The 70,332-nt window shown below is 46.3% G+C and overlaps 4 protein-coding genes and 1 long non-coding RNA gene across 12 annotated transcripts in view; 3 read left to right on the forward strand and 2 right to left on the reverse strand.

Annotated features, from left to right (window-relative positions):
- The window catches only part of VSTM2B (V-set and transmembrane domain containing 2B), a 20,270-nt gene extending 13,220 nt beyond the window's left edge, over nt 1–7,050 (forward strand). The window contains exon 5 of the mRNA XM_064723068.1: nt 6,365–7,050. Within this exon, the coding sequence (XP_064579138.1) occupies nt 6,365–6,453 (89 nt within the window). The 3' untranslated portion in view covers nt 6,454–7,050. The remainder of the gene's footprint in view (nt 1–6,364) is intronic.
- A 17,689-nt stretch (nt 7,051–24,739) lies between these two features.
- Nucleotides 24,740–28,024, forward strand: POP4 (POP4 homolog, ribonuclease P/MRP subunit). Of its 2 annotated transcripts, XM_064723073.1 has the most exons (7): nt 24,740–24,827; nt 25,136–25,188; nt 25,556–25,779; nt 26,417–26,494; nt 26,715–26,776; nt 27,116–27,217; nt 27,636–28,024. In XM_064723073.1, exons 1-7 carry the CDS (start codon nt 24,821–24,823, stop codon nt 27,770–27,772), a joined length of 663 nt encoding a protein of 220 aa, XP_064579143.1. In that variant the 5' UTR covers nt 24,740–24,820; the 3' UTR covers nt 27,773–28,024. The 2 variants fall into 2 exon arrangements, with proteins under 2 accessions (XP_064579143.1, XP_064579141.1); XM_064723071.1 differs by lacking the exon at nt 24,740–24,827 and having other exon boundaries at nt 24,954–25,188.
- Nucleotides 26,384–42,939, reverse strand: LOC135452708 (uncharacterized). Its single transcript, XR_010441678.1, has 3 exons — nt 42,749–42,939; nt 37,419–37,559; nt 26,384–26,807 (listed from the first exon to the last, which is right to left on the reverse strand). It is a non-coding gene; the product is annotated as an uncharacterized LOC135452708 (long non-coding RNA).
- Nucleotides 42,940–44,959: 2,020 nt separating this feature from the next.
- Nucleotides 44,960–53,225, forward strand: PLEKHF1 (pleckstrin homology and FYVE domain containing 1). 2 transcript variants are annotated; one of them, XM_064723481.1, is made up of 2 exons: nt 44,960–45,016; nt 49,811–53,225. In XM_064723481.1, exon 2 carries the CDS (start codon nt 49,823–49,825, stop codon nt 50,642–50,644), a length of 822 nt encoding a protein of 273 aa, XP_064579551.1. In that variant the 5' UTR covers nt 44,960–45,016; nt 49,811–49,822; the 3' UTR covers nt 50,645–53,225. The 2 variants fall into 2 exon arrangements, with proteins under 2 accessions (XP_064579551.1, XP_064579552.1); XM_064723482.1 differs by lacking the exon at nt 44,960–45,016 and adding an exon at nt 45,358–45,612.
- Nucleotides 53,226–64,384: 11,159 nt separating this feature from the next.
- The window catches only part of C11H19orf12 (chromosome 11 C19orf12 homolog), an 8,834-nt gene continuing 2,886 nt past the window's right edge, over nt 64,385–70,332 (reverse strand). For all 6 annotated transcript variants that reach the window (XM_064723033.1, XM_064723032.1, XM_064723029.1 and 3 more), the window contains exons 3-4: nt 66,573–66,749; nt 64,385–65,455 (exon numbers count right to left, since the gene is read on the reverse strand). In XM_064723033.1, coding sequence (XP_064579103.1) covers nt 65,193–65,455; nt 66,573–66,749 — 440 coding nt within the window. In that variant the 3' untranslated portion in view covers nt 64,385–65,192. The remainder of the gene's footprint in view (nt 65,456–66,572; nt 66,750–70,332) is intronic.

The following is a 70,332-nucleotide window of genomic DNA, read 5'->3' on the forward strand; positions in this document are numbered from 1 at the left end:
TTCATAAGCTAAAGCTGTAATTGGACAATTAGCTCCAATACGCTAATGGATCAGAACTTATACAACTTATGGTTGTTCTGTACACTTCTGGCTACCACAGAAGGGAAATGAGGAGATTGAGGGAAAATATTTCCCATATTGTGTTACCCCCATTTCTTGTAACTTTAGTGGGAGATAGTTTTTTGCCAGTGTCTTGGCAATGAAACTGCTTATTTCTCTGGGAACCTAACACCAGAAGTATTTGTGTATAAATATAGGATAATTTCTTGCTGCATAGCAGATATGGATTTCCCTGCATTCATCACTAGTTCAACAATTCCTGTTTGTGATAGCTGTTGAAACAAAAGTGTTGTGCCTTGCAGAGCTGCAGCAGCTGTGGAATGGGTCAGACCAATTGTCCATTTAATCCTGTGCCTTATGTCTAATGATGTCCTTATGATCCAGGAGAGGGAAGAGCCTCTGCAGAGGATCACAGAGCACTTGGCTGCTCTGTGTACCATCAGCATGTTTGGCAGGGATTGTCAGCACTAGCATTTTAAGGAAAATTTGGCCTTAATGAGTCTCAGCTAAAATGAGCTCTGTTGAGATCAAAATGCACCTCAATAGCTGCAGGTGCCTTAAGAAGCACATCCCCAGCTCCTGTACCACTGCCTCTGTCCTGTCCCACAGGCACTCACACACTGAATTCCAGCAGAGCACTGCAGTGCTTCAGAAAATCAATACTGCAGAAGGAATGTTTTTCTTCTCTCAGCTTCTTATCAGAACCAAACTTTTATTTCTGCATCATTTCCTTGCATGACTACACCTCTCTCTCATTTCCAACCAATTTATTTGTTTTCTAATCTGTAGCCTTACTGCACCATGCTAAAACACTAAAGTCTAAAACAGCAAACCACTAAAACACCAGTCTTCTGTCCTAGGTGAGCTTTTTGAGTTGTCAAATCAAGAACAGTCAAAATTAAGGACCAGGCTTAATTCCTTCAACAAGGAATTGGCTTTTTCCTCAAATACACATTATTTTTCTGCCTGTTCATACTGTGCTGCCCTGTATGTGGCTTCTGTAGAGTTATCAAGCCTTAAATTCTGCCTTACCTCATTGTTTTCAGGTGAGTTTAGCCAAGCACATAAATAGATACAGGTGTGGGCAAGTAAATTAATGTAATTTAGTGTCCTCTTTTCAGGACTGCTAAATACTCCAAATGCAAATGGAATCTCATTTAAAATATTAAAACCTGTTGAGTTTCCAAAACCAGGACAGGAGGCTTTCAGTAACTCTTGTAATGTGGGGTTTTGGCAATTCACCTCTAAATATAGGCCTGAATATTGCAGTGGATATTTTGAGAGAGAAAGTAGAGAAACAGTGAAACTCAGGTGTATTTGAGAAGACTTAAAATGATGAGTTTTGCAAAACTCTGGTCAGTGTCTTCTGGCCAGTGAAATTGCTTTCAGCTTCCTGGAGAGTTTGAGGTTGTGGTGTGGATAAGGAAGTGAAATGTGGGCATTATCATGAAAGGTGTGGAGGGCAATGCTGGTAGTTTCACCTGGCTGTGTGAGATGATTTACTCCTGACCTTAAAAACCTTGATGTCATGGATGAAGGAACAAAGCAGAATCACAAGCTTCTACCTGCATGGTTGTGTAGAAATAAAAACATATGCTGACTTCTGTGAGGCATTTTCTTGAGATGAGTTATGGAAAGCTGTTCCAAAACTCGGCAAATCATAAATAAAAACTGTAGTGGATAGAAAACTAATTTTGCCATCGTGCCTTCTAGGCAGGTTCAGTGGCAAGCAGAGCCCGTGCAGTTGCTCATAAATATGTGGGAAGTCAGCGCTGCTGAAATTAGCTCCACCAAAAGGCATCTGAGGAGCTGTCTGTGGCTGTGCCTGGCAGGATGATCCACAGCCACCAAAAGCCAGGAGCTGTGGGGACACCACAGCTCAGTGGTTTTTCTGTGGTACCAATGCTGCTTTGAACAACAACACCTCCTGCTCCATGCAGGGCTCAGGGCTGAGCTGGGAGGGTCTGCAAAATCAGCACAGGCTCTGCATGCACTTCTGCACAGCATCCTGGAGAATTATCTCCTGGGGAAGAGTGGGAATTTTAAGACATTAGGTACAAAACAAAAGGTAAAAAAAAAACCAAAAAGGCGATGTTTGGATTGTGCTGGAAGTACTTAAGAGTGGAAGGGTGTAGAAGTTTACAAGATCTTGTCTCAAACTGTGGAATAGTTCTAATGGGGTGTAGCTTATTATCTCTTTGGTTCAGTAAGTCTATAGTGACTTTAGTAATTTCAATTAAAAACTTCTAAGAAGCTCTTAGGTCTGAAGTTGGGGAAATTTAATTCAATGCAAGTGCTCCAAATGTATGTCAGTGAGTGAGAATCTGTTTTATCTAGGAGGTTATTGTTTGTAATGATCCTTGACTAGCAGCCCATGTAAAACTCCATTTTTTGCATAGATACCAGGACAAGAACATGTATCAAATGCAGTCTAAATTTTCTGGACTGATAGAACAGATCAATCTATATGGCCACCTCTTAATGAAATGCCAGGTTTGAGGGCTTTAATTGGGCATTGTTCTGTAAGGAAATAGGCCAAGGCTAACAGGTCACTGCATAAAAGCACTACAGAGAAATGTCTCGTGACACTGCCAGCCAGGGCCCAGCTCCATCATCAATAGGCAGTCAGATTTTAGGTGTTATCTCATCTTTCAAGGAAAATAGGCTACTGATGTCTTTCAGCTTTTTATTATATGGGCCACTGCATTTTACCACCATCTCAGAAAGAGACATCAAAGGACTTCTCAGATTCTTTCTAGTAAGAAAAATAGGTGACTGCAGGAAACTGTGGGTTTTGACCATTGGTTAAATATAGCTTGCAAAAGAATCATCCCTATTTTTTCTGGATGCCACAAGTCACTTGGTTAATTAATGTTTGTTTTTGATTGAACTGCTTTAAGTCAAACTGTGATTAATTCTGGCATAAAAAATATTAAATAGAAAATTACAGTAAAGCACTATTATGTCATAAATTGCAAAAAAGGATGAATGATGCCAGAGAGCAAATCACCATACACAAAGAGAACAAATTGTTCTTGTTCTGCATGGTGGTAGACTTTCCCTTTTGGCCATGAGCATATAAATATTTTAAAAGCAAAGTTGTAAGTCTGTATAGTGATAAATAAGCTTGCAATAACAGAACATCAAATGAATATTCCAAATATCGGTGAAATGTTTTCTCCCAAGTGTCTGTAGTTTGCAAGTAACTGTGTACTCCTGATTTAGGGGGTCTGGATAAGAATTCTCTGTTCTCACACCTGGGTCAATCATGTGTCCAGAGCCTCATGCTCAAGCCCACATTTTGTTTGCTTATATTTACAGATGTAGCAATTTATTAACTAAAAGTCAAGACTTCCACCACTGCAGTAACAGCAGAATTGAGGACACTAAGTTCAGGTTGTTGTTGAAATTCTTTTTCTGGTCTGCTTATATTTAGAGGGAGGAGAATTCTGAAGTTCTGTGTGTCCAGTACTGCCTGAAGTCTTAGAGCAGAACAGCACTGAGTCAGTATGAAAAAGGAAGCTTGTATGTGGTGTTCAGTAAGAATAATCACTTTCAAATAGTTTTCTTAAAATATGTTTCATTTAACTGTTGAGTTTCTGTTAACAGAGTCTGAACTCACATTCTGCCATCAGAGAAGATGGAGAATATAGGTTAAAAGCAACAGCAGTTTCTACAGTAGGAAAAGACAAAACTTGGACTGTTCAATTCACAGTTCTGCATTGAAATTTAAACTAAAACCAGTACATAAAGGTAAAACCTACATAGGAATGATTTTGGTAGGCAGGCACACAGGTGCTGAAAGGAGCTGTGACTAATAATGCTGCTTTCCCTTCAAAGCAGAAACCATCCTCAGCTGCTGTTCCTGGCAGCCCTTCAGCATCACAGTGGTGAGGACACTTGAGCCTCAAGAGCCCATTTCTCCAGGTTGAGTTTCTCTGTGTTTCCAGGGGAATTCCCCCTCACGAAAGCACATCTCGCTGTCTGATCAGCTGGCAGCATCTCAGACTCGAGCCCTGTTCATTGAAAGCAAGGAAAGAATGGGTTCTCAGAAGAGAAGAATGGGTTCTTTCCCTAGAAGGGAAGGAATGGCTTCTCAGCACCCTCAGGTTTGATCTCAATAAATATCCAAGGCCAGCTCTTCCCTGCAGTGCTGGGCAGGTGTGGAATTGGCACGAATGTGGCACCACTGAGCTGTGTGCAGCTGCCAGGAGTGTTGGCTGCTGCTGGGTTGCCCATGCCATCCCCAGGCTCAGGGGACAGTGACAGCCCATGGGGACTGTCCTGGGCTGGCCTTGCAGCTGTGCCTTGTCCCAGAAGAGAGGACATCCCTGCACATGCTCCTAGTGTCTTTTTGCAATGAGTTACAACTATCTCCTTCAACTGCTGGAGTTAATTGTGTTTGTTAATAATGATTTTTCAGTTTTCAAAACAAAAATCCTGTGTTCATCTTAATACCTTGCTGTCACTGTGCAGGCAGTCCTGAGCACGTGTTTGTGCATGCAGGGATTTAATTAAAACCTTAATAACAAAATAATCAGCACACAGTCTGGGTGTCTGTGAGATAGCACTGTGGGGACATTTCCTGAGTTCCTCAATTGCACAGCACATTGCTGTGTTCTGGTTTTGATGTGGGTAATCGTGCTCCAGCATTGCTGGTGAGGTGTGTGTAGATTACAAGGCAGCTGGAGCAGTGAGCCCAAGAGCAGTGCTTTGCTCAGGCACTGTTTGAGGCATTTCCTTTGATCATGCCACAGCTGGGAGACACTCACATGTCCTAGAGACCAAGACTAAAGTATTCACATTACCGTGCCTGAAGAGAGTTTCGTAAACAGAAGTGCCCTGATTACTTTTCCAGAGATACAGAAAACTTATTTTTAAATTTTTCATGCTTTGCAAAGTGTCTCTCACAGTGTGGGTGGCACTCAGTGTTTTGGGCATTGGTCACTCCTGTAGGTTGGGTGCTCAGCAGAGAGGAGCTCTCTCCCCAGCTGTCCCTCTGCACTTCAGCTGCAGGGCAGATTCCCAGTGGACTCCTGCTTTTGTCCCACATCCATCCCATGCTGGTGAAGTTGCACAGCTGGTCCTCTGTGGCTCAGGAAGGTGTCCCCAGGGGCATTTGGGCCAGGCAGCTGCTGTGGCCCAGCCTGGCCTTGTCTGTATGGGCTGAGCTGGGCTCAGGGAGTGCCAGGCAACCCTGGCCTACACTGCAGCAGTGGCAGGGGCTGCTCCAGGGAATGGGGCTGCTCCAGGGAATGGGGCTGTTCCAAGGAATGGGGCTGCTCCAGGGAATGGGGCTGATCCAGGGAATGGGGCTGCTCCAGGGAAAGGGCTTGTTTTGCCTTTTGCCTTTGCTTTTGCCTTTGCTTTTGCCTTTGCCTTTACTTTTGCCTCTGCCTCCTCTGCCTGTGCCCTTGCCAGCAGCACAGCAATGGCCATTTCAGAGGTGACAGCAGAGCCTCATGCCTGTGTCCCCTGCTCTCTTGGCTGAGCATGGCCATGAGACCTTGGCCCCACGGCTCAGCCCTCCCATGCCAGAGAGAGGAGCCACACCACGGTGCACACAGCAAATGTGTGCTCACCTTTTTGTATCTTTTCAGCACACCTTGCTAGAAAATAGAAGATCTGAGGGAGTATCCTGGTGAGCAGCGGTGTGAGGCAGGGACAGCCTTGGCGGCTGTGGCTGCCCCTGGTTGCTGGGAGCAGTTTTCTCAGTGTCCTGCCCCATGAGTGAGCTCACTGCTCTCCTTGGGACAGGCTGACAGGAACAGATGTGTTCCACACCTGACCTCTGTTTTTCTATAGCTCCTGAGCACATTTTTAATTTAAAATTCTGCTCTTTCCCATAAAAGGTAAAGAAGATGTCAAGGTCTTGCTGTTCCCATTCCAAATGGAATGGGTTCATGTCCTGTTAATCAAGAAGTACAGACGCAGCATTTGTCATTTCCCTCTAAAGTAATGGGTGGTTGATACCTGTCATTTCTCAAGAAACTATATACCAGATTATGGGGTATTTATAGAAATCTCAATTGCTGGTAACTTGGCTGAAGCCAAGTTTAGGCATACCATTAGTAGCACATAATGAAATGACCTCAGTGGAGTCAGATTTGGGAGGGAGAGGAAAAAGCTATTTGAGTTGAATAGCTTGAGGATGCTGTTTTACTATTAAAATTAAGCTTCTGACCCCTGGCACTGAAGTGATAAAAATGAATCTTCCTATATTTCTCTTTTGCATTTAATCTTCTATATTGGAAAAGATAAAAAAATCAAATCTCCTTCTCTCCCTTGTCTCTTTCTCTTCTAGGTACAGGACCTATTTATGCTACAGACCCACTCCTATACATGTCCCTGTTAATACTGCATAAGCTTGTACATTTATTAGTAAACCACTGACGGACTGCTCCCTCCACTCCTCCTCAGCCAAACAGAAAGGAACCTATTTAATAACAAACACAACCCCTGACAAAGAAATCCCTACTGTTTTAAAGATGGACAGAAAGAGACTGAAAGAAGCATGATAAATTCTACATGGGGGGAAAAACATATTTTTGGGGATGCCACAAGAAAGTAAACCACATAGAATAATGCATCTAGTTTCCAGACTCGATGGTGTAAAGCCCTGCTCTGTGCATGGCACTTATGATTTCTCTGTTTTAATGTAATATTTTTTTCTTTTCTAAACCTTCCCTCTGACTCTTCATTTTGCACGAACTGTTGAGCAGTTATCTTTATGACAATATGTAAAGATGTTGGGTCAAACCCTTCCTAAGAAAGGAAATATTTTTAGTAGATTATTGTGTTTAGGTTTTTTTGGATTTCCTTTTTCTTTTTTAATTAAATTATTTCTTTTGGAGACATTAAAAAGGTACATCTTACCATAATTAATATTCACTGTCAATAATATTTATTTTTAAATGAAGATTGGAAACAAGGTAAGACATTTGTTTATAAACTGTATTGTATATTGCTGAATAACAGTTGAATAAAAAGATTTTGAAATAAAGTTTTTACAGATGTGTGTGCCTTTCCCTGTGTCCTGAATGTCCCTGAGAAGGCTTGATGGCTGCATCCCTTCCATGCCTTGAGAAAAGATGCAGTACAAACAAAATAAAATTGAAATCAGTTATTTTTCAGACACCCTCAGCTGGTGCCAAAGCCCACAGCAGAACGTGCAGGCAGCCAGTCCCAGGCTGCTGCTGCATTTTACTTGGTGCCACAAGAAAGTAAACCACAGTTATCTCTGGGCAGCCAGGGCAAGATCTGGTAGATGGACAGTGGGACAGTGTGTGGCATTCAATGTAAATTGCTTTGGTTTGCCCCAGGCCTCTCTGAAAAAAAGGTGAATCAAGCAGTGGAAAATCAAAATAAATCATACTGGAATGTTGTGTTCCCTAGTTCCAAGATTTGTTTAAAATGTATTAGCTTTATTTAAAATATATCAGATTTTTTTAAATGCATAATTACTTCACTTTTCTTATCCAGGTGAGCTTCCTCTTAAGAAGCTTTTTTACAGCAAATTGTTATTTTTCTGTTGCAAAATGCTTGTTTTTCAAGTGAGCCAGTAAGATGACTTGGTAAAGGAACCTTTGTTAGCTGAATTTATTGAACTGCCTTGAAATTTCCAATGCCTGACTATGATTCTTGTGCTGTCACTTGTGTGGCATTTTAGAGAGGAGTTTCCTTGTGGGAAAGGCAGAGTGGCAGCTCCAGTGGCAGCAGGACTGTGCCTGCAGGAGCTGCGGAGCAAACACAGGACACGCCACTGCCTCACCTCGAACTTGAGGCCTGTCCTGCAAGGAGGGCAGGGAGGGATTGCCATTGCCCAGGTGCTCAGCATTTCCTTTTTCCAGGGCTGCCAGTGACAGCCAGGGGTTTGTGCCCCTGGCACTCCCTGGGTTGCAGACCAAGCAGATCTGTGTTTGGTAAGAGTGTTTGATAACACTGTGGTAGTAAAAGCCTCTTGCACCAGGGCAAACTCACCATGGGGATCCAGAGGGGATAAAATCTTCACAGTAATATTCATCCCATTGCTGCCAGCTGCAGGACTGGGGAGCAATCCATAATCCTCCCACAAAAAGCTGAACTGCTCTTTGGAAGAACAAGGAGGAAGTTTTTGTTGCCAGCCTGGAGGTGCAGCAGAGCATGAGACACTGAACACGGTCCTTGGCTTCCACCTGCACACAGGAGCTTCTAAACCTGGAAGGAAAAGGTAGGTGGGAAAAAGATTTGTATGTTGGAGCATGTCTGAACAAGTACCAGCATCCCTGTGTGGGAATGTGCTCAAGGACAGTTCCTGCAGAGGTGTGCATGGAGCCTGCAATGTCAGGAGGGTTCTAACCCTTCCACCAAGGGCTGGTCACGCAAGTGAAACCTGCCTGTGTTTGGACTGGGGTCCTCTGGCCAGCTCTTCATTGCTGCTGCTGTTTTCTCAAAGGCAGAGAATATTTCTCAGGGCCTCAACTTCTTTTTAAAGGAGAGAATTTAAATTTTTCCACAAGAAGATCTGCCTAAATTGATTGAAATAAATAGCTGAGGCTTGAAGCAGTGAAGCATGGCTGTCTAAGAGTTGTTCTGCTTCAATTTCAACTTCAGCCCTACCCCAACTGGTCTCCAAGTAAACAGGTATCTGCTTTGCTCTGATATTTTTGTCCCATCACTTACAGAGCACATTGTCTCCTAAATTACACACTGTGTGGTTTGGAGGAAATATATCAATCATCTTGAGTGTGTCCTTCCCTTCCTTTTGTAGCCTGTTACCTGCAAAGGGATGTGGCAGGAAGTTTTGTATGCAATGACAGGAGTAGAATTACCAAGGTCTTTTAGCCTTTAATCACATTAAAGGTGAAAAAATATTAAATCTGCAAGTAAAAGTAACTTTTTATCCTTTCTGAGATCAGAATTAAGCATGCCACAGTAGGAATAGCAATTCTTATATTCCAATTCACCATAAAATCTCAGAAATACTAAACAATAACCTGAGGATTTGATGAAAAATCTCTTCCAGCAAGAGCAAAAAGCATCTTTTCTTTCCAGTGAAGATCTGTACACAGGCATAGAGAACTCATTCCCAGCACACAGGATAACTTCAACAAGTGAGACTGCCTTGCTTTAACTTTACCTTCACCCTCACTACATGTCTGCCTTTAAAAATGTGCAAAATGAGTCCTTTCGGTTTTGGGGCCATGCTTTCCACATTCAGACCAGCTTTTCTTTGCAAAACACACAGCCTATAATTGGGCCCACATTCCTGCAGTGCAGGGAAAATAAGTGGCTAAAGAGGAGACTGCCACTTTCAGTACAGTATTTAGTCCTTAAAAAGCACTTAAAGGAATGAGAAACATTTTGAAGAGAAATTGTAAAGAATTTGAAGCCTTATTGCTTGTGAGTGTGTTGAGAACTTTTGCTAAAACATCTGTCCTTTGAGAGTGCTCTTTCTCCTGAAAAGGGCAACTGCCTCACTTGTGCTGATTGTATTTAAAAAGGGCAGAGCGAGGTTCCGCTGTACCCTTAATGGACAGGGGCTAGTGGCAAATCTTGCTCTTTCATAAATCTCAGCATTCCTCGTGGTGTCTGCTGTCAGAATCGATTAGGAGTGAGTGCCTGTGCTGCAGAGCTGTGGAGGGAGGCTGCTGTGGCTCCTGCAGTGCCACGGGGAGCCGGGCACAGGCTCCCCCTGCACCGGGCACAGCACCGGCTCCTCGCAGAGCCAGCAAGCAGGGAAACATGAGGGATGGCTGCTGGGGGCCAGAGCTGAGTCATCTGTAATATAATCATAAGGAAACACACATTTTTCCTGAGAGAAAATCAATAGAACTTTGCACTTTTCCTTGTAATATTTCCAGTCTGCGCCATCAGCCGCGGCTCGCTCACAGTTATGCTGCCATAAATCCACTGCGAGTTAATGGATTTCCACAAAAACCAATGGATTTACAGCACTGTAACAGAGCTGCTGCTACAGCCTTGCACATGTAAAAATACACGGAACAAAAGTAGTTTGATAGCACACAGGTGACCTTCAAAGTGCCAAGACCCAGCGAATAAAAAACAAAATTACCCAGTTTGTGGTGTGCTCCTTTTTTGGCAAAAAAAATGGAGCCTGCAGTGCTGAGAACCTTGCTGTGCGTGGCAAGAGGGCCAGACCCACTGAAGGGAAGATGGGAGAATGAGCAGCTTCACGCTGTGATAGAGAGTGCAGAAGAATGTCTGAACATGTCATTTGTCATTTCCTGCATAAAACATTTTGGAGCCTAGTCTTGCTTAGAATTAGTAAGTAAGTAAATAATGTGCTCCCAAACTTGTGTGTCAAAACTAGGTTGGTTAATGTATGAGCTGCCTCCGTTGCATTTGTTACTCCACAGCAAATTTCATGCTTAGCCAGAGGCTGGCAAAGTTCATTTATTCATTATCCCCAAACTTTGGGCAGTTATTATTCAAACGCCCCTAGTACATCTATTTAATAAGAAGAGAACAGAAAATTGATGGGATCAGAAATGTTAAAGTCTTAATTAATGCTTTTAGCAAAGACTGATTGGAGGGGGGTTGTTGTGAGAATATTAATGCACAGCAAGCGTGTCTGGCTGGTGTCACTGGGCAGGGCTGGCAGAGCTCTGCCCTGCAGCCCCCTGAGCTCTGCACCTGGGGGACACCCCCTGCATCACCCCGGGGCTCTGAGCCTGCAGGGCAGGGAAAACCAGTGCTTGGGGAGCACTGAAATACCAGCATGGGGAATTACTGCTGGTAATGGGCTCAAATGGTGAAACATCCACTTACAGCAGAGTTAAGATGTGTGGTTCTTTCTTTTCTGCTGTTTCTGGGCTTCTGTGGTATTTCTGTGCAGTTCTGCAGATCCTGTGCTGCAATTGGGGCTGCTGGGCAACTGGGGGCTTTGCTGTGGGCACACAGGGACCAGGTTTGGGTTTTGTTCATGCAGGAGCAGCTGCAATTATTCCACAGGAAAATTAACAGGCCTTGAAACAACGGGAACAAGATGAAGGCTTGAAGAATCCCAGCAAGGCAGGCTGTAAGGATCCCCTGCCTCAGCCTGTCCTGCCCCAGCACAGCAGCTGTGTGTGATGGGATGGGGAGGAGGGAGGAAGGGCAGGGAATCCTCTGAATCCTTCCCCCTCAGGGAAATCCCCAGGGCCTTGCCTTGGAGGAATATACCACAGAGTTTTCCCCAGCTAGGCTGAAGAGAGGACCTAGCCCATGGTGTTCTGCAGCACTATTGCCAATCTACATTAGATTGCTTCTCCCACTGGCCAGTGGACACTGCCCATCCCAAACATTCATCCCTCATTGCCCCTACAGTTACTGCCCTTTGCACCACCCCTGTGCCCCCAGGTCACTGGTACCTAAGTCTGTGCAGACCCCATGGTTTTGTCTTTGTCCCTGATGCCTTTGGCGTGCTTTGGAATAATCCTCTGCAGGAATACACCATACAAAGATCCTTCCTGCCTTTCCTCTGCTGAGCTATCTGTGGTGTGTGTGTGCAGCAATTGTACCACCCTGCCACGCTGCAACAGGCAGGATGGGAGGTTGTCACTGAGTTAAGACCAAGTTTATAGAAGCCAGCAACCTCTGCTGAGTAGAGATGGATAATACTATAAATGAAGCCAGTCAGGAAAAATATGTGCTTCAGATCTAGAACAATGACAAGCCAAAATTTAGCACTGAACAAGGTGGCTTTTTTTAAGGATCCATGCAATGAGTGATTGAAACCTCCTATTTCTCCTCTGCTGACTGCCCACCTTCAAATTATAGCAATTATGGACATTGCAAGTAAAACTCAGTTACATTAAGAGCTGAATCAAAGAGGACTGTGATGTGGAGTTAGTTAATGGATTTCCCTATTTGTTGAGTATAGATTTCCTTTCCTGTTATTATTGAACTGGTTCTTAAATCTTAAATCTTAAATGAGAAATCATCTGTAGTGTAATGCAAACTAAACTACCAAGATCTTCATAAATAATTCAAAAATGTTTACAGTTCAATTGAAGATCATACTTTCCTAACAGGAAATGTTTGGGATTTACTCTGGAGAAGATGAGAAAGGGGATGTTACTTTTATTTCTATTCCATGACCAGATCTTTCAAAAACTTTCATTCATCTCTGTTAGTATTATCCTTGAAATAGGAAGCAACAGGTTAAGTCTTTGGGAGTATTACACAGGTGAAAAAACATGACCACAGAAATGGACTCTTGTTTTTTGATTTTCTTGTAATTTTGCTTGGAAATCTGAAGTAATTGATTTATTTTAATAAACTAAAATAGGAATTCTTCATTACGAAATATTTTTCAGGTTTTGAAGTTGCTCTGACAATCCAGTGAGTATTGTGACTCATTTTGGGTTTTAGGGTGATCAACATAGTACCTAGGCAGGTGTTGAGATTTAGGCTGGCAGTCAAAGTCAGCAGTTTGGCAAAAATCAGTAACATATTTCTGATTTCTGTTGTGTTTTTATAATAGGTTTTAATTTATTTTTTTCCCAACAGAATCTGTCTATATTAACAGTCTACATTAAACATGAGATTTAGCTCTAAATTCCCGTGGCAGAGCCTCTTTTTAATGCCCGTGCTGTAATTTATTTACTTACTGTTCTGGACTGTTGCATTTCAGAGTTGTCAGAGCTGATCCAAGTGATGGATACCTGTCAGTGTGTCATTAACCAAGTGTCTTTGCAGTTTTACAATGTGTCACCAGCCCCTCAGGGAGTGTGTGTGCTCTCGGGCCGGGTGTGAGCAAGGTCGGTGCCAGGGCTCTGACGCCCTCCTGCCTTTGCCTCATCCTTCCCTCAGGAGAGCACTGTGCTGGCGGCTGTGACCCAGACAGGAGCAGCTTGGCCAGATCTCAGCCAAGGATCTAAGAGCTGAATTCCCCCTTGGGAATTAACATGCCCTCTCCTGTCAGCAGGCAGCCTGGGCTGGGATTTGTTTGTGCTCTGAGAATCAGAGCCAGTTCTCTGGAGCCTATGGAGCACCACCAGCATGGTGCTGAGGACTCCTCATTTGTCCTTCTTTTCTGGGATCCCCTGCAGAGCACTGAAAGCAGGATGGCAGGGGCTGTATTACCATGGCCAATGCAGCTCAGCAAAGCTCCTGCCCAGTGTCCCAGGGCACAGCTCAGCCTCACACTCTGCTCTGAGCAGGCAGGGACAGCAGGAGCACAAGGAAAAGCCACCATCCCTTCCTGAAGGGACCCTCAAGTGCCTCAAGATTTAAAAGCCTGTTTTCCCTAAACAGTCATCCTGTGTCTGAGGCAGGAATTTGGATGCTGCTGAAACAGCCCCCAGTGCTATCCTGAATTTACAGTGCCTGCCTACCCAGTGTGTCTCACCCTGACCGAGCCAGGCAGTGTGTGAGCTCTGGAGCTGCACTTGCTTGGGAATGTCAATAAACCCTCAGACAAAGGCACAGTGTGCACATCTAAACCCCAGTCAGGCGAAGGGATAACTGTACTGAGGGATGATCTTAGCTGGACATGTCTGTCACCGATACCTGGTACCCTGAGGGGAATGCAGCACTTGAGAAAGTGCACAAGAGAAACTAAAGGCAACAAAATCAAATGAGACAGTGAAAATTTACAGTTTGATTAAGGAAACATCAGTTACTTTATGGTCTTTACCAAATACACTCGTGTTTGTTATTCATTTATGCTAATTTAGTGCAAGACAGTAAAAGTACAATCATTCAGTGCTACAAATAATGATAATAGTGTAATCCATTTACAGAGTGCCTGGATATAATTTCAACTTTTATAGTACAGAGGTATGAAAGTCAAGTTAGTTAAATGCACAGCAAGGTGCTAATTGCAATCCTGGTTAGAATGAACCTCCATTTATGGCTAAGTCACTGATAATGACTTTGCACCCAAGCTAGCCAAGAACCACACAGCCAGACTCCTTATGACATCCTTTAATAATTAATAACCCTGGCACTTCAGTCTCCAGAGAAGCAAGCAGGGCTTGACAAGACAGGAAGACCAAAACTGAGCACCTCTAAGTGCTTCAGTCCTGGAGGAATCTGTGGGTGTGATCCCCCTGCAGCTCCCCAGCACCAGGGAGAGACAGAAGGTGGGGAGGGGGGCTCTGCCCTCTGCCCTCAGCACAGAGCAGTGAGCACCCACACCAGGCCCCTGCCAGAATGGCAGCTGTAACATGACTTAATGACAAGACTGAATAAAAGGAACTAAATCCAGCTTGCCACAGTGTCAAATGCGAGTAGTTGAACTTTTGCTGTATTTTTTAAGAATATAAACTCCCTTTATGAACCAGAGTTAATTATTTAATGACCAAGAGGTCTTACACTACTTATGCTAGACTAAAGCACTTCAGTAAAGAAAACCATCTCAAAAGAGGTTTGCTGGGTTCCGAAAGTGTTTGTCAACCTGCTTGTAAATGTGCATGGAAACGTCAACCCAGTTTAGGCTCATTACCCCGGGCAATTCAAACCTTGCCACAGCAGGTCTTTTGGAGCACAGCAGCACCAGAGAAAGCCCTGCTCACATTCAGGGCCATGAAAATGCCACATGTTCACGTTTCCCTTCAGTCAGTGCTTATCTGTGGCTGCTGGCTTGGGAAAAACATCAGTTTGTTTTTACAGCCAGGAGTGCAACTGCAAAATGGTGAGGGGAGCCTTGGGGACTATTTACCTGGGAAACAATGTCAGTGTCACCTGCTCTGGGGGCTCAGGACCACGAGACACACCTGAGGCACAGCCTGCACAGGCAGTGTGCTCAGCAAGTGCTGCAGTCATGCTGAAGCCATTCATTTCTATTTCAGCAACACTGAGCATTCCCAAAACAGCCGGGTGGAGCTCAAGGACACAGGTAAATAAGCAGGAACAGCATGATTTGACACAGCTCGAAGTTTCACTCTGCTCTAAACCAAGCTTTTCCCAGTGGAGAAAAAGGGGGTGTGGTTTTTTCTTCACGTGCTGAACCAAGAAGCAAAATAAGGTGTTTTCCCACCTAAACCAAGTGATAACGGGTTCTGTCATGCATCCCTAGCTAATTGGGGTGTGATGAAGTGCATAATTCCAAAGTTATCTACCCTGCAGGCTTAAAGAAAAGCTTAACTGTGCCTGCAAAGCAGAGTGGAGATAGCTGGTGCGACAAGTGCCTATCAGGAGGCTGCAGGCTTTCCAACAGCCTGACACAGGGCCACTATCTGATTGCAGCTCCAATTCTGCCCACAGTCCTGCTGCTGCCTTCAGCAGTCACTCGATGGCCAACAAGGCATTAAAGAGTCACAATGTACAGCTTATTTCAGGAGGAAATATTTTAACAGCACAGGTGACTGTCGTGCATGCATTAGGAAAACCAGGACACAGCATACCAAATTAAGTTCAGCTACAGATAATTGTAACAGGGCAATGCTGACCCCAGCTACTGAATGGTGAGACCTGGCTTTTGCTGCACAGGTGAGATTAGGTTTTTCTGGTTTGCTTTCCTCCCTGTCTCCCTGCATATATAAATCACAAATATAGTGTATATTCACAGAAATATAACATATATTTACTATTCAGATGTTTGAGATAAAACCCCAATATCTTAGAGAGAAAAGTGTCCTTCAAGCTCTGCAGCACAAACTGTGGTTTCACAGAAATACAAACTGCAAGAGGAAAGTAGCCCCTACTGTGCAACTCTTTCACTTTGTTAGATTGCAATATATTTTCTTATTTTTCACGTGTCTGGTTTGTGTGACCCTGCCAGTATGCAAAAATGGTTGTTGACAGTTTCTTTGTTTTGGTTTTATTATAATGTAATTTATGGGATGCTGAAAGTCTGCAAGTACTTGTACTTGACTGACATTTCTCTGAGAGTCAAAAGATTGCTCTGTATACTTGACTGAGATTAAAATGAGTAGACTGCATATAGCTGTATCCTGCTTTGAAAGTGCAGGATTGGAAGGCTTCCATTAAATTGTTATTTTCAGTTATTATTAGCTCCTAAATCAGTTAATATAACTCCTTTCCCATAATGAATGCACAGCACTGTAAGCCTAAATGCCATATTTTCTATTGATGTATTTCCACAACCTGTTTAGTGAAATAATTAAAATGATTTACAAGGCTGACCCAATATCTTAGTGGTTTAGTAAATCACACTGCCATGTGGGAGGCTCAGCTGGTTTGGAAGCACAGCCCGGGGCAGCAGCAGGACCTGGAGCGGAGCTCTGTGCCCACCTGGAGAGCACTGGGCTCTGGAAATGCCCCCTCCACACTGAGGGAAAACAGCTCCAGCTGCTGTGCTCACTCATCACCTCTGGCTGAAGATGGGGAATGCCCTGGTGCTTCCCAGCCAGAGCAGAACCTGAGTTGCAGGGAATGTATCTGCACTGGCAACTGGAACATCCCAGTTTCCAACCCCCAGAACTGACTCTGTATCTGTGTGAGCACCAAAAACATCTCAGCTGTGGAGTCTGGTGTTTTTACATGCATGACAATGAGGAAAATTATTATTTCTACCTTCTTTTTTTAAAAAAAATTGTTTCAATTCATAAGAAGAAGACAACACACAACACATATCTGTGTTTAAATGGCAGAGTTATGGAAGGGCTCAGTAGGATTCAGTAATGTCAAGACAAAGACACATTAAAGTATGATCCACAGTCCCTTAAAATCCCTGTAAGTCAGTCCTCAGGGGATAGGGAGGGTTTCGTTAAGATGATCTCCCTGGCACAGGAGCCCCTCCTGTAAAGACATGAGCTCTCCTGACTCCTCCATGTCTCCCACAGCTCACCCAGGGCTGATGCTGGTAGGACTGCAGGACATTCCTGGGTTTGTCCCCAGCTCACCTCCCAGTGTTATGGAAACGCTGAGAGCCCTTGGAGCAGGGGCAGAAGGACACTACAGCAGTGCCTGAGAGGAGACCCAGCAGCCAGACTGTGGCAAGAGCCAACCAGAAGTACCATTATCAAAAGTGGCTAACAGCTCTCCTTCTCATGAAGAGTGTGGATTTTGACAGCTGCAGTCTGGAACAAAAGGGACTGAGGTGGCATCAGGGCAATGGTTGTTAAGCAAGGAGTGTGCAGCCAGGGCCAGCCCTCGTGGGTCCTGCCCTGGCCAGCCATGCAGGGAGGATGTCCCTTAGGGGACACATGTGTGGGCAGGAAGGACACAGACCCCCATCCTGGAAAGACAGAGCCCACACCTCTGAAATCAGCACTTGAGACACCACTCATAATGCATCTATTTGCAATCCCTGAGCAAGCCTCCACCTTGCTTTCAGCATCTAGCACATTTTTTTTAGTTCTATTATTTTGCATAATTACACAGAAAAAAGAAAAACATCCAATAAAAAATACTTTCAAATTTGAAGACAGTTGTTGGATGCACTTTGCAGCAGATGTCATTATCTTCCTTCCCTGACCCTGACCCACAACCATTTCTATTTTTCTTTAAATAATACTGTAATTTTACAATATGTATTCAGCTGGAACTATTCTTTTTGTTAAATAAACTTTACCCTTGTTCTGGCTGCTCCAGGCTCTGAAAAGAAACACTTCTTCCTTGTGACTGTTCCAAAAAGTAGGTCTGAAATTCAGAAAAAAGAAGTGTTGGTAAATGGGCTGTAATCATACTGAAGGGCAAGTGAGTATTCCTCCTCTAAGGCAGAAGAAAATAAAGGAAAATCTGCTTTGCTTCTGCTGCCTCAATGCTGATAATTTCACAGATCAGAGTGCTTTTTTTAGAAAGAAGCCTGCTGTGCTGCAGTGTGTGTTTCAGCACTGAGATACCCGTAGTGAAGCCCTTAATGCCACACTTGGATGTGTAAATCAGGGCCTCATTTCGTGTCCCCAGCAGCACCTGGTGCTGCCCTGGCAGACACCAGCACAGGCACAGCTCCAGACTCACCAGGGGCCTGAGATGCACTGGGAGCAGTGTGTCTGTCCCCAGCTGTGCACTGGGAGCAGGGTGTCTGTCCCCAGCTGTGCACTGGGAGCTGTCTGTCTGTCCCCAGCTGTGCACTGGGAGCTGTGTGTCTGTCCTCAGCTGTGCACCTGGAGCTGCAGGGTGCTACATGAGAGCTCAGTGCCTGTGACAAGTGCTGCAAGGTTCAAAGATAACCTCAGAGAGAGGCAGTAGCACACAAACATCCACTTCCTGAGAGCACAGCAGGGTCACAGCCCCCTGACTGCACCCATTTTAGGAGAACATCTTCCCCTGCTTCAGTGTCTGCCTGGCCTCAGAGTTAGCTTTCCTCCAGAGCAGGACAACCACAAACCAGGAGCTGGGCAGCTCTGTGGACAGGATGTGCCACACAGCTAATCCTGACCAGTGACTTGCTCACGGCCCCAAGCTCTGCTGAAGATTACCAGCTCTTGGTGATTACCAGCTGTCTCAGTGATTACCAGTGTGTTTTTACATACAAATCTGTCCTTTCTTGCAGTTCCTCTGTACATTTGCCAGAGCATCCATCCTTGAGCTTGCTGTAGTCCCAAATAACCTCTGTTCTTCCTGTAGTGGGATCCACCCCTGCAGCACTCCTCATTTCACACTCTCGTAACTCAGAAAGCCTTTAAACCACAGCAACACAGAGTGACTCGAGCTACCTGCTAACCAGGGCTCTGTACTTACTGAGCTGTGGCAAAGCCAAGGAGCCCCTGGCAGCTGTCTGTAAGAGTGCTCTGGGTCAGGTACAAGCCTGTGATTAGTTAACTCTGTTTAGAGTTAAAATTAAACATTTTCTCTCTCCCATTTTCACACACTGTTCTGTTTTTAACAAATATAAGGTGCTTAATAATCTCTGCCATTGGCAGGATGAAAGCTCTCCCCCTCCCATCCTTGCCATTTTGTCCCACTGCAAAATGTATAAATTAATCTCATGCTAAAATTAACATATATTGCTGAGGCAAATGAATTGGCATCTCTATGTGTATCTATTAGCTTCCAGCATTTCCTGAGAGGGCTTTCATTTAATTACCAGCCTGACAGCCTAACTCACTCCCAAACTGCAGCCACATTTATTACTTTTATCTCCTTGGACACCTGCCTCTCTCTGTGCTTTATCAGATTTCTACTGAAGAGAGGGACAGAATGTTTTCTATTGCACCAGGTTATTGTTTCTTTAAAAGCCACTTACTAGAGCACTGACCTCAAACAGGGGGTTGTTTGATTAGCTTCGGATGGGCTTTTTTCTTTTTCAATTATCAAAGGACTGCTGCAGTATTAACCCCCTCACTGCCCCACCAACTCCAGCAGTCCCAAAGAAATAGGATTGCAGACAGGGAGCTGAAAGCCTCATCACCAGCTCTGCAAGGAGCTGACCACTGCTCATAAGGACCCTGCCTGCAGTGGGAGTCCAAGCCCTCAGATGCTGTGACTGCTTTTCACACTCTCATGGATGAAAACTTCAAGAGTCCTGAGCACAGCTGCCCTCCACTGCAGTCCAGTGAGGGGGATTGAGCTGAATTTCCCTTGATGGTTTGGGTCACACTTTATATAGTCACTGATGCCTCTATAATTGCTTGAAAAAATACCAATGTAGATCACCAGGAACATTATAAAAGTAATGCTGCCTCCATGCATTACCAACATGGTCCCAGCAGTGTTATGGGTTAGCAGCACCCTCTATGAGCATGCACCATTCCCTATCAGCTGGGAATCGCAGCTCTCCCCTCAGATTGCCTCATGAACTGCTAGTGAGGTGACTGACTGTGCCAACAGGGCTCATTCAGCCCAGTTTCAACAGACAAATAGCTCCCACCTGTTTTCCTCTGGGTCACTCCACCTGAGACACACAGGTCCCCTGGGCAGGGCTCTCGTGAGCTGGCGTGCTGTGACAGACACATTCAAAGCAGCAGGACCTGGAGCTGAGTGCTGCAGAGGAGCCCTTCAGTGTGCATTCAGCAGCTGCATCCCTTGGAGGTGCACAAGCACACTTGCTGTGTTAAAAGGAATGGCTCACTCCTGACAGCCTCAGCACGCTGCTTCCAAAGAGTCTGGCAGGAACAGGGCTTTGCTGAGAGTGATGCTTTTGAGAAGGATGCCTCATTATAGAGGAAAAACGAGAAATTCGTGTCTGTTCACTTAATGAACCTTCTCAGCCTCCCTGGGGTTTCTCAGCAGCTGTAACTCCAGGCACAGGGGCTGTTTGGCAGGGAGCAGGGGCTGGCTGGGAGCAGGGCAGGAGGTGCCGTGCTGTGCTGTGGACACTGCCCAGTGTGGCTGGAGCCTCCTGCTCCCCTGTGGGTCACAGTGTCACAGACAGTGCCACAGCCCCAGCCACATCCCCCTGGGCTGCAGGGTGCCCTGCCCTGCCCCTGCCCCGAGCACCTGCTGGCAAACACAGCAAAAGATGCTTCAGGGAAACACAAATTATTTTCACCTTTTATTTTCAACACACCTGTATTATTTTCAAATTGCAATGAATTATGTTAATTTTATGTCGTTTAACCAAAACCAAATGAAATACATTAAACTAGTCAAACTGCTGTAACTCCAATGACTGTTATTACTTTCTAATTTACTATTGTTAATACTCATTTCTGCATCATACGTCCCTATCACACATGACCCAATGTTAATTAAGTTTTAAAATAAAATATTCAACAAGTTCTAAATGAGACTCAAAGCATAACAAAAGTAATGACTGCGAGACACTGTCATGGAACAATACATGAATGCTGAATGCTGGTATTAATTAGTAAATACAAGCTGTTCAGGAGCAGAAGTGGTGCCTGTCATGCTGATGTGTGTTTGGATCATACATGATCCCAGCACTCAGGGAAAGCAAATGTCAGCTGCCAAAGCCTCAGCTTTCCTGACTGCTCGTTACTGTTTTGGGAAGAAAGTGTTGCTATTTTAGCACTGTTCTGAGTGCCAAGGCTGGGTACTTGTAGCTTGCAGTAGTAATCTCCAGGTATTCTAGGGTTACCCATATTTTAAATATTTTAAGATGGATATGGCTTCTTATTTTGATATAAGAATTTATTGGTGTTTAAAAAGTGACTTCTTTTACCTGTGGTGAAATTGAATTCCTTCACAATCCTCTTTTCACTGACACTGTGATGCAGAAAAGGCTGGTATGTGGAGGAACTGGAGTTCTGTATGCTAAACCAAGCTGCAAATGGGCACATTTCTTCCATAAGAGGACACAATTTGTAAACTTTTATAATTTACTTTTTACTCTTAAGACAGTGAGCTGAATTCCAACAGCACTGTACAGTCTCGGGCTGCCCTCTAGTGTGAGCAGCTGTGGAGACACGGCACAGCCTGCCAAAAACCTGCCTTGTTTCACTTTGAATTTTTAAAACCCAGCTATTAAACCATTAGGATTTTCTGAAAACATTTTTGGGTTATTATTTGCTTCTGATGTCTCTGCCACTGAGATCTATTTGGACTGTGCTTCCCAGCTCTTTCTTGTTCCTGTCAGGCACAGACAAGCCAGCCTTTTGTCTGTGCCCTGGAGCAGCAGCTGCAGTTTGAGATGAGAAGGAGCCAGGACTGCAAGGAAATAATGACCCTTCAGCTGGGAAGGACAGATTGTCAGCTTGGGGCAGGGGCACAACACGATGACAAGCCTTGAGTTAAGGGTGAGCTGATAAAGCAGAAAAATTAATGGAAAGCTATATGGAAAAGACACATTTGAGGGATACATGGTGCTTCAGAAGATGCTGCTCATCACTCAAACACAGCAATCTAAAATCACTCAACCAAGGCCCTAATGCAAGAGTTTGGGCTTTGACACAAATATTGCAAACCTTCTTCTGGCATACCTCACTGACACGAGACAAAGATTCAGGTTACCCTTGTCAATCACTCCATGTTCCCACTGGGCTGGATGGCAGATTTCACCTGCCCACCTGCCCACCACCCCAGACATGACCCTTTCCTAGATGGGTTTTTCCAGGGAACACCGAGTACTGACCCCCTGGAAAGGTCCTGGCTGCACAGCCAGGGCTGGGGAGATCAGCTGTTTTGGGTGTGGTCAGCCCCTGGCCCTAAAACTGCTCCCCCAGCCCAAGGAGATGTCAAAGCAGGATGCCAAGGCTGGGTGCAGGCAGGAGCTGTGGGATGGTGGCGGGGCTGACACGGACTGGATGGATGCTGCTTCAGCACAGCCATGGGAAGGGGGTGGGAATTGTATTATCTGGAGAGAGGAAATCAGATCAGAGCGCTTTAAATGGAAATTATTTTCACCAGTACAGATGTCCCCAGGGACCAGATTCAGCTGCTAATACAATTTGGCCAAGAGGAATAAACTATATTGATCTTGAGAGCTCAAATGCTTGCTGAGACAGTCCTTCTAGAGAATTACAGTATTTATTTCCTGCATGACTGTCAGCAAAAGTATAACAGTGATTACAGCCCAGTGACTTTTTGCACACACCAGTTAACTTCACACTCATCTCTTGCTTCAGTTCATAATTACTCTTTTTTTTTTTAATCCCTGATCTGCTATTCTTGTGTCACACAAACATCTTTAATGATACTGTCTTTGGTCACTTCACATCTCAAGTTTTAGCCTTCTGTGACTGTCACAATAAAGCTCACTGTGTAATTGCTCCACAGGCACCCAGCTCTCCCAGGACACTGCTGTTCCCCAGCCTGGCTTGCACATGGGTCCTTGCCCATCCCTGCAGTTCAGCAGCCCCCAGAGGTACAGCAATATCCTCCCCTAGGGCACAGCTAGATTGTGTCCATGAAAGGGGTTTGCAAAGCTGTCAGTGGGGTCTTACTGTCGCTGGAGAGCAGTAAGTAAAGCCATATAGATTTAATTGCATAAGAAACACCAATGTTGGCACCTATAACATGGTATTAATAATATATATCATGGAGCTTCATCACTAAAAACCTATTCCAAGGAGATTTACTTGAAGTAAGAAGCTTGAAAATTCTAAGACACTAAGACAGGGTGCTGCACATCCCAAAATATGCAGTATAGTTATTTGCTGGCATATTTCCACATCACTTTACATGCACATCTTACCCATCTTTCCTCATTTCTCTGAGCCTTCTTTTTCTTATCTACAAACTGCCTTTGCCTATTCTGTGGTTTCTCAGTGTCTTCACCTATTCTTTTTCATGTTTATTTGATGTGAGTCTCGACTCCTGATGCAGAGCCTTCTTGCTGGGGCACACACTAACGCTCTGAGCTCGCTCCCTCAGACATTACATCTGAAGATAAATTGGGAAATGAAGATGTAGAGCTGTTGGAAGAGGCTGGTTTCCCCAGGCACCAGTTTAGCCTGGATCATTGGATTTACAACACCAGCACCGCCAACACTGATTTGACTATTAATCCCTGAAGTGCCCTAAGAATTGAGGCATAAATCCAGTGAAGGAGCACTCACATGGCCCTAAAGACCCATAGAGCTTATCCTGGTACTCCATTCATGAAAATTGATCTTCTCATAGTAGCAATGACAACTCAAGGAGTCCATGCTTTGTAAAATGAAGAGATCCACTTGCTGTGGTAACATATTTAGCAGCCAGGAGGTCTGTGATACAAACCAGCTGCTGTTCATGTTTAATTCTCTGCAAACACCAGCCCTTTCTCCTTTACACACAACCAGAGAGATCTACTATTTCATTCCCTGTTAGGCATCCCTTTAGTACCTCTGTGCCCCACAGCAGCACTCCACAAAATCATCATGTTTCCTATACGCTGCCCCTGTAACTCTCCCCCCAGATATCCTTACCAAGCATTGCTTACTTATCTTCTAAGCAAATATTGCCATGTGATGAGAATATAAATCTTTTCTGTATTTGGAGAAGAAGAATGCCTGAGCAGAGAACTGCAGGAGTTGGGACTGGGCTGGCAGGAAAAGGAATTGGCCACGCTGGTTTCAAGACACTTCTGTTTGGTAAGTGAAGAGGACTTTGTCCTGTCCCAGAAGGAAAGAGGCCCTGATGTGTCAGAGCATCAAATCTCACAATGAGCGGCATCTTCCTATGTCTTGACCTTGATTTCTAGAAACAGGAGGGCTGATTTTAACCCAAGGTCTCACGTTGCTGCGTGTGCAGCTCCAGGACAGACTGACACACTGCTAACCACGGAGAGCAGAGCCAGGCACTCCTGCAGCGGCAGCCAGGGCTGGAGAGGCCGTGTGGGACAGGATGGGACATGGAAAGAACTTCTCTCCTACAGGAGAGGTGGGAATGGAGGAACTTTGGTAGGGGCACAGAGAACCTGTGCCTGCCATGGCCCTGGAGCCTGGGCAGTGGCTGCCTCCAGCACCACACGGGTAAATCTCGAGGTGGGGGGAGATCTCCAGAGCACAGGGGGCAACAGAAGTGGGAGGGGAGGTGAGGAGACTGCAGGATGGAAATGTGGAAATGTGAATACCAGCACCGGTGGTGGGAGTGACTGCAGGATGAGGGAGAAGTGAGGATTGACACGGCCAGGTTGTCATGACAAGTGTCAGACCCTGCTGTTCCTGTGGGAAGGACATGGCTATGTCAAAGCTCCAACACCACAGCCGTGCACCTCACGTGTCCGCGACCATACCCACATGCTGGATGTCCACAGAAAATGAGGTGGCCTGTGTAAAAGAAGGTATGATTGACATGGGCTTTTAAAAATAAACTACCCCATAACAGTGAATGAAATCTCTATTGCTCAGTGTCCCCCGGTTTAGAGAATTTATTAGTACAAGAGTAGTAAATAGCAGTCAACAGCCAATTAAACAGCAGCTCCCCTCACGGCAACCCAGCAGCTCCCGCGGGCAGCAGCGCCCCCTTGTGGCCAGCTCGGGAGCGCCGCTGTGCGCATGCGCGTCCGATCGTCATCGGCCCGCGCCGGCTGCGCCGCGACAGCATGGAGGGTGAGGGGGCCGGGGAGAGAGGGGAGACAGAGGGACGGGGGAGAGGGGGGAGCGGTGGAGGGCGAGGGATGGAGGTGGGGGATGAGAGAAGAGCTGTGGAGGGCGAGGGATGGAGGTTGAGGGATGAGGGGGGAACAGTGGAGGACGAGGGATGGAGAATGAGGGTATGGAGGGTGATGGATGGACGGTGAGGGATGAAGGTGGGGCATGAGGCGGGAGCGGTAGTGGGCGATGGAGGATGAGGGATGCGGGGCCGGGGGTGGGTGAGCGCCCGCCCCGGCCGACCCCCGCTCCGCCGTGCCTTGCAGGGCAGCTGTACCGCCGGCTGGCGCCCGAGGAGAGCGGGGAGCTGCGCCTGCAGGTACCGAGCACGCCGCGCCGGGGTTACCGGGCCATTCCCATTCCTAGACGGCCTCTTAAACGCCCTTTAGGCACCGACGGGCCGGGGGTGGGTTGGGTCCCCAGGTTCCTCTGTATATCCCGCTCGGAACTCGCTGTTTCAGACGAAATGCAAAACAAGAGTTTTCCTCCAAAACCTAGTCCGACAGCGGGCCGGGTTGTGCCCGCGCTCGGCACTTCCCCGCCTGGGAACATCTCCCTCCACTGGCACTGGCGGGAAGATCTCCCATTCCCACGGAGATTTTGCCGACTTGATGACCACCGGTCAGCAGCAAGTTCTAACTAAATTAACACATACTATTTTATAGCATCCTTTCCCGTGTCTTTAGCCCCAGGACTCAGAAAAAGCCAAGACCTTTGTGCATGCCTTCCTGAAGCGCAGCATGCCCAAAATGAAAGATGAGGCTATCCAGGACATGCTGACTCGGAAAGCTGTCGTTCTGGAGCATTATCACAAGAAACAGACCAAGCAGAAGAGGAAGAAGACAAAAGGTTTTACTGCCAAGCAGAGGCGAGAGCTGCGTCTGTTTGAAATTGAACCTGAGCAGCAAAGGTAAGGCTTTAAATGTCTTCTTTGTCTAATAAAGTAAAATTACATCAAAAGCCTGTAAAAACAGCAGCATGTTGATGTGGATAGGAACCCTCCAGTGTGTAAAGTCAGTCTGAAACACTACTTGTGGCATTTCAGCAGGAGAAAAGAATTCTCTTGTGTGCATAGGTGAAAGATTCATTTCTGTTGAGCTCATTTTGTGTACCTAAACATTACAAGAAATCAAACCCAGACACAATCCCCTCTGATTTCGGTTTTTAAAGTTGGACTGTCTGTGACCAGAAAGTCAAAACTCTGCATAAGGTTCCTTGAATTTATCATGCTGGATGAAGCCCCTGCTTTGTTAACAGACTAAGCAGGAAGATAAAAGAGTGGGAAAAAAAGGAGAAATCTTTTCAATCTTAGCCTGATGTTCTAAAACACATCACTGTTTTGGGTTGGAAGAGAAGAGCATGCTTTGTGCTTGTTTTATGAGGTAAACCAGCTGTTTGGAGTGGGTCACCTTGCAGGGTAACATAAGTTTGTGTAACTTAAAAATGTCAGACCTAACTCTGTTGAAATACAGACTACTTCAGCAATCAACCAATGGACTTTTTTATAACGAGATTTTGTATAATATTTTATCTTTATTTTACTGCAGATATGCCATCTTTCTCCCACTCCACGAGCTCTGGAAGCAGTACATCAGAGACCTGTGCCATGGCCTCAAACCCGATGCGTACGTGGGCATATTTTACATTTAGTCTGGCTTTTATGCAGTAAAACTTCTAGTTTTATTGAGTTACTGCTTGAAACACTGTGGCTAACTGATAAGCATATTGGTATCCTTTCACAGAATCACAGAATTATCATGATTATAATAGTCATGTTCACATTTTGTAAATCTGACAGTTCATTTGATTTTTTCCCTCCTCTTTGATCCCATTCTCTTCCTCAAGGCAACCCCATATGATTCAGAGCAAGCTGCTCAAAGCTGATCTCCATGGAGCCATTGTTACAGGTATTTGGTTTGTTTGCTTGTGGAACAGCCTCTGAAATTCAGGAGATGATTCTGTAAGTTCAGGTGCTTATTTTTAAATTCCTTTCAGTGTCATTAACTGTAGAATCACATCGTTGAGATTGTATTTCTCTCCTTTAAAAATTCTAATTACAACTACTCTTGAAAAACATATTGTTGGTTGCAAGGGTTAACTGCACATTCTTCCAGTGATTACTGTAACAATATTATTTCAGAATATTTAAATATTTATGTTTGAAAATGTTTTAAATCATCAGTCAACAGGAGAAGAGCAAGAAAAGGGCGTCTGAAAATTTCTAATACCTACTTGTGTTCTTTCAGTTACGAAATCCAAGTGCCCCTCTTATGTTGGGATAACAGGAATCATTCTACAGGAATTTAAACACATCTTCAAAATTATCACTAAAGAGGACAAATTAAAAGGTATACAAGGCATTCTTTTTCAGTTCTTTTCACAACAGGAATCATAAAAAAATTCTTGAGCACACTCTTCATTTTGTGCCTCTGAGTGCATTGGTTTATATCACTGCTTTTGGCTCTTTGCATAGAGTGGCAGAAGTGACCACCCAACAGCACAATATCTTACCCAAAACACATCTCATTAGAGATGAGCAGGTTTTAAAAAGTGCAACACTGAACTGTATGCTCCTGCATGAGGAATAACTTTGGTAATTTGTGGAGGCTTGGGTTATTTTTTATCTCTTGAGAAAGTGTAAAAACCTTGCAATGTGTCAAGGCTCAAATCTCCAGGTGAATAACATCCCCTGGTATGTCAGGATATTTCCATAACAGGGACTTAGGTGAGCACACTTTGTTCAGTTTGTGTCCTTTTGCATTTCAGTTGTTCCCAAACTTAACAACGTGTTCAGCCTGGAGCTGGATGGGTTCATTTCCTACATCTACGGCAGCAAGTTCCTGCTCAGAGCAAGTGAGAGATCTGCCAAAAAATTCAAGTTGAAAGGAACTATTGATCTGTGATTTCATGGAAACTCAGGAGCATTCACAGAAATGTCTGTGAAACTGTTTTCCTGCAGCTCAAAGAGCAGGGTTTCTGGCAGATGGAAGAAGTAACAACCTTGTGAAATATTTATAAAGCATTTCTTCTTACTGAAGAATGAGCAGTATCTGCTGTCTTTAAGCAGTCTCACCAATTGTTGAAATTGGTTGTGTCTGGCTTTTTATTTGTATATAATATTTTGTTTTCTATTAAAGTTATATGATCAATATCAACTACCTGACTTCTGTTTGAGGTAATAAGTGTAAATTTGTACAGTGAAAATTATATTTTTAACTCTGTAATAAATGTTATTGTTGCCTTCTGTATAAATTGGGCTTTAGCTGCCTGTTCCATGCTTGCAGTGAGCCTGCAGCTGCTGACACTGCTCTTTGTAATCATTGTTCCTGGGCCAACATCAGCTTCTTTGCCTGCTGCAGGCACATGCAAATAAATGTTTCAGTGGCAGGTTTTACCTTGAGCATCTCCCTGGCTGGGGTGGATACTGTGACAGGTACCAGGTGTGTACAGTGTTAATGTATATGTATAATAATGTGTAATCATGCAGCCCTGCAGGCTGGCTGCTGCCCAGTGCTCACTGACAGCTGCAGCTCTCAGGGTAGGTCAGGTATCAATAAACACACACTGTCATGGCACAGTGCAGGAACAGCACAGCCCCTAAGGGAAGCACTTGAAGCTTGGAATGCACAGGTGGAAGTGGCCCCCATGCAATCTTGTATTTCAATTACCCACAAAATTGCTTTATGAATATTTAACCTCTGTCCACAGAGCTACTGAGCTTTGCCTGTTCTCAGCCCCTTTTTTATTTTTTACTGTACACTTCATTTTTGATTGCCCAGATTACAATCCCTCATTGCCTGGGCAGGTTTGATGTGTTTGGGAGGTGGAAGTGACCCCTGAATTTAGATTGCTTAACATTTTTCTGTTATTAAACTGCTTCTATGGTGGCTTTAGGTGTAATTTTCTGGAGCTTTTCATCAATTTCACTATCAAATGAAAGACTTATACCTAGGAAACTTTTTCCCTGTCACCATTCAAGCATTTGTAGCCGCCCAGGGTCATTTCTTTAAAGAGAACAGAGCTGTTCCTGACACAATCACAGCCCAAAGCTGAGCAGCTGGGTTGGGAGGGCAGTCAGAGCTGTCACCTGCACTGGGGGCACACAAGGCAGGGGACAGCCAGAGCTCATCCCCACCTCCATCCCCAGTGCCACACAATACCTACCTTGCCCCAAAGCTCCCAGCTGCTTTCCAGACCTGTTGCTGGGAGAGGTCACAGGAGAGCTGCAGCTCCCTGGCACCTCAGACACAAACCACCTTCACCACCCCTGAATGGGTAAACTCAGTGTGGACAATTCTGGGGGTCAAGAACAGATCCTTTGGAATCAGGAAATGGAAACAGTTGGTAAAGAAATAAAAATCTTTGTTGCAATTCAAGTATTGCCCTTGAGATGGCGAAAACAGTGTTCTTGCCAGGGACAGATATTTTACATGGGGAAATGGTCATTTCACACCAATGGTAACTTTTATCTGTGAAGTAAGAACAGTATGTGTTAAAGTTGTTAGACATAAGTTATTCTTCTACCTTCCACCCATTACTCCTCTCAACATTCTAAAATTAAAACTCTTGGTTTCCTGTAAGAGGTCAGAAGGAAAAACAAACAAAGCTGCAGAAGCCATAAATCATAGCAGAAACTTTCCTTTCACGACAATGACCTAGTTTTAATTTTGCTCATAGCCTTCAGTGTAACATCTAATTAAGACATCTGTTAAATGCCTATAATATTAAATTAATAGGGGGAAGCTAATAGAACTTTATTGGCATAGTCCAGTTAATTGACATTAAGGGCCTTTAATGGAGGGCTGGAAGAGACATTAATGGGGATGCCACACAAATTGGAATTAGGCACAATCATGTCTCATTGTGCTGTGAAGGACAGAACATGTCCTACCATATGGACACATAGATGAACACGATACAGCTTCCCATAGCTACTGGCACTTGCATTTTTTAAGCTATTTCAGCAAGCACAAAAACAAACACTGCCTGGCAGTGCCTTGGTAAGAGCAAGGCTTTCAGTATTTACAGAGAAGAGTGCCCAGGAGATGTGAAAGGGCTCCCCAGAGTGGCACAGAGAGGTGACAAATGCAGAATAACAAGAGCTGAACAGCCCAGGCATGCAGGATCCTTTCCTGCAGCTGGTAACTCAGCTGAGGCCATTTTGCAAAGGCTCCAGGTGCTCCAAACATCCATGACTGCACTGAACCACCCAGAGCTGGGATCACCCCCCAGCAAATCAACCTCATCCCACCTAGCACAGGCTCTGTGTTCTCTGTTCCTAGAACTCATCAAACTCCCCAGTGCTTGTCAAGGAACTTCCTCAGAACCTGGGAGAGGTGACAATGACAGCACACCAGCCCTCCCCTGCCCACTCACAGCCATTCCCTTCTCTTCATTAGCTGAGACTGTAAATACCTAATGGATTTAATACTGGGAAATTGGAGAACTAATCACAGCCACATCTAGTACACTTTGTCCTTCACGTGTTCAACTCTGGATTGCACTCAACAGAGACTTTTTTGGCATGATTTTTACACCTAAACTCTCACTAACCAGGGAATAATGAACAGCAGTGAGCAATGTCTCACTACCTTACACACATTTCTGCTCCCTATTACTGTGTATGTATATTTATAATTAATATGAACTAAAACAATTGTAAGCAATTCAGTTACTGAATTTTGAACACTTAAGTAAGATTAGAAAAACAAAAAATTCCATAATTTCTGTTGGAAACCTCAAAATGATACATTGTAGAAAATGTTTGAAATTGAAGCCAATTCACATACAAGAAATCACATGGAAAATTTTTTTTGAGGGAGATTTCATCTAGAAAACGGGTTAGATAGCAATACAGTGGAAACCCCATAAAACCATCACTGACAAACTCATATTAAATCACTGAAATAATGGCAGCAAGTAGCTGGTGTTAACTCTATGTGTTCAATTCATCCAGTGTTTTATGGAAGTGTAAGAGAGAGCACAAAATTCTGACCCAGACCATGCTTTCAGGAAATAGCAGTAGTATTTTCTCAAAACCAGGGGAGTCCTGATTTTGGGCAGTCCCTCAGCCCCTAACCAGAACAGTTCCATGTGCCCATTCCCATAACAAATGCTCACCTTCTTCCTGCTGTTGGACAACCCAAAATCTGATCAAGCCTGTTGAGCTGCAGCATTCACCAGCCCATGGTCCCACAGACCAAATCCAATTATACAGCAGTGATTCCATGGAATTTCCCAGAGGTTTGATCTGCCCTTGTGTCAGGCTCCCAATCTTTTAATTCTGTCACTCCTATGGTAACTCCAGTTCTAAGTCCCTACAGTGTGGGATGAAAATGAATGATTTTGGTAAGGCAGAAATCCCCCTCAGCATACTGGTTTAATTAAATCAATGAGCAAACATGAAAACGGAGGATCTGAGAAGCAGAGGATGTGCTGCTGAGAGGAGCAGTTCCACCTGGCAGACACCAACCTCCTGGGCTGCAGAACAAACAGCACCTGGCACTACCTGCAGGTGGTTTTGACACCACCTCTGCAGGCTCTGCCTGCTGGATAGGGATTATGGAAAACTACAGAGAACCCAACATTTAATACTGAATTAAGAGCTCTCCCTGTGAAGAGAGCTCTCTGCTGCTTTCTACTATTAGTCAGATAAGGTACAGTACATTATAACCATTGAGAAGAGAAAAAATTGAATTTACAATTAGCTAAAATAACTGATAGGAAAAGGCACAGTCTAAACAGCCTATTTTTAGGCTGTTCCTTTCTTTCATTCTGCTGAGAACTACTCCCATATTGCCAAACCACACTGATTTAAAACATACTATTTTCATATACTTTCAGGCACTGCCCAATTTTCTAATAACCATTCCCTTCTCCAGGCATCTGAACAGCTCCTACTCTCATGGCATATGTACATTTTACTGAGGAACTAATCTTAAAAGGTACAAAAATGTATTATAACATACATTGTTCTAATACAATACATTAAAACATTATTTATGATATTCAAGTCAAATATCATAACATGATATTCAAATCAATATCAAATATTTGAGGCTTCACCTCAAAATTTTTAAATCAATAACCCAAACTGAATATAAGTGTTTAAGGGCTTAAGGGGAAAATACATCAAACCCCAAACCTCAAGCAGGACTGCACTCACTTTTCTGTGGGTCAGGGTTTCCCAGCTGAGCCTTGTGGCTCCAGGCCCCAGGTTTATAGCAGAATGTGTAGGGAGATGTGCTTGTTGTGTGTCTGTGTGTCCAGCTGCCATCACTGGCCTCTGTCTCCAAGCTCCTTGGACATTCTCTGGTGTACACACAGTGCAGCCCCAAAACAGACTCCACTTTATAGCACCATTTCTCTGGGAGGCAGGGAAGAAAAGGATTATGCACTTCTTGTAAATGTTAAAATAATTCCATAAATCTGAATAAAATTAATTTTTTTCTTGGTGAAATTGCCTGCAACACTCTGCCATGCATATTCTTCCTCTACAGGATTATTTCAAAATTATGGACTCAGAAATGTTCAGCTGGATAGTTCTTGGGTGGCTGAGGTGCTCACTGAAGAATTTAAATGATGTAATAGCTATTGAACACCCCATTATATGGCTGCCTAATTAATGTGAATGATAGTTATGTCTTACTCACAGAAGATTATTTTACACGGAGGAAAATCTACTCACTGCCACAGTAGCCATTTCCATAGTTTTTATAGGAGCAGTTGCATTATGGCTTCATTGAGTAAAAGGTAAGTAGCCATCCTAAATAATGAAGATTGAAGGTTTAATAGTCCCAATAAAGAATCCTGCAGGTTTTTTATTTCAAAAATTAGAGTTTGATTGCAAGCGTATGATAATGAGAGGGAAAAGAGCACTGGCATGTGGAATCCTTTGGGCTCCTTGGGAACTTCCATTTCTTCTGTGCAGAAATGCAGGAGAACAAGGACAGCACACCAGAAAATAATCTTTACTTATTATCTTTCCTTTCCCTAGCAGCATGTCCAAGCTGCAAGGCTCTCCCTGTGGATAAGGCCATGCTGGGCCATGCTGCCCTGCTGGGAAGGCTGGCACAGCTGGCACAGCTCATCCCCACACCAATAACCTCAGATTCATGGGAAGAGCCCAGCTCAGACCCACTGGAATGATGATGTGCAGACATAAGCCAGCCTTGCAAACCTGTCTCAGAACTGCAGCAACTCTTTTTGTGAGGCAATAGCCAAGGGACTTGGCATTTCTGTTACGAGCCCCTATTTCCAGGGTGATATATCAGAGATTATAACAGCTATAAAAATTCAAATCGGATTTCAAACTTGGCATGAGCTGCCTCGCTTGGGATCTAATATTTTTAAGTAAATCTTTACAGGAAAAGCTAAAAGTTTACTTGTTCCACTTGTTATTTTAGGTCTCCATTGGTACATAATTCTCAATCTAGATTCTTACACTCTCCCTGCTGCAGAACCCAAGTAATCTCTTTTCACAGCTTGCATTTTCTGAATGGCAATTCAAAGACAGGACAATTGATTTGACATTTGTTTCTCCAAACAGCAAACTTTCAGGAAGGGTTTTAAAAGAACTTCTGTTCCAAGGCAGACACTTTTCTTTTTTTTTCCGTAAGCAATAAAGTACCACATGTGTTTTAGCAAGTAAAAAGTGGCAACAACATTAACCTGAATTATGGTAACAGTGACTACAAAACAAGCTGGCTGGGGATTTGCAAATACAATCTCCAGATGTCTGCAAAAGATCTGATTTATCAAACACACTCTGGGTGGGATTTGTACTTCCTAATAAAAGAGGTCTGTGGTATTTATTATTGGTAGTGTCAGTAAAAGGTGCTACCCTTCTGACATCTTTCAGAAAGGTGAGCAGATCCCTTTGAATAACCCACAGGATATGGAGAGAGACACAGACTCTAGAAATAACAGCTTGGCTTCACCAATGAAATGGGATGAAACTGATGGTTAAATATAGGGAGAGGGGAAAAAAGATTGTAGGAACTGAAGGGCGCCTCAAGAGAAATCTCAGGTAGGGCCAAGGGGCAGTGCAATGTACCCCAGCCTTGGGGACAGGTCAGAAACAGTAAATACCAGCTATGGAGGTTGCAATTGTATTTTATCAGCACAGCCTGTATCCATGTGTGGGATCTCAGCACCTCAGGACTGAGGTGCCGAGCCACCGAGACCACCCTTGGGGGGCTCGGGAGTCCTGGAATGTTGCCAGAAGTGTCTGGTGGCTGGACTTTGATCCTACACGGGAGACGACACCTGTGTGAGGATAGGAGGACTTCACCGGGGTGAATGGTGAAGGGATAAGTTAATTAGAGGGTGAGACACAGGGTTTAGGATTTATGTACAGGGGAGTTTAGAGAAGTAAGACGGAGGAATTGGGGCGTGTCCTGTCCTTCTTCTTCTTCTTCTTCTTCTCCTCCATCTTCTTTGGTGATGGTGGCACCTTGGGATTGGTCATTACTGAAAGTACACCGGACTATAAGAATAAAAAGGATTGGGGAGAAATGATAAATATTGTACACGTAACATGGGGTATAAAGATAGGTGACTGTCCGGAGGGCAGTACAGTGTGCTCATGGCTGGCTGCTGAACAGACCTCTGTCGGGCCGAAAGAAAATCTTTTAGATAAACAATTAATAAACATAAAAACCGAAAGAAGAACTGAAGCCTCTTCTCGTCCTTCGATACGCGGGCTGCCCCAAGGCCACTCCGGGCCTTTCCAGGCCCTTCAAACAGCCGAAAACCGGATAACTGGCGTCCCTGGGTGGGCTCGAACCACCAACCTTTTGGTTAACAGCCGAAAATGCTTCCCTCTGTGTGGGGCCTTAAAAGCACCACACTAAAAAGTAAAGGCTGTTTTCACCTCTAGTTTTGATCACAGCCTTGCTGCTGAGGCTGTGATGGGAAGCCCTGGCTAGTGCTTACTTTAGGAATGATTTTTTTGCTATTTTCCCTGCCACACAGGAGTGCACTCTTTCCAAGCAGGGCTCCACACAACCCTCCCATGGATCAATGCTGCATGCAGGTAATTATCACTCATGGAGTGATCTTAGATTGGCCCAAGCATGGAGCCATTACATTTATATTCCCTCACCTTCACTGCCACAGTTCAGCCATGAAGCAGTTTGGACTGAAAACTAGTGCTTTGTACAAAGAATGTGGGGCCTTTTATGCTAGGCTCACTATCCAGGGGGGAAAAAAGAACATACTGACATATGTACACAGAATAAATCAAGTAAAACACGTGGTCCATAGTTTTAATTTTGTGCTCACAGAGCAGTGCCTCCTGTTTGCAATGAATTGCCAACAATAGCTTTAGGACAGCAGCTCAACAAGATAATTACCTTTTGTTCTGATTCGTTGTGCTGGGTGCTGTTCTAAAGCAGCAAAGTTGGGGCAATTCTTTAGATTATTTAGAAAACCCAAGGTTTACCCAGCAAATGATAACACCTCCTGGTTTTGAACAATGCCTTACTTCTGATTAAAGCAAAATGAGTTGCTAAGGTGAACAGATTGAGTAACCAAGCTCAATTAAGCATGCGCAATGTGCGCTGTAACAACATTCACTCTTTGCTGAAGTCATAAAACAGCTTTATTTTCTTTTGACTTCTGGCAGCCTGCCTCCAAGAGCCATTCATTCCTGCTTCTACCCAGCTAGCATTTCCACGAGGATGCATCAGGAATTGGAGCTGCTTTGCCAAAGGTATTGTTGCAGAGGGGAACAAAGAAATGCATCCTGCAGCCAGGAGCAGGAGAGCAGCACCTGCAGGGGCACCAGGCTGCCCTGGGAGAGCCACACTGAGCAAACACCGGTTCCACCTGGGGCTAAACATCTAAGAGAATGTTTCAAAAAGCAGTTTTCTCCCAGCAGAATGGTTTGTAGCTTCAGGAAATCTATTCTTAGCTGGGCTCTAGGGCACAGGTACTTTAATTTATTGTTATTGTTGCTGCTGCTGGGTTTGTTGTTGCTTTCGTAGAAGCTAGCATAAAAACGATACAGAAATCTCACCTCTGTCTGTATCCAGAGCAACACACTTTGCTTTGGTACCAGAAGATGGAGCCACATGCTCACAGTTTTAAAGTGTTTTTTTCCCCTCTTGTGCCATAAAACCCACCCAGGAAGCAGACAGTGCCTCGAAACTGCTCCCTTACCTTACATGAACTCGCTGTTTCAGAGTGTCTGTGTGCACAGCGAATCTGCTGCCTGCCTTACCCCTGGCAGCTGCCTCGCTCAGATGTTTCCATAACAACTCCATTTTCCTTGCTGCAAATATATTTTCTGAATTGCCTACCATGGCAAAATGAAATCGGGAAACAGAACCAAACTAAGCCAGGCATTTCCAACAGATAAAATATCACACTCTTCATTTCCTCAGTGGAAGGATATACTCTTAAAGGGAGTCATAAATATCCCAGAACCACCAACACAAGATTCCTGACTCCTCATCTTAAAAAGCCAAATAAAGACAGATATGATTTTTATTGTGTCCTAAAGCTCAGGTGACAGAACAGGCTAGGTCTGTGCTCTGCTGCAGTCAGAATGAGGCAGGTATTTCACATGGCCAGGGTGTGCCTTTGCCCCCCCCAACAAACCCCTGGTTCTGCTTCAAGACCTACTTCCAAAGAAGAAAAAAAACCAAACCCACAAAGCCCCCGCAAAAACAAACCAAAACAAAAACAAACCAAAAAAAATCACCACAAAGAAAAAAAAAAAAACACCCCACCAGCAGCCATGTTAGGGCATATCCCACCGTCTGTTTGGCGTTTTTTGCAGTAGCTTTTGCAGCAGAACCAGCCCTGCCCATGGTCCAGCAGCAGTGGCAGCCAGGGAGCAGTGCTGACCCCTCAGCTGCACCCTGAGCTGGTCAGGGACACAGGGCTGGAGCAGTGACAGCCACTCTGCCCTTAGCCAGGGCTGTGCTGGTCCCACTGCTGGCAGCCAGCCCCAGCAGGCACGTTAAGATGAAAGGGGCCTTTGTAAAGTGACACAGATCTGATGGGAAGAGAAACCCTTCCCTGAAGGTATTAAAGTCCATTAGGGCTCTCCTTTGTTGGCTGCTTGCTCTGGGTCAGCTGTGTGAGCAGCCACTCCTAGAGAGTCAGATCAAAGCAAGATAATGGCATCCCTAATAATGCCAGCAGAGATCTTTCAGGTAAAAATGCTTCTTGTTCAAGAGCACTCTCAGATCCTTTCATGTCTTTTTCTGACCTGGCAATGCCCCTGGTTAGTACAGAACTGTTGAAAATACACAGGTTTAATTATTCTTTCAGCTGCTCTTTCAGACTGCTCTCAGGCAGCAGAAGCAGGCAACAGTTTACTCTCATCCATTTTCTCACTACAGTGCTGCAACCTCTTTATAACAAATCCTCCATCACAACATTTAACACCTCTCTAATGACACATTAAAAATGCAGTCAGCAAAGCATTCTATTAGAGTGTTCACAAAAAAACAACCCTGAACATTATTTTTTACAAAATCTAAGTACAGGAGATGGCACACAGCCTCCATAACCCCAAATGCAGCAGCAGATACTCACACATTGCTCCTTGGGGAGCCACCATGGGACAGGGAACACCAAAAAGATGTGCACAACACAGAGTGGGGCCCACAGTGGGAGAGACTGGCAAGTGTCATCCTCTGTCCTGAGCTTGTAGATACCATGAGAAGGCTCCAGCACCTGGAACAACCAGAGAAATAGTTACTATTAATTCTCAGCTTCTATTTAAAAATTTGTACTTGCAAGATTGTCTTCATTCAATTAAAGGCAACCCAAGAAACAAATCCAAGGAAAATGTCATATCAACCCTTTTCCCCCATTTATTTCAGTGCTGTGGCCAAAAGTCCAATTACAGCTTTGTCTGCCAGGACTTCTGAGCAGTGGCTCCATCACTCCCTGTATGATTTTCAAAAAACATTTAAAAACTTAGATTTGCTTCCTCTGCCTGTAACATGCATTCAGAAAAACCCCCAGCACCAGAGGTTTGTGTCCAAAAAGAAGACAGAGGAGTCCTGTAACTTTATCTGAATAAAAGGGGAGGCCATGGGGCTTTTCCCATGGGGTCTCTCAATTTCTTGGGGGATGCAGCCCCCTCTTTATCCTAAGTTCCTGGCCACTCTTCCTCTTCCTCTCCCCACTGGCTGAGGTACTCTGAAGGTACAGACTCCCTGAATCCCCTACTCCATGCCCCCTGTAATACACACCCCCCTTTATTTTTTCTTTTATAACAAAACACTATTCATAATTGTATTAAGCCTTTGTTCTTTTTCTGTAAGTTCAGGAATTTATCACGGCCTTGGATGAGCAGCAGTCTGTGTCAATTAGTAACATTTTCCAGAACTGATGGTTTCTTCCCTCCCTCCCTCCCTATCTGTAAGTCCCTGGCCCTATCTACAAGCAGATTCTCATGCTCTGTTTGTAAGGACACATTCATCTTCTTCTTTTCCCATGTAAACAACACTCAGAGTCCTTGGGGCTATGAAAACACTCTGCAGAGGTGCCAGGGAGCCCAGGCATTCCTCTCCACAAACTGGAGGGACTTTCACACCCTTCCCAAGCACACTCCGGGTGCCCAGCAGAGCAGGGGCCCTGGCACAGCTGTGGAAGTTCTCCCAGGGAAACTGCAGGGCTGGGAGACAGCCACAGCCAGGGCAGCCGGAGGCCAGCACCACCAAAGGGGATCAACCTGGTGGATAAACCAGGGTTTATCACCACACCGGGGATAAACCACGCACCACAAACCCACAAACACTCGTGGGCACCCCCAGTTCTGTGCTGTGTGGCCCCAAACACAGCAGCAGCACTGCTCTCTCTGCTCTGAGAGCCATGGCAATCCCACACAAGGACAGCATTCCCCTGAAGCTGCCCTGGAAAGGTGCAAGCTGAGGAAATCTCCAGGAAGAAGCAGAAAAGGCCACAGTGGTGACTGACTGCTGTGTCTGCAAGATGGATGAGAATTTGAATTCCTTTGTAAGGGACCAAACATATCACTTAATAAAAACAAGGCATCCTACAATGAACCTCTCTTTCCCATATTTATTCCTCTCTAAACACAGCAGTGCACAGATTATAGGAAATGGTTTTACATTTAACTTCAACCCCAAGTGGTAAAGAAACGGATTGTGTCTCACAATGGAAATTTGCATCTACCATCATTTAATGGATGTTTTATACATGCTATGTACTACTGTGTTTTTATGGAAAGGCAAAAAAATTACTTGGGAATTTGTTTTTAATTAAGCAATAAGGCTCAATGGGGTACTGCTATCATGCAATAAAACCACTCCTGGGGTGTTGTGAGGCATTTGGTCCAGATGAGTGCTTCAAATCACCCCCAGATTGTGATTAGATGATTACTCCCTGGAGTTAATATTAGATGGCTCTCTCTAGAGTTGTCTTATTGCTATTATAAAAAGTCTTCAACATGGGGAAACTAAGTAGCTTTTGTGCATGAAGAAGATGAAGTTTGCAGTTTGTGCTGTTGAGTGGCTGTGCGAGCTGTGAGGGTCCCATAGATCACCTCACCTATTTAGCATGCCTGAAAGATCATCTCAGGGCATTTCTCTGACCCAAACAGTTTTACCATTACATGGCTTTCCTTTTTTTATAGAAGATGGAAGGATATAAACAGCAAACAACTCCAAAATGAAGCAATCCCAAGACAAGGTGTTGAGGAATTCGATTCACAGATATGATTTACCAGCTTTATCTTTTTGCTGGGAATAATGAATCCTAATTGCTATTATGCTAATTGTATTAATGAAGGCTAATGCATGCAGCAGCACAAGAGATTCTCCCAGGTTGGGTCCATGAGGAGGTGCATGGCCTGAGGCATTTGTGAGGGCTCCCAGGCTAATGAAATCAAACAGCCCAAATGGTACAGAGCCAACCTGCAGTGCCTTCCCCCAGCTGCTCTTCAGGGGTGAGGTTAGAGATGAAATATGCCATTCTGGGAACAGATAAAACAAAAGCAAAAACAAAATAAATTTTTTAAAAATTAAAGAAAAAGAAAACCAAAGCCTCCTGCATTTCAGTACTCCAGTAAGAGAGAAATCTCAGGAAAATGTTAACTCTTCCAAAACTCTCCCAAAAATGCAGAATGGCATCACCTGGACATGGACAATTTTTGCAGAGCTTGAGCTGAGGTACAGAGCAGAATTCTCAGCTCCTCCTTCAGATGCCCCCCAACAGCAACCACAAACCTCCTATTATACAACATCCCTCTGGTTTCTCAACCAGGCACCAATTTTTACACTTCACAAATTAAGGTGTGATCCTTCATACATCCTCTGTGTCACATCTCATACATCCTGCACCACCCAGGCAGCAACACAATCTCTAAAAGCCAACAAACCTCTTCTACCTCAGAAGAAATCCCCAATTCCTCATTCAGATCAGCATCTCTGCACCTAAAGACCCAGCATGTCAATGGATGGGGATCTCAGCCAAGCTGAGGTTTGCTCTCTTGGTTTCCAGGATGTCAGCAGAACACCTTGGAAAAAAACCACATCACATGGCTGTGTTCCCTTGTATTTGAAGATAACAAAAGGAAACAAAGATTTCCCTTTTTGTTCCCCCTTCACAGAGCTCTCTGCACATGCACTCAGTGCATGAACCTTCCCCAGGCAATGCCTTCCTGCACAAAAGACACTGATGTGGGGCAAGGTCCCTTACAAAGAGAAGATTTTTCCTTCCTGAGCAATGCACACATTCAGCCTGGGTAGCAGTTACAAAGGAAAGAGACCAAAGCATGTTCTCCACATAAATAGAAGCTATATCCATAGGCAAAGCAGGGTTCAGGAATGACACTCTTTTATTTGTCTTTGACTAATCAGTCAATCAGTCATTTACATCTTTTTGCATTAGCCAGTGATTATCACACTCTGTTCCCCACACTTTTTCCCTATTTCAATATTTGAAATGGCTAATCTACCTCAGTTTAGTCTTTGAAACACTTGCTCACCAGTTATTTGTTCACCATGATTTATCTTGTGCAATAAAGGCACACTGAATAGGAGATCACTGTTCAGACAGAACAGCAGCAGTAGGAAAAGGGCTCAGAAGAACGTGCCCAGAATGGTCCCTTCTGCAAGGAAGGCTGGGCTCAGAAGGTGCAGCTTTCTCTCAGCATGCTGAAAAATGCATTCAGGAGCTTTTCTGGACACCCCTCTTTTTCCCACATTAATTTCATACATTTTGTTCTAACATTATATCCTTCTCTGCACTGAACACCTGCACCTTCTCACAGTCCTGATGTTTTATATTCTCTTACCTCAGCTTTTCCTCACCTTCACCTTTTGTATTCCAACTCCAACCTGTTCCCACTATGGGGAACACTGCTCAGAGCAGGGGCTGCAGGCATGTCAGGGCTCCTCAGTGTGTGCTCACCCCTCCTGCAAATCAGGAGAGCTCAGACTTCTGAGCTTCCCCTCTTGGGAGTTCCTGCACTGGGCAGTTCTTGGGTGCAGCCTGGAGACTCATCACAGCCAATCCACTCAGAAATTATTGATCATTATTGGTTATTCAAGCCTGAAGTTCCAACTCTACAGCACTGCACTCATGGAGCAGGGAGCAGGGCTGAGGTCTGAGCAGGGAAGGGTGCAGCAAACACCAAGACAAACTTGTAACTTTAGAATCTGCAAATGTGAGAGGTTTTCTCATCCTTGCACAAAGAGCTTTTGTGAGGGTCACTGGGATTGGTGAGCTGGGACACGGCCCTGTGGTGAGGCACATGGGGTGTGAGTCAGGAGCTCTGGGGGATGCTCCTCAGCCCCTGGGTGATTCACTCTGAGCCAGAGCCTGCTGCTGCTGAAGGCAACAGCAAATCACCCACTGCTCTGTGTCAGTGACCAAGCACCCTGTGACCAAATGGAACTCTCCAAGAGTGGAACTCCCTGTGAGAAGGGCACAAACCCTCACAGTTATTAGAATTTATGCTGCCCTTCAAGATCCTGAGGATAAAGTGCTGCACACACACAAAGCCTCTGTAAAAAACAAAAGCATGTTGATTGAGCATTGCTTTATGCAAAGGGCAGAGCAGCAAGCAAAGGTTGCTTTCAGGAATACTTTCATCACTTGTGCAATCATTTTGCAGCCAGGCTCCCAGAGCCTCTCAAGAAATGGGTAATTTCCTGCACCAGGGCTGAGAGATGCCCTGAGGCACAAGCAGCCCCTGAAAGAGGTTTGCTGGGCAGCAGCCTCCAGGCATGAGGACCAGTGAGAATTTGGGAACTGGCACCTGAATTCCAGCCTGTACTGACAGAGCTGAGCGTGGATGTGACTTCTGCACTGCCAGACTTGGAAGCAGGCATTTCTGAAGCAAGCAGATGAAGCTGGTAGTGCCTCAGAGACACAAATCATTCATGGCACGTCACACATTTCTGAAGAGGCTGATTAGCTGAACCCTCAGGAGCCAGATCAGACAAACATTCATCCCCACACCCTCACTCAGGACAGAGGTCACTCATCCCTACAGGTAACCTGGGTGATGAACACAAGTTGTCTTACTCCTTCATTAGGTCACAGTATGCCAAGCTCAATTCAGTAAAATCTCCATTGCTAAAGGCTGTCTTGTCCACTGATTAAATGCCCCATGTAGTCAATTAGTTAAAATCACTGTCTATCCTATGATCACAGTGGGTTCCTAACATCCCAAACTGAATCTAAATATTGAGTTTTAGTCAAAAGAATTTTATCAAATGCCTGGGTTGTTTTTCCTTCTTTTCCAAACAAGCACTAAACATACACTGAGCTGAGAATTTAACAGATGTTTTTGTTACTATTATAATCTAATCTTTTCCTGCAGGCTGTTGTAGTAATTTTGCCACTAGAAGATAATAAAAAAACATTTTCTCCCCTGCAGAGCTTACCTTTGGCTGACTCAGCTGAGCAGCTGCAGTTTCCTTTACTTGCTTTGAAATTATTGCATCCCAATTGGGCAAGATATTTCTGCTACTGAGAAACAAGTGGCTTTGGAGAAAATGCCAGAGGCAATCAGATAAAGTCTCTTCACCTTGCTCTAGTTGCTTTAAAAGCTGGTAATTTGGGCTGCAGCTTTTTCAAGTGGTCCCACAAATGTTTGGGTTTACAGCCAGGAAAAACAGAGCTCCTGAGCCTGCCTCTCAAATAACTCTTAAGATTACTGGTGAAACTCCCAGTTTGCATCTCAGTGAGGAATTCCAGCAAGTGTGTAAGAGCTTCCAAAACAAACAAACAAAATACCAACAGAAAGTCAGCTCTCAATTGCAACTGCTTAACACTGACTGTGAGCACAAAGTGGATTTTGGGGCTTCCCTTGCCTCGTGCAACACTTGTCTGAGCACACCTCCACTTCTGACTGAAGAGAAACAAAAAACCTCCAAATCCCAGGTGGTTTGGCCAGCCCAATGCTGTGTTTGGCTGATGTGTTGTCCAGGTGAGCATGCTGAGAAACAACAAGAAAAATAAAATATTAAATCTCAGTAATAAAGACTATTATTAGCATAGTTTCATTAGCATATGAGAGCAAATTCAGAATAATTTTAGCATACAGGAGGGAAAAAAACAGTTTCAGAGTAATAATCTGTGGCTGGTTAGATCTGAATTAGTCTGACAGCTAAGACAAACTCTGGCATATTTAGTTCAGTGCTTTGTCTATTTATAGTTTACAGATATTTACAATTGGACCTTGTTTAAAAACCCCCAGCATTCTGTAGGGAATTAATTTCTAAGCTGGGCAGATCTCCTCAGAGTTAGCAGCTCCACACAAACCAGCTCCCAGGTGTGAGAACCAGTCTGCAAAGGCAGACCATGCTCCTTGCACTGACAGGCAACAGTCCCACAGAAAAGGGAGGAGGACTGGAAAGCCCTGATATATACATATATATATATATAACTTATATATCACTATGTATATAGTGATAACCTGAATCTGTCCAGCCCAGCAGCCTCCCCTCTGCGCTGAGCTTTCTCCCAGGTTTTCAGGGGTTTCTCAGTGACCTGATGGCCCTCTCTGCAATCCCCCCTCATACACTGCTAGGCACTGAACTTAGTCTCTGTCCTCATTTATCTGCTCATCTGACACAACCTCAAAGTGTAAAGAAATAAGGTCTTGTGGAAACTCCCATGATTGCCAAGCACTTTAGTTCTAAAGTGCACCATGAGCTTCCCAGCCCATATTATTATTACCAAAGAAAATGAAAACCTGGGAAAAAAAATATTTCTAATACCTTGACAGGTCCATCACTTTCCATTAAAAATAGAAAAGCTATTACAGAAAGTGAGCAAGCACCTGAATTATAGATCAGCCCAGGCCTGGGGTTGTGTGACTGTACCTGGCAAGGGCCAGAGCTCGGGTGCCCTGCAGCACCTTCAGCAGTGCTGGGGGCACTCACAGCCTCTGCCCACCACCCTCCTGTGGTGGGTCATGTAGGGGAGAGAGGAATGTAAAAGATTTCCCTGCAATGCCAATTTCGGTCTTAATAGAGCATTCTCTACACAGATGTCTGTAAGTGTAACCACAAAAGTGGTGAGAAGCTGTGATCCAAGGCTTGGGAGCAGGTCTGGTTTCTGTTTTGGACCAGTGTAATGTGTAGTTCTATTTATATCCCTCTTCTTAACTGTAAAACACCGGGGGTACTTTATCACTGAAACAATCTTTATACAATGCCATCCATGTGTACCCTTCTGCTGGATGGAATATACCGTGATTAGGGGGTGATCAAACTGGAAACTTAAAACTGCCAGCAAACTAAATACACTGAGTTGGGCTTGTGGGGCCAAGAGGAGCGTGTGCAGGAGGGTGCGGGATGGCAGCAGGGCACACAGAGCTATGGGGCACACACACAGCCGTGGGGCACAGACATGGGGCACACAGGAATGGGGTACACACAGCTATAGGGCACACACAGCCGTGGGGCACACACAGCCACGGGGCTCAGAGCCATGGGGCACTCGGCCATAGGGCACACAGGCAGCCGTGGGGCACAGCCAGCCGCCCTCACGGCCCTGTGGGGCAGTCCCAGCCCCGCCAGCCCAGCCCGGCCCCGGGGCGCCCATTGGCGGCGGTGGCGGTGGGCGGGGAGCGGCAGCGGGGCCCGGCCCTGGAGCGGAGCGGAGCCGCCCGGCGCGGCCCGTGGGAGCGTTACCGGGGCCGGCAGGTACGGGCCGAGCGGGGTTCGAGCGGGGCGGCGCGGGGCGGCGGGGAGAGCCGGGGGTTCGGTGCGGGACGGAGGGGAGAGCCTGGGGATTTCCGCTGCCGGGCCGGAGCGGGAGACAGGAGCGGTCTGGCGGCTCCGCTCCGCCCGCCGTGGGACAGAGCGGCGGGGTGAGGGAGCCGTGCGGACTGCCGGCTTCGGCCCGGGGTCCCGCGGTGTGCGCTGCCCGGGGTCCCGTCACGTGTGTGCGGAGCCTGCGGCCCTACGCCGCTCCAGAGGGACGGGTGTGTTGGGGTTTTTAGAGGAGAGGGTGTGTTGGGGTTTTAGAGGGGCGGGTGTGTTGGGGTTTTATTTAAGTCCCAACTTTGCCCGCGTACCAAACCCGGACGCTGTCCCGCTGCGGAGCTATAAGCGGATCCCCGCGTGGGCCCTGCGCCTGTCCCAGAGGGGCGCTGAGCTCCCGGGCGCTGCGAGGGACAACGAGGGACAGTTGTCGCTTCCCTGGCGGTCCCCTCGGCAGCCAGCCCGTGTGTGTCCTTGGTCACGAGTCCGGAGAGCCTCGGGATGAGTGCGGGGACAGGGAGCGGGGCACGGACGGGGTAAGGCTCTGCCTTGAGTTTCGTGGTTTTCCCCCTTCCTCCCTCCCTTCCTGCCCTTCCTGCGCTGCTTGGGCGCCTCTGAGCCTGGCTGGCACTTGCAAGAGCGGCAGCTGAGCTCAGGCTGCCAGCAGCGGGTTCGGTAGCATCAGCCTGAGCTCCTCAAGCCCTGCCCGGCCGTCCCCTTGCTCTGGCCCTGCTGAGCAGCAGTGGCGAGACGCTTGGCAGCTCGGTCAGTCCCTGTCCCACCGGGACTGTCACATTCCTAAAGGCCCCCCGTGACAGCCAGCCCCAAAATGTGCATGTGCTGAGTTGGGTCCTCGTAAGCACGGCAGGAAGGGGCTTACCAGAGCCTGCCCTCCTTACCTCAGCAGTTACAGCGTGCCGGGAGAGAGGGAGAAGCGAGCTGAAATGCCCTCCGGCAGGAAAAGGAGAGGAACTTTGTTCTTCTTGCTCTAAATGCCTGCTCGGGCAGCTGCATCCTACTTGCCCCTTGGTGAGCAAGAGCTTATGCCAGCCCTAACTCCAGGAGAGATTTCTCAGAGCAAGGCAGAAAGAGGGATTCAGGAAAAGCTGCAGAGAGATGAGGCTCGGGGCATTTTCTACTGGCAGCCCTCAGCAGTGAGATCTGGGTGTCATGGACCATCCCATGTGTGGTATGCATGAGGTATGCAGTGGATACCAGGGCTGTCAGCTCTGCCTGATGGCAGGAATGAAAGGATCAGGTGGAACAGCTCTCTGCATCGGTACACCTAAGCCTTAGGTACATACAGACTTGAAAAACATACCCCAGACTTGCTGACCCGTGAGCTGAAGCTGAAATGCTGTGCCTGGCAGGCATCAACATGGCTGTTTATAATCACAAGTGAACAAGCCCGCATTGTTAAATGCTGTGGCGTGCTTACTTCTGGAGGGGAGTGCCAAGCTGTGGTTCTTTTCCTTTGAACATCAGTCATGTTCACTGCACAGTATTTGATCACATGCAGACCCAGCAGATCCTGATGGAAAAAACAACCCCAGAGTTTGCCATGCCAGAAACTTCTGTGAAAAGCAGCATGCCAGAAAAACACATCTTGCCACCTTAATTTCAGCTGGGTAAACTGCTGCTGCTGCATGTGGTACCTGGGCACATGTAGCACTTGCTAATAAGCACTGTGACTGTGCTGAACTGGCACAGCAAACTTAAGCAAACAGGAAAAAAAAATAATTTACCAAAATGAATAAAGTAGATTAGACTTCATACCCTCGCTTTGTTCCAAAGGGAGAGGCTCTCATCTCCCAGGAAAGCAGACCATAGTAACACTCAGCAGCTATCTTTATTTACCAGACTCACAAAGTGCCTGCATTCCAAAGCCAAACTGTGGATTATTTGCAGTGAGTCACAGTATTAACATGAAATTGGGATTTATGTGGTCGGTCAAGCTGAGCTCTGTGTGGAACTCAGGGCAGGATGGATCTGGCTTGTGGTGGGATGTGATGAGTCAGCCCTCCAGATGGCTGTTTCTGCCCCCCTACCTGAACAGGAGTAACACAGAGTGAATTGTCCAAGCCTAAAGGTAGGCACTGTGATTCCCACTCCCACCATTTTATTTTTTTTAACTTTTTATTATGTGTATGTGCTGTTCTCCAGTCACTTCTGCCTGAGGTGGAGAGAGATGGGAGGAAAACATTCTGCTTTTACATCCCACGAAAACTCCTTGAAGAAATACCCTGGGCTAGAGCAACCAACAATTTTAGTCTTAGAAGAGTTTTTCCCACAACAGAGTTGGCTTTTCTTAGGTTAACTCGTGGTATTTTAACTAGGCAGCAAACCAGAGGGTGGAGGAGTAGGGACATAGCTGCAGGTAGAAGTCTGATGTGTAATGAGAGCTCACCTTTGTTTTTTTCACACTACAGGGTTGTGTCCAGCCCTTTCTCCTTTTTGCTCCATGCAGTAAGTGCAAGAGGGACCCAGCTCAGTGGAACAGCTAAAGCTTTCACAGCAGCACAGCTTACACTCCTCTTTGGAAAGGAGCTCAGATTTCTTGACTCTGTGCAGGCAGGGTCTCTATATCTGACAAAATATTTTCATTTCCACTGGAATCTGTGTGCAGAGATCTTTAGAAATAGAGACATGTCAAGTACCATAAGTTCTTGAGAGGTTGGGCCATGCTTCTAAACTACATAAAATGAAAGAGGCAGGCTAAGAGCTCCATAACCCAGCAGCACAAGGAAACTGGTGGGACTGCTTTGGTTTATCCCATTTGGTGTGGCTGGTGCCCAAAGTTCTTGACAGTATATTATTGCATTCACAGTCTTTGCACACCAAGGATCCCAAGCTGTAATTTGAGTTTTTCCTTTATTATTTGTGTGCTCATCTTGCTCTTTCACACAGAAACTCCTCATCCAGGGATCTGTGGAGAGATGACATCCCAGGATAGGTGGGTGTCTGGGTAGCCCTAGTCAGAGAGTTTGTGGACAGCAGTTTGCCCTGCCTGTGTGCTCTTCAGCCTCATTTGTGTATTTGAGAGGGACAGGGTGAAAACACCTGGTGCTTATTGCAGCAGGACATCTCTTGTCCCTGCACAGATGCACTCAGGCTGATGGAGCCACGCTGGGAATGGAGGCTCTCTCCTCTCTGGTGACAAGGGACAGAGCCTTGGCCCAGCTGCTGCACATCTGTGCCATGGCAGGTTGGCTGGGGAGTGCTGGCAGCCCCTGCTGCTGCAGGCAGCCCTGGATTCCCGCTCTGGCTGCAGCCTGGCCAGAGCACTCAGGGAATGTGAAGTGAGTGGATGTGCCCAGCAGTGCCCAGCCCCACCCAGTGCACTCCAGGGCTTTGAGGCCCTGAGGATTCACTTTCCCCCTGCAGCTCGAGGGGCACCCCAAGGAAGGCAGCTCATAGGAGCACTCAGCACTCAGTGAAAGCTGTTCCTGCAGGCTGGGTTGCTCCAGATAGGTCTGCCATGGCTGAACCTTGTGCCTTTTGACCCTAGAGAGGGAAGCTCTGGGAACCCAGAGGAATTGCCCAGTCTGCCTGCCAGATGGGTCAGCTGAGAGGTGCATGGTGTGCAGCAGCTCTGTGGTTTCCCTTCCAGCACAGCAAAGGGGTGACTGGGGTGAGGAGCAAGGGTAGAATGTCCCACACACATGGGACCAGGTATGTTGTCATCCTCCTCTTCCCTCTAGCCTCCTTGGCAGCAGGGACTCTGGGCAAGGAGCACAGGGATAGCAGTGGAGAGCAGCTCTGCACGAGTGCTTCCATCAGCCAGCAGCAGCAACCAGGCTAACAGCACATGGCCCTGTGATCTTGGAGCTGCCTTGTGATGGCTGAGCTACCTCTGTGCAGGAGGAAATGACTCACACTGCCATGGCCAGCTGGCCTTGGGCAGCACCCTCCAGCCTGCAAGGGGCAAGGAGAAAATCCACTGCCAGGGAGCACCTCCCTTAGCGCAGCCTGCCAAGAGCCAGCAGCTGCTTTCACTTCAGGGTTACCCTTACCTGGGTTTCCTGCTAGAACAAAGCACAGCACAGTGTCAAACCCCAGACTGAGTGAGAAGGAGGGTGCAGAGGTGTGCGAGAGATGAGTGTGCTGCATTCCACTTCCCCTTCAGCAGAGCTGACTGTTTTCAGAATGATGTGTCTCGCATTTGGAAGCACTGTCAGTCCTGGGATAACAGAGGAAAGGCTGAACTTCTCTGGGTTTATTCACATCATGGGGGCTTTTTAAATTTCTTTTTTTACCTTTTTTGTCTATGCATGGAAGAGGTGATACCACAGAGTTTTCTTTTGTTCCTGCCTCAGCTCAGGCCCAAAATGGAGCTGTGGGAGGTGTGTGTCTGTAAGCTGTCCTTGAGAAAGCAGATGTGGATCTATGGATCTGCATAAAATCAGGCTCAGATCAAGCAGCTTTTTTTTCTAAGGGGACACAGGGAAACTGGTAAAAAGCACAACCAGGAAGACCTGGCTCTGCCTTCAAGTGCTTCCATTGGTGTATATTGAACCTTCTCAGTATAGCTTGGGCTGTTGCAAAATGAGGTCAGAAAGTTTGAAGATTTTATTTAGAAAGGTAACAAAGTACAGCCAGATGTGCTCATGAGATCACCTGTAGCCTCAGATTGCATCAGGAGCATCTCACCTGTGCATCCACTGGCTACTCACCCTCACCCTGGTGCAGGTGTCTGCAGTTTCACCTCTTCCCTCTTTGTTTTCCTCTCTGCAGAGGGAGCTGGACATGATGGACCACCTTGCAAACACGGAGATCAACAGCCAGCGCATCGCTGCTGTGGAGAGCTGCTTTGGGGCTTCTGGGCAGCCCTTGGCCTTGCCGGGCAGGGTGCTCCTGGGAGAAGGGATTTTAACCAAGGAATGCCGCAAGAAGCCAAAGCCTCGCATCTTTTTCCTCTTCAACGACATCCTGGTCTATGGCAGCATCATCCTCAACAAAAGGAAGTACAACTCCCAGCACATCATCCCCCTTGAAGACGTCACTCTGGAGACGCTGCCAGACACCCTGCAGATGAAGAACCGCTGGATGATCAAAACCTCCAAGAAGTCCTTTGTGGTGTCGGCAGCGTCCCTGACAGAGAGGAAGGAGTGGATCAGCCACCTGGAGGAGTGCATCAAGCACCTGCTGAGCAAGACGGGCCGGCAGCCGTGCAGGGAGCCCGCGGCACCCTGGATCCCCGACAAGGCCACGGACATCTGCATGCGCTGCACGCACACCAAGTTCTCCACGCTCACCCGCAGGCACCACTGCCGCAAGTGCGGCTTCGTCGTGTGCGCCGACTGCTCCCGCCAGAGGTTCCTGATGCCCAGGCTGTCCCCCAAGCCCCTGAGGGTCTGCAACCTGTGCTACAGGCAGCTGCTGGCCGAGAAGAAGAAGGAGGCAGAGGCGGATCGGAGGCAGACAGAGCCCATCCCCTCTGCCATGCAGGGCTATGAGCCCTCCAGCGGCGATGAGAGCGACAAGTCTGACGATGACAGGGCTGAGCATTGGCCAGCTGACTCAGAGTTTTATACCTCACAGGTATCCTGGTCATCTTTCCACAGCTGACCTCTCTGGGAGCTATGGTGTTTATACACTGGGAAGCCAACCTCTGGCCTCCAGTGTCCTTCTCGATGGTTTCTCTGAAGGCCGTGCCTAGGCAGGTGGGTCCTGGCCCCTGTGTGTGCTGTGAGAGCTGAGACATTGTTTCCCCTCTGAGAGTGTCTCATACAATGTGAGCACAGAGACAACAGCTCAGTGAAGAGCATTGAGGACTGGGGCAGTGCCCTGTGGATCAGTCTTGGCCAAATGAGCTCACCTTCAGTGCCTTATTCTTCATCTCTGCTAAAACATCTCTTGTTTGAAATGGTTTGAGATTGGCTCTTGGGAGGAAAAGGAGCATGAAATCTCAGAGTTGAACACATTGGCCTGCTCACCGTGTGTTCCTCTGTCACAGCAAGGGCCACTCTGGATGTCCCTTTCCATGAGCATTCTGAGATTCTCACTGCAGGCATGCCAGCCTGAGGGAATAGCTGCTCATCCCTGTATAGTACAGCCAGCACTGGATTCCCTGTGTTCTCAAGGCTGGAAACACTCAGAGAATGGTACTTGGAATGCAGGGAGCTTGTGTGGGGCTCAGTGTGAGCTTCAGCAAAGCATGGAGCATCCAGCTCTCTCACATGGAAAGAGGCCATGCCAGGAGGAGGGAGGGGAGGGCAAAGGGACAGGAAAATGACCCTGAGCAGTGAAATATGGAGGGAGAGAGGTGCTGCAGTTCACTCAACTGAGTGCAGAGCCCAGATCTCAAACACAGGCAGTTATACCAGATTACTAGAAACTTGAAATCTCAAGCCTATCAGGTAAAAGGACAGCCCAGGGAAGACTTGATAAAAGTCTGTAAAAATCCAGGGAAAGCCCAAATTAAGATCCTGTGAAGTACAGCACTTCAGCTTCCCCTTCCCTCCTGTGCTGCTGCCCAAGGCATCAGATTCTCACTTGTGGGCTCACCTCCTGCCTTATCAGTCTCACAAGTCCAAAGTTAAGGTCCTTCATGTACTTCAAGGATGGGAGCCAAAGACTTTCCAGTTTACTTGAGATCAACTTTTAAGTTCAAATTCAGTTAGAAATAAACTGTGTTTATTCCAGTATTCTATCATAATGTAGCAAGGGAGTAAATATAGAGGAAATCAGACAACAGCAATTGTTTTGCAGCAGGCATTTCTACAAACTCCATTATTACTTTTAGTATATATTTGAATTGTGTATTTTGTGGTCTGGAAAAGCAGCATGACTGGGAATACACTGCCAATGTTGTAAAATGTTTCCTTACCATGAGCTGTCACAAGCAGAGCATTGCTTGACAGGTGGCCATGTGTTTTCTTAAATTTCAGTTCAAGATAATTATTCTTGCTCCTCTCTTTTATAAACTGCTACTGTTCCAGTGAATTTGTATCACTTGACTGTGTGTGAATAAAGATACTGCCAACAGGAAGGAGCCAGGAAAAGAGGACAATAAAGGATGTTATTATTGAACAAGGGTCTTAACAAGAGCTGGGACTCAGGCCTGGCCAGCCCAGCACAAGTGGTGACTCCTCTGCTGTGGGGAGACTCCTCTGGTTTCTATTTACTCCTTGAAGGTGAGGACATCAATCTGATGCTTCCTTCCTATTCATACCCTGTTGTTGTCTGACAGGCTTTCCCAGGTCTCCTGCAATCCCTGCAGTAGTCTGTATCAACTGGAACAGTCTTTTTCCACTGGGGACACAGCTCAGAGTGGGCCAGCAAACCTTATGACCTAAGCAGATGTTTTGGGGCTTTAAAGCAATAAGTACACTGAGTTCTGTTTTTTCCATCCCTCTCCAGACTTAGTTCCTAGCTCTGCACAGCAGTGATTGTTTTTACAATGCCTCCCACCCACCAGAAGGGTGTACATCCTATGCAAACAGAAAATGACCTTAAAAATAAACAGCCATTAGAGTGGTTCACGAGCCAAAAATAGCCCAGCTGCTGAGTGTGCATCCAATCAGAAACGCAGTGCAGTTTGGAACCTAATCCTTAGTTCAGTTAGAGATCAGCTTACTTGTGTGTTCGAAGGTCTTACTACTGCCAGCCCCAAAAGACCTATGAACTGCTTTTATGCTCTAATGAGGGACAGGCACTCCTCTAAAGAATGCCTTCTTGGTGAGCAAAAGCTTTTCTTAATCACAGCAGGGGAAAAAAAATCAGAACAAACCACCAAAAACAACTCAGCCCTTTTTTCTGATGCATGCTGCTGATGGCTTCTGGGGAAATGCACACATCTTCCACCAACTGCAAGCCCCAAGAAACCAAGCAATTCTTAAACTTTTAATGCCTATGGTAAAAGGATTCTGCCCAGGAAAACATGGGGAAATTTAAATAAAGCCTCTCCCCTACTTCCTGAAGTTCTGTTGTGGAACTCAGCACTGGGATTAGAGCCTGGGGCTCCTGGCTTCTGGCCTGCTGAACACATGGGTTTTAAATCACAGGCTGTGTGCTGTTACAGTCCAGCCTGGAGTTTTCCAGGCTGATTCTATCTCCAGTGCATTAATAGGGCATTTCCTGATGGTTTGTGCTCTCTCTATTTTAGCTCAATAAAGCCCTTAGCAGAGACCCATTTCAGTTTGCAGCCCCACGTGGCCAGGAAGGGCTCCAGTGCTCTCCTTGGGGAACATCTGCAGGCTGGAGGGTTTGTGGGGTCACAGCCTGCTCCTGAAGGGCTCCCAGACATCAGCTCTGGGGTCATGTGCCAGAAGAGGTTCCTTGCTCAACCCCTGCCTGAAGGTGTCACACCCAAAGGGCACAGCAGGGTGAGGGTGTCCCCACTGCACACCATCCTCTCCAGAGCGGGTTACAAGGGGAGGAAGAGGATGGCACTGGTGCAGCAGCCAGTTAGGAAAGCTAAAGAGAAGGTAATGGGGAGCTTTGCAAATAAAGGATGAAAAAGGTTGCAGGAAAGCTGTGTTTGCTGTCCCAAGGCACAGCTCAGGCACACCCCAGCTCCCAGCACGTGCTGACTCAGCATTCACGAGCGCTCAGGAGGGAGAGGTGAGCCAGCTGCTTCAAGGCTTGCTCCCAGTTACTCAGACACTCAGTTTCTATCCAAGCTGGATTTCTGGCTCTGCCACAGCTCACAGCCTCCTCCAACTCACTGCTGCAAGGCAGTTTCTCATGTTCCTTGCTCTGCCTGGGTTTTTGATTAGGGGGAGGAACTGAGGAGTACCCACGGTCCCAGCTGCTTCTGAGCTGCAAAGTGGTGTCTCCAATGAAAAGCACAGGCTTCTGTTTCCCACCCTTTCTGCTGCAGCCCATGGGCCTTTAAGGATGGTGCTGGCAGGAAGGAGATGTTGCACTGCTGTCCCATCTATGGTGGACACAGAACAGAAACCCTTGTCCAAGACCTGTGTGCTGGAGATGGTGTCCAGGGCCCGGGACAGGAGCCCAGGCTGCACACCAGGGGCACAGCACTGCAGGGCAGCACCCAGCCTGCTCTGCTTTATGGTACCTCTCACAGGCACAACCCCAGTGCCATGCAGGGAGGAGCCTCTCCTGCCTGTGAGCTGGTTCATAAAGCCTCCAAACACAGCCACTGCTGGGGTCCTGTGCTGCAGGCGGAGGAGAGGAGGTGCTGTGAAGTGCTGGTGAACCCCCAGCAACACCAAAGCTGGCATTTGACTTCACTTCCAGTGAGGGCCAGAAATGCAAAGAAGCAAGGAGCAGGTTTTCTGTAAACCTTGAGGTTCACAGCCCAGAGCAAGCTACACAAGCTCCCAGTGTATTCCTGTAGGGAGGGGAGAGAAAGAGGAGGAGGGCAGCTAGAGAAAAGGTTTTCCTTCAGCAAAGCTCCATCGTGCAGCACCTTCTGTTGCACACACGTGGGGCAGAGCATGTGCTGCTGGCAGCCACCCTGCTCCCTGTGATCCTGCTGCCCAGGCTGCCCCGGGCAGCACGGCCAGCCTCTCCTCTTTTAAAGTCACAAACACAATGTGTTTTGGTGACAGCCTCTGGAAAAAAGTGGATTACAGAAGGAAAAAGCATTAACTCAAGGCCAGGCAGGTCTCTTCCCCTCTAACAGCAACAAGAAAAAAAAAATTCACATGTTTTTTAAAGGAAGAGTTATTACATAAAGTAAAATTAGAGCCTTAGTGGCTTCATATAGAAAGGATTTCCTGAGTGCTTTCAGGAGTGCCCCTCATAGGCTCAAACAGCTCCAATAGCGGGGTGAGAGTCAGAACCAACCCACAACCCACAGCCACCAGCACCCAGGTCACAGGGTGACACAGCTTCCTGGCTTGTGTCACGGCCTCTGACTTGATGAGTGCTCAGCAACAAGTTCCAGACAAACTGACCTGAGTCTCCAGATCCTGCCCAAAATGCCCTTGAGCACACCTGGTTCCTGTTTGGGCAGCTCCTGAGAGCCAGGTGCTGTTCACAGTCCAGCAGTGTCTCACATGCACAGCCTGTGAGCAGCCCTGCTCCCCAGTGCCAGCACTGCCCTGCACAGCTCCTGGGCAGCAGGGAGCTCCCAGCACTGCAGGGCTGGCTGCTCTGGCTGGCAGCACCCAGCTGCTCTCCTGACACTCTCCCAGGCACAGCTGTGTGCAGGGGAGCAGGGCAGCAGTGCTGCTGTGCAGTGCCCCTGCTGCATGGGTGCCTCTGCAGCACAGCTTCCTGCTGGGGCTCACACAGGGCATTGCCTCCCCCCAGACCTCAGCAGAGGTGCCTGCTGTCAGCACATCCATCTGCAGGGTGCGAGGCTGCACTTGTGCACTCACAGCACCAGGCTGGAGGCAGACACAGCCCCTGCAGGCTGAGCAAGCCCCTCTGGCTGTGCTGGTCCCACTGGGGATGTCACACTGCAGCCATCTGTGTGCAAGGAGACAGCTCTAATGATGAGAGGCTCTGCAGAATCCACTGGCAGAGAGCTGTTCATCTGGGGACGGTGACAAATGGAGACTGTCACACTTGGCTGCTTCAGGACTTATAATGCCACATTTGGAGAGGTGTTAGCTCCAGAAAAACAGGATCTGGAATGCAGCTGGTGTAGCCCTGGAGCAGGGGCAGCCCTCTGGAGCAGCAGCAAGTGAGCATCCCTCCCACCAGCTGCAGCTTCCCTCTCCTCAGGGACACTCAACAGCCAAAGCCCAACCATGGCTGTGCACAGAAGGGATCCAGAAGGATGTGTTTGTTGGTTGAGACCTTACAAGTCAGAGTCCTCACCCTTCAGGAGAACCATCTGGGCAGTGCAGGAAGAGTGGGGGAGCCCCCAGCACTGGAAGTGCTGCTCCCCTTGGGAAATGGGGAAGGGTCCTGTGCTGGAAGCTGGCAGAGGAGCTGGGCATTGCCCAAGCACCCTGGACACAGACTGTGACAGGCTGCTCCAGAACAGATGTGCCTTTAACAGCTCTCTGGGGGCTCAGCACCTCCTGGCCAGCTCTGCCTCCCACTCAGAGCACTGGAACTTTCTCCTCTTGCTCATCCTCCCCACCAGAATTTGCCTCTGGAGGCTGGATTGTCCTGGGGCCAGCTCATCCAGCTACACAGGGACAAGGCTGCAAGCAGGGCCTCCCTCCCAGCTGTACCAGCCCTGCACAACAGGCACCTCTGTGAGCTGGAGAGTTCCTGGCTGCACGTTAGGCAGTGACAGCAAGACAGGGGAAGAGAAGAAGCTTAATACATAGAAATAGAAATTAGATAGATAGATAGATAGAGAGAGAGAGAGAGATAGTCTGCAAAACGAAGCAATAGCATGATCATATCTTAATACAACTTCCACTTTGAAAGGGTGTGAATAAAGATTTCCCTCTTGAAAATTCCCCTAGTTGGTTCTGGTAGTTTGAAGACATTTCCTCTATGGCGCAAGTAATAAAGGCATTTGATTTAATTTCAAGTTGATGTTGCAATTTTGAGGTCATGAAGTAACTGACTGCAACTGATGGACCTGGAGAGGTCAGGTCCTCTGCTTAATCACTTGTTTGTACATGGGAAAGCAGTGAGAGAGGAAGGCTCCACTCCTGAGCAGAATAAAAGACACAAAGGCAAATGGGCAGGTCTTCCCCAGCACAGGAAACCCCTTTTGTACAACACAGAAAATACCACATTTTTTTCAGAGTGTGATTGCTTTGGCAGTCCCTGTGTTGTGTTTTACTCACAGCAGCACATGTGTTGGCACAGCACTGCAGGAACTGGGAGAACATGAGAGCAGTCTGACTAACCCAGAGCCAGAGTTCACCTCTCCCAAAATCACGAGGGACAGCATTGAAGGGGCACCTACAGAGCAATTCTGCTCTGCTTTAGTCTCCTGTCAGCCTGCTGAGAAACTTGTGGAGGCACTGGTTGGTGTGGCCAGTCCTCACTCTCAATCTGCCTAATCACTTGCTGAACACATTTCTGTTTTGGCACTTGGAGCATCCTGTGCCAATGAGCTCCACAATTCCCTGTCCCACGGTGTGAACAAGCACTTCCCTCACCTCTGCCAGTTCAGGGGGTGCACCCTGCCTTCTACAGTGTTGTTCCTCCAGTTCAGCTCTGTGCCAGTCACAGCTGTGACAAAATCTCCTCCATTAGTGCTTTTTCCAGGTGGAACAGTTTAAACCAACCCATCTCTTTTCACAGGTGCCCTCCCATACAGAATTATCCTTCTCTGTATCCCTCCCAGCCCTGCCATGCCCTCTGTGGCTCCCAAAGGACAAACACCAGCGTTCCAAGCAGGCTGCACAGACTATCCAAGATGTGGCAGCTACCTGAGTTTGTTCAGTGACCTAACTACATTTGCTTCTTGGTTTCCTTTCTTGTTGCCTTCTGACTCACTGCTGAGCACTGTCAGAAATCTGTCCAGTGACCTCAAGCCCCTTCCTGAGAGAAATCAGGTCAGCACTGTGTGGTCAGGGTTACCCTCCTGGTGGCACTTACCAACATGCAGGGTTCTGCTGACTGCAGGCTGGTGGCAATGCCTGCACCTGCTGGCAGGCACTCGGGGGCTGTAGAAGGTGCCTTTGCTGCCCAGTAAGGTTTTGAAATCTTGCAGATAAAGCAGAGCATCCCCTCCATTCCTCCCCACGGCAGCACAGCACAGCATGACCTTGTTTTTCTTTGTGGCACTCCGCACCAGGACAATCCTGTTCTTAGAACAGAGCAGCTGCAGCACAGAGCTGGGCTCCTGGGCTGAGCCCAACAGTGCCTGGGTTTAACTCACCAGCACTGGGACTCATCCTCTGGGCAGGCTGGGAGATGGTGTGGCTGGAAATGCAGCTGCTGCAAACACTGCAACCACATCGTCAAACACTTGGCACGTGCAGCTTTCCACGAATATCCAAGGTTCCCAAAGACAAGCCAAGGCCAACCAGAGGACAGGACATGGGGCAGCTCTGAAGCTGGCTCTGTGAGCAGCCTGTAGCTGGTTGATTGATTTCCTAAGTGCTGTCTGCAGATACCATCCAATTTCGGTCTATTGCATAACAATACAGCACAGTTACTTCAGGCACAACACAAACACACCTTTGTCACGAGGCAGCTTAATTAGTTAGGAGAGCAGAGCACTTGGAAGATGCAAAGCACTACAAGAGTGCTCCTTATTATCCTCGCTGGCACTTATCATCAGTGGCACGGTGTGAAGGCTGATCCTCACCCCGTACTCACCAGGGATGTGCTGCTGCCATTGTCAGCAGCCCCAGTCCCACGGGGCCGGGTTGAGCACATGAAAGTCTGAAATTAGGATTAGACTCAGCGTCAGCACAGGCTCCTGCAGAGTTAAACTTCAGACAGCAGAAAGCCTCAAGCATGCAGGCGGCTGCCAGGCTGTTCGCTGTGGTTGTGGAACAAATGTTTTTATACACAGATTCCTGGAGAGAATGGCTGGGGAAAGCATGCCAGCCCCTTTTATGGAAGCCAGCAAAATGAGATCCAGGAGCCTCCCTCACCAGCACCCCAGTTAGCCTTTTATTACAGACTTTGTTCCTGCACAAGCCATTAATAAACTGCAGTTTGGTCAAAGTCTGCTGCAGGAACTGTGGCCCACAGACAGGCACAGAGCAGGCAGCTGATTCCTACTGATAGCTCAGCAAGGATTCTGCTTCAATCTGTTATTTTCTGGATCATTTTGCCCTATCCCCTGCTTTGTTGAGCAACCAAGCATTTGCTCTTGCACCCCATCTCTCTTAAGCCTAAATATTACATTCAGCTTTTGTGTCTTTTGTATCCTTCACTGCTCTAAAAGGGAGCAAGTTTTTAACCTAGGATTTCGAAAAACTGGTTATGTAGGGCTTAAAACTTACCTGGAAGAGCAAGATAGAAAGGTGAGATGGCCCCCTCATTTTTTTATCTTGAAAGAGGAGGATTTGTAGAGCCAGAGAGGTTTTGGTAAATGCAGACAGCAATCAAAAATCAGAGCTGCCCTGGGCTCCTTTCTTGCAGAAAATTTCCATCAGTACCAAGCAGAATTGTCTGCCAGGGAGAGGGCAGAAATGGAGAGGAAACATCCATTGGACAGTTAGCTGGGTGAGAACAAAAACTAATTTTGGGAATCTACACCAATATCAGAAGAATGAGCTTACCTACACCCAGGACAGGCTTTACCCACTTCATAAGGAGAGGCAGCTGTGAGGGACTGCCAGCACCTGGGGGGGTACAGGTGAGGCTAAACACACACCTGCACTGGCTCCATGGTCTCCTGGGGGGGTACAGGTGGGGCTAAACACACACCTGCACTGGCTCCATGGTCTCCTGGGGAGGTACAGGTGGGGCTAAACACACCTGCACTGGCTCCATGGTCTCCTGGGGAGGTACAGGTGGGGCTAAACACACACCTGCACTGGCTCCATGGTCTCCTGGGGGGGTACAGGTGGGGCTAAACACACCTGCACTGGCTCCATGGTCTCTCCCACTGCCAACACTCAAGTCTCTGTAAATGCTCAGGAGCTGATTCTGATTCTCCAATTATTTTGCCTTAAGATTTCAGCACAAGGAGCTGCTCAGGGAGCTGCAGCAGGGCCAGGCAAAAATAAGAACTTCAAAGCTTTGTAGAATGAACCAAAATTACCAAGATTATTCATCATATCTCACTGACTGATTCCCCAAATAACAAACCCTTCATTCTGTCCTCAGATTACATGTACAAAGTAATCTGAGAGTGCTCTACTCCAAAGCAGCATGTCAGAGCACAGGACGGATTTAATTTCACCCTAATTCACTCCTGCCTACTGAAGCTGAGCAGGGAATAAGGAACACAAAACATTTGCATCCTGCTAGACACCCTGTACAGGGGCTAATTAGTTAAGGTCAAACATCAGTGTAAATCTTTCACTCCCCTGCCACAAAGAAAGTAGCTACATTTCAAAACTTAGCAGTTTCTTCTTTGTCCTGATTGCTGTGAAGCTCTGCTAACATTTCTTACATTCCTTCTTTGATGCTCATGTGCTGACTGCAGGAGCAGAGATTGGTTAGCTGCAGAACAGTGCTATCACATTTCTGTAACACATCATTTCCTACTGACAGATTACAAAGTGCTTAACAAAAAGCACATTCAGGATCTAGATGGGAAGTTACTCAGGGTCACCCAGCAAACAAGCAGAAGAGCCAGAGAAGGTGACAGATCTTCTGAGGCCCAGCAGAATGGGCTTGCCTCAAAGCCAACTGCTCTCCCTGCTGCCAGCTGAAGGGTGAAAGAAGAGCAGGGGCTGGGAGGGAACTGCAAAGGTGCACGTGTTCAAATGCAGTGTCTGTTCTGAGTGAAGAAAGCTGTAATGCTCACATTCAATTCTTCCTGCTGAACAGTCATCCAAAGAAATTAATACCTTCATTTTTGCAGACTTCAGAATAATTTTATATATTTACCTCGTAGGCTCTTCTGGAATTCATAAATCACACTTAATGAGAAGTATTAGCCCACACTTACTGCAATTACATGATGAATGTTTGATTTCTGGCTTACAGCCTGAAAAATACATAGATTTCTGTGATCTCTAGAAAGGTAAAGATGAAACCTCATGTTTTAATTAGGGGCTAATAGCTTTAGTTCACTTCAATGCAAAGGCCTTTGGTTTTTTAAAAGCTTTCCAACCCAGCTGAAAGGCTGCTACTCAATTAGTCTGGAGTTATACATCAGCTGATCAAGCAGTGACAGCCTAAGCTACTGCTTTCTCTGTAGGAGCTTTTAGCTGGGGGGAAATGCATTGCTTTGACATCCTCTGGCTGCAGCAGCACTGCCAAAGTGCTGATGAAGACTGAGCTCAGCAGGTCCCACCACTGCAGCTACACAGGATCCAACCCTGAGCCTGCCCCTGATCCCCAGGGAGCTCTGCTGGAGCTGCTGCCACTCTGTGAGGAAAAAACCGGGAAAATCTCATCTCCACATGAATCTGTGCAGTTTTGAACAGCAGTATTAATTTTGGAATCAGTGATTGGAAGTGTGTGTATGTGAAAGCAGCAGAACAATGAACAGAGAGGCCTGTCTGGATAGTGAGGGATGCCATTCCATCAAATGGAGGATTCACTCCTGCTGTCCAGCCCCACAGGCCCCACACTGGGGAGAGCACAGCACAGGCAGCTCCTGAACAAGACCCTGCTCTGACAGCAGGACAGGCACAGAAGTCTCAGCAAACCACAAATGCCAGTCCTCCTGTCAGCCCAACAGGCCAAGGGGCTCACAGGAAGGCAGCAGCAGTAGGATATAAAAGATATCCTAAAGGAAAGAAAATATTTGTCCAAGAAGTTAGCTAATCATCAGCAATCAAGAAGAACCAGGAGATGAAGTGAGGATTTGACTCATCCTCCATGTGCACAAGCAAACCTGGCCAGACCCTCTAGCAGGTATGGCTGTCTCTTCCCTCATCCTGGGAGCCCTGTGAGCACCACCACACTGTGCTGCAGCCCTGCAAGGAGAGAGGCTGACTTGGAAAAGCTGCCCACGGAATGCCAGTCCCTGTTACCTTTCATAGTGCCTAAGAGGTGAGAGATGATGTGACAAATAAGATGTGAACAGGCTGAGCCAAGAGCCACCCTCCTCTGTGGGGCACAAAGAAATGCAGCCCTGCAGGTAACAAACTCCTCACTGGCTGCCAGCTCCACTGTGGACAATCTGCCTTTGCAAACCAGCTGCTGCTCAGCTCACAAAATCCACTTGTCCCTCAGTAATCAAGAAGTAAACTGCCCTCCTCTGCCTGATTCTGTATTTTCTCACTATAATTAAATGTGACATGCAGCTGCAGTAAATATTTGTGCTGTCACAGCTCACATATGATAATCACCAAAGAGCCAACTTCTGCAGGGAATGCATATAAATTTTAGTCTAGGCTGTAGCTGGATTGATATTTTTAGTCTAATACAAATTCACTAAAGCTAGAAATTTGACAGAGTAAGAGCAAAAAAGGAATGCAACCTTACTTTCCATAGTGAAAGGTAGCTAACTGAGTTACCCAGATACTGAGGCAGCCTTGAGAGGCTGAGTTTAAGAATTAATCTAATTGCCACTAGATGGCACATCTCATTTACCAGTCTGTATCTGAATGTAGGACTGCCTTTTAAAAAAGCATGTATACTCCCTGTCCTTGCTAACAGAACACTTTGTGCTGCTTTCTGTTTCGAAATCAGAAAGTTTAAAAAACCCAAATTAAAAAAAAGAGAATTTTTAACTAAAAAATATACCATCTGCCAGTGAAAACCTAGCTTAATTGTGTCACATCTACAACCAAACCAGGTTAATAACCTGCATCACAGATGGTTTCTTTATGTAAATATGTACATCTCCCCATAGTGACTGTTTCAGCTGCTTCCCAAAGCTGCTGGCACTGTGTTACCTCATTTCCCAGGCAGTGGCTGTGCCTCACACTCAGCCTGGACATTATGCAGCTGGAATGTGTTTCAGAAGTTGCCATCCCCTGCCTGTGGCTGTTTCCAGCACCAGCAAGGGCTGCAGTGGTGGACAGCCATGTCTCCACCAAAGAGCAGCAACAGATGGATATTAAAGCACTCTTGTGCAGCTGCTCTGCTCCCTCAGATGATCAAATCTGTTGAAGGATGCTTCTAACTTCCCCAAATTCCCACTCAAGGCTACACTGATATCATGGTGACCTCAATATGACAGCAATGGGGCTGCAGTCAGAGAGCACTAAAGGTACAATTTGCTCTTCCTGCAGCATTTGGCAGTATAAACTGTTACAAACCACTGAAACACAACAAAATCTTTGTGGCTGCCATGCTCATTTTCCCTCAGTAATTAAATATCAGGGTGCCCAACAGGAGTGGTCATTTCCTCATTCTCTCAAGTCCAAACTCACATGAGATGAGCATTGAGCTATTTCTGTTCTTCCAGTGCCAGCAGTGAAATGTGTTTCAGACCAGTCTGCAAACTGACTGCTACCACTCTGAAAACCTGCCACCTTCCAAGGAGCTCCAAGAGCATCTGTTAAATAAAGGAACAGAGAACAAACAGAAGTAAAATCCTTTCTCCTGGTTCTACTCCAGTCATCTGAAAACCTCTAGAAGTTAAATTTATTGTAATAACTAAGAGCATGCTCCTCTGTGGCATAAAGCTTCTGAGGAGCTGGGCAGCAGTGGGGTTTGACACGAGCTAGGATTGCTCTGTACAGAACTCTGATCTTCTGGGGCCTGAGTTCTGTTGGCATCCATGTAACACATGCCCCTTTCATACCACAGTGAAGGCTGAGTGTGGTTCCAATTGGTTTACAATTTCTGAGGGTGTAATAAAAAGCATTGCAAAAAATACTATTAAGAGTATGACAGGAGAGCAGAGGACCAGAGTAAAATGATCTAAACTCCATCCATGTCTATTACACTGGTACAAGTGATAAAAATCAAATCACTACCCACACTGGGGCCCAAATTCATGAATATCTGTAAAATGGGGGTCGTGATATTGATGTCTGAAACCACTGAAATTTGTAAAGGTCTGTTTAAATACTAAAGACTATTAGAGATGAACTGGAATCCCCATTTTTCCTATGGCCTGCTTCACAATCAATTGTCAGCTCTGTTCATTCTGGGTTTGAACAGCTGAGCAGAGGATGCCAACTCCATCCCACTGGATCATTCAATCATCTGCCACTGCTAGCAGTGTGTCCTTTTCGAAAGACTGAATTTAATTTGTGAAATAACCAAAGAATTGCAAATAAAACAACTGGGTTCATAAAAAAATAGTATTTTTAAATGGATATAGTTTGTAAAATCTTTTAAAAGTTGCAGTGTGTGTAATCTGCCAATGAAACTGAAACCCCACTGATTTCAGTTGTGGCATTATGAAACTCTGACAAGGTTAGGAGTGCCCACTTACCATTGTTTTTCACCTCCTTCTCACATCACTGAAAAAGTGTTATCAAATGCTGAGAACAATCACTGCCCTGCATGCCACTGAATTTATCAAAGGCAAATGGAACCTGCAGAAGTAAATTAATCAAATACACACAACAGCAGCTTTGAGTTTAAAGCTTCACCTTTTAAACCTCAACTTATAAAAACCCATCACACACACAGAGCTAGATCTTTATCTTAGGCAAAAAATGAACTTAGTAGAACAGTTTCACGTGTCTTTACATAAAAAGAAGGCACACATGCACATTTCCCTACCTACAAACTTGCCTTATGAGTGCCTTGAAACCCAGAGTGACCAGCTGGCTGGGACATTCAGCAGCACAGCATTTGGTGCTTACAGTGCCAGTGCAGCTGGCACAGCAGCCCAGCCCAGCAGCACTGCTGCTGCCAGCTGCTGCCTGCCCACTGCAGGCCTGCCTGAGCTCCTCAAGTGTTCCTCTCATCTAAAGCAACACACAGACCACTAGGAAGTTTCTTATTCACATTTTAATGAAAACAGAGGACCAGCTGTACAGACTCAGTCCAGAAACCAATGCTCAAAGGACAACCTTCATCCTGGGGCTCATATAAAACTGGCAGATTCAGCTCCCCATTTTTTTCATGTCCCACCCTCCCATTCCAGGGCACAGAAGCCTGGTGAAAACTGGATTGAAAGTGTTCACAGATTGTTTTCCTGTTACTTGAAATCTTGTTTAAGTATTTATTTCCTTTCTTACATAAAGGATAACTCAAGAATTACAATAAAAACGTGACAAAATATGGACTGAGTCTTTTCAGTTCACAGTAATGCACTCCCTTATAAAACTTTCCTTTGCAGGGCTGAAACAAACAACAGGTAAAATTCTTCAGTGCCCCAGCTACTTTGGCACCTTGTGTGTCATTCACAGGGAAAAAAAAAATAAAGCACTTAAACAGAATCCATTCTCCTAAATAAAACAAACTGACTTTGAAAATTTTCACAAGTGACACATTAGCCTAAGAACAGCATGATTCCCTTCAGCAATTTGAATTAGTCCTGGTGCAGAGCAATCCAAAATTACATAGCAAGTCTGTGTCAGGATAATGCACTAATCTAATACTATCCTTACAAATCCATACAAATCAGAAATTATAACAATAATGATAAAAATTTAAAAACCTCCAAACACCAAAACCTAACATCCCAAACTTAGATCAGCATATATTTATAATAAGTACTGATACCTAGCAATTGTTGAAGATTCACAACTATGGGAGTAAAATACATTCCAGCATAAAAATCCTGCTCTGGAGAGGATTATTCTGCATAGGTTAGTTGTGCTTTTAACTCATGGGTGAGGTAAGTTGTCAGCACTCCTAATACCTTTTCTGTGAGAGCAGAGTTTGACATTACAAGAGCAATCAGCTGAGCAGCATCAGTCCAGTCTAAGTTCCTGACAACAGCCATGGCTTCAGCACAGAGCTTCTGCTTCTCAGCAGGAGGCAATTCCATTAAAACCTGAGGGACTGACTTGAACTGTCCAGAAGTCATCCATCCAAGCAATCCACCCAGTGCTCCTCCTAGGAAACACAGTGAATCATCAGTCTTTAGCAGTTAATGTGAAAGCCTGCAGTTCCATCCTCAGCCTTCACCAACAATGCTCCCACCACGATTAGAAATCAAGATAAAGTTGTTATCTGTGTCTGCTTTAACCAGGTTTATACACAGTTTTCAAAGCATCAAAAAGGATTTTAAAAGCTCTTTACATCCACAGCAACCATAAAGAAACCCTTTATACAATCAACACTAGTATAAGTGTTAGAAACTTAGAAGTGAAAGAAACTTAGAAGTATAAGTGTTAGAAACAAGCTTAGAAACCAGACCCAAAGCACTCCCTGGGACACTCTCCTAGGGTAAGCTCTACAGCACAATAAAACCTTGCCCAAGGAAAACAACTGCCTCAGCAGTGTCATAATCTCTTACTAGATACTCCCAGAGTGGTCAGAGCTTTCTGGTTCTTTAAGAGTCACACACTGCAGTGTCCTACACACCTGAAACCCACCCCTGCAGGAGCTCAGAGGCCAAGCCCACCAGACACATCCAGCCTTTCATCTACCACAGGCACACCCTACCCTCCCCAGGTGGACAAGACATGCTGGGCTAAGTGGAAGGTCCCAGGCTATCAGGATAACAGCAGAGGGATGGATGATGCCTGTGGCTGCTGAGAAAGCAGCCCAGCAACCTTGCAGGGCTCCCCTCCAGCAGCAGTGTGAGTGCAGCACAGCAATCCACAGGACAGCACTGCCTAGAGCACACACGGCCTGGGATGGATGGACAGATGGAATGAAGGCAGGAAGGACAGGGAGAGAGAGAACCCTCCCAATGGAGAGGTGGCAGAACTGACCCTGCCACCAAAACTGCCACCCCCAGAGACTGTTCCTAAAAAGTCATCTAGGCACTCACAGGGATGCAGCTTTTCATTAGTCAAAAGCTCTGAATTTGCAGCTTTTACTCAGTTAGCAATTTTTCCCATGATAGCACAGAAATACTTGAAAGCCTCTGATGGCTGAATTCATCTTCAAGGGAGTTTTATGAGAACATCAATAACTGATTTAGGGGCACTTAATGCAAAAGCCACTAGGAGCATTCATGTCTAAGATTTAACCCCCCTCTTGTTCCTAAGAGAAGCACACTCACCCACAGCAATTCCAGGAGGGCCTCCCAGCATGCCCCCCACAAAGGCAGATGCCCCAGTGAGCATGGCTCCCCGGCCAGAGTTGGCCACTGCAGCTTTCATGCCCTTCACCGTGGCAACGTGGCTGAGCAGCGCCATCACATCATCGACGCGCAGCGGCATCCCGGCGTCCCCAAAGCCTGCAAGAGATCTTTGTGTTACCTGTTGGTCACTGCAGCTGAGACTAAAACTAGCTGCTAGATGAACTTGGGGGAAGATAAGCCACTAGGTCAAAGACAAACACAGGAAATACTAATTGCTTTCTCTATTGATTCTCAGAAAAGCACCCCGTGCAGCACATGCTGAAGGTTACCGAAAATGCCAACAAGATCTCATGTTAGACCAGAAAAGAAATGGGTTTATAAGAAATTGAGAGATTCTCCAGAATCAAATTCTTCAGTACACAGCTGCTGGCCTGAGCAATTCCCATGTGTGTTCAGCATCACACATAGCTCTGGGAAAAAGAGAGCTTCACTCTACCACAACTAGCAGATTATAATTGACTCATCTGTCAGGTGTCTTCTCACTGTCCTAATTTTTACCACAAATCCATCATTTACTTTCACATATCAGTTCTTCTCCCTGTATGGTTACATGTTTAAACACCTGCATGCTGATTTCTGAAGGCAGGGGTCTGTCTGTAGCAACCAAGAAGTGCCTGAGAAGTGCTGGAGGACAGACCTGGTGCTGGGACATGAAGTGCTCAGCTGCTCTGGAGCCAGGCCAGCAGAAAGGCAGGGCTGGATGGAGAAGGCAGTCAGGACTCAGAGCACAGATGCCAGCAGAGTCTCACAAAGGAGCAAGCAGAGACACAGGGCCCCAGCTTGTGAAATGCAGTCCCATGTCCTCAGCAAGGGACAGAGACCTGTCCCTGAGAACAAGCACTCTGAGACCAAAACTTCTCCATCTCACCCACTGCTGCTGCTGCTCACTACAGAAATCCTTCCCATTCTGCACACCAGCTGAGGAAAGGGCTTCCAGGGATAATTAAAAACTAACAAAAAAATATTCAATAGGATTAAAAATAAAATCACATTGACACAAGTTGCAGATTTCTCGTTGTACATGCAATGCCAGCACTGTAGAACAGATGAGCATTTGGGGTTTTTTCAGAAGCTAGAAGACCTCTTATCCCAGTGTGTGTGCAATACTTTCTCAGCCCAGGCCAACCTGTTTCAGAGTCATTCCAGAACAGATCTCCTCAGTGCAAAGTTAATGTGCAGTGGTATCATATTATTTTTCATATTAAAAACTAGCCACTGCAACAGAGAAAGCTTTCTTCTGCACTCTAATGGCTGAGTGCAAATCATCCATGGCACTGCAGATCCAGGCACTGCTGACCCTGAAGAAAGGTCTGGCTTTTGGGAAGGGACCACAGATGCTCCATAGCTGCAAAGAGGCCCAGCAGGAAATCCATCAAACACTTGATTTCTCTCACTGCTTCATTCATCTCTGTGCCAGCCTCAAGGAAACATCCAAGTTCACCATTTCACCACTGCTGCTTTTGGGTTCTTGGCAGGCTGCTGGCCCAGCAGTGGCTCAGAGTGGCAGAGTGTGCTGGGCAGTGCCAGCAGAGCCACACACTCTGCCCCTAGAGTTACAGATTATCTCATTCCATAGGGCTCCAGCTGCAAGGAATGAACAAATGGCTGCTCTGCCTGTCCTAGAGCAGTGGGGAAAACCCCCCCAAATACACTACTGGTACAGCTGCCACTGCCAGGCCTGGAAAGAGAGACATTTAAGTGTTTGTTTTCACCTTTCTCACCAAAGGTAAGCACCTTTCCACTCAGAGTGCCATTCACAGCAGCCCCCAGCAGGCTGAAGAGCTGCAGGATTCACTCCCTCCTCTCAGACACTGATTTGTGCTTGTGCTTCACCTCTGTGCAATGTCCCAGACTAACCCAAAGTGCTGAAAACAATTTGCATCTCCTCTCTGGGCTAAATTCAGTCCATGTCTCACACAAAGCCCTCCAGGATGAAGGCTCTGCAGCACAGCCAGGACAACACACCTTGGAGAGCTGAGAACCCAGGGCTCTCCCTGATGCTAAGACAATCAGCTTTGCCCCCTCAAACTGAGGGAGTGCTACAATTTCCCAAAGCAATCTGATTGTACCAGATGTGCAATGATGTTTTGTGAGCAGACACACCCACAGCTGAAGCACCAGGTTGCATCACTGGGTGGAAGCTGCTGCCCAGAGTCACTGCAGTGCCATCCTCCACAGGGCAATACTGAGAGGTGTCCTCACAGTGACATGGCAAAGGTGACCAGCTACCCTTCATTTCTCTGGATAAATAAAACACTCCTTAATAACTACCTTAAAGAGCAGGTGACCTAAAGTTAAAGAATAGCCAGACCATAAGGCAAGTGGTCATCACACTGCTGCCTGGTGGTGTACAAATTTGTGGCAAGGCAAATTTGGAACCCATCAATCACCCTCATTATAAAACAGAAACTAACTGGCACTCCAGAAACTGAAAGTAGGTTTCCCATACTAAATTACTGATCATTTCACTCCCATCACAACTCCCCCATAGGGAATGTGCACTCGCAAAAATAACATTTATTTGGGATCTTCTGGCTTGACTAAACAAGCTTCTTGGCATAGCAGAGTGGGTTCTGCTTAATTCTGGATGTGAGCATCACACTCAAAACTCTCAATGACTTCACAAGGAGCACTCATTTTCACTACACACTTACAAGTATTTCTATGATCCCTTGTCATATTCACTACAATTTAAGTCCTGCAGAGACAATTAGTGAACACAATACCTGAGGCACAGCACATAAAAGGACTTTTCTTTTAACTGCACATACAGAGCACTAGTGGGAGCCACTGAAACATAAACCATGGCCTAACATGTAAAGTAACCCCAGATTCCTACATTTGGCACACAGGATTATGAATTCAATTAAGAATTAAGATGATCAATCAGGCAATTTTCAGTGAGCAGGTATTTATTCCACCACACACCCCAGGCCATTAAAGGATATTTTGACAATACACTCACAAGTTGCATCACAGAGGCACCACAAAAGTGTTTAACTGCTATTAGGACAAGCAGCCCCTACCAAAAAACCAATTTCAATAACTGTCAGCAGCCAGCCAGCTCACTCAGGAAATCAAACAAAAGGCTTACAAAGCTCTGCAGCTCCAAACCTCTAACACCTCACACAGTGGTGGCATCTGTGAGAAGCCGCCAGCAAGAATGTGGAGCACCAAAGCTGCATCTGACATCAACCTACTGATCAGAATCACAACCAAGCAGGAGGGCAAGATAGGCATGGTGCAGAATGCCACTGGTGCCACAAAGGAGCAAGGATCCTACCCCAGAACAGCACAGAAGGAGCTGTAAACTTTGGGTGTTAGAGGTACAATCACATGATAGCCAAAAGCATTTACAAACTCTGATGGTGTAACTGACAAGTAACTCAATGTGCAATTTGTTTCTAGCAACCAATTGTTCTCTACTGAATTCACCCACACATCAGGAAACACCAGGATTGTAAACCACTGGCTTTGGTCTAATGAAGGGATAGAAATGTCAACATCCATAAACTGTGTGCAGCTTTCAAAGGTGCTGAGTCCCCACAGCTCCTACTGACATCACGTGGTACTGAGAATCTTCAGCACCTCAAGAAAAAACAAACCAGAGAGTTCCAGAACATGAAATTGCTGACAAACCAAGCTCTGTTGTGCAATGTTTTTGTTCTACTGCAGTTTG

Source organism: Zonotrichia leucophrys, chromosome 11, assembly GCF_028769735.1.
Source record: "Zonotrichia leucophrys gambelii isolate GWCS_2022_RI chromosome 11, RI_Zleu_2.0, whole genome shotgun sequence".
NCBI lineage: Eukaryota > Metazoa > Chordata > Aves > Passeriformes > Passerellidae > Zonotrichia > Zonotrichia leucophrys.

Excerpts from the sequence above, each read along its gene's own strand:
- POP4 (XM_064723071.1), top strand. The coding sequence starts at position 25,066 with ATGAGGGATGCGGGGCCGGGGGTGGGTGAGCGCCCGCCCCGGCCGACC. Across the intron at positions 25,189-25,555 it reads GCGGGGAGCTGCGCCTGCAG|CCCCAGGACTCAGAAAAAGC; the intron begins GTACCGAGCACG and ends CCGTGTCTTTAG. Across the intron at positions 26,777-27,115 it reads CCATGGAGCCATTGTTACAG|TTACGAAATCCAAGTGCCCC; the intron begins GTATTTGGTTTG and ends GTGTTCTTTCAG.
- PLEKHF1 (XM_064723481.1), top strand. The coding sequence starts at position 49,823 with ATGATGGACCACCTTGCAAACACGGAGATCAACAGCCAGCGCATCGCT.